This window comes from Rhipicephalus microplus, chromosome 10 (genome assembly GCF_043290135.1).
Source record: "Rhipicephalus microplus isolate Deutch F79 chromosome 10, USDA_Rmic, whole genome shotgun sequence".
Lineage (NCBI taxonomy): Eukaryota > Metazoa > Arthropoda > Arachnida > Ixodida > Ixodidae > Rhipicephalus > Rhipicephalus microplus.
The window spans coordinates 15,216,196-15,280,719 of NC_134709.1; the positions used below are offsets into that span (position 1 = coordinate 15,216,196).

The 64,524-nt window shown below is 47.7% G+C and overlaps 1 protein-coding gene across 3 annotated transcripts; it reads left to right on the forward strand.

The window, feature by feature from the left end:
* The first annotated feature begins 9,093 nt into the window (after window positions 1-9,093).
* On the forward strand, window positions 9,094-59,767 carry LOC119180793 (uncharacterized). 3 transcript variants are annotated; one of them, XM_037431929.2, is made up of 5 exons: window positions 9,097-9,379; window positions 21,905-21,994; window positions 35,945-36,063; window positions 43,920-44,000; window positions 57,159-59,767. In XM_037431929.2, exons 1-5 carry the CDS (start codon window positions 9,212-9,214, stop codon window positions 57,514-57,516), a joined length of 816 nt encoding a protein of 271 aa, XP_037287826.2. In that variant the 5' UTR covers window positions 9,097-9,211; the 3' UTR covers window positions 57,517-59,767. The 3 variants fall into 3 exon arrangements, with proteins under 3 accessions (XP_075731199.1, XP_075731200.1, XP_037287826.2); XM_075875084.1 differs by lacking the exon at window positions 43,920-44,000 and having other exon boundaries at window positions 9,094-9,379; XM_075875085.1 differs by lacking the exons at window positions 35,945-36,063; window positions 43,920-44,000 and having other exon boundaries at window positions 9,096-9,379.
* The last annotated feature ends 4,757 nt before the right edge of the window (window positions 59,768-64,524 follow it).

Below are 64,524 nucleotides of genomic sequence, written 5' to 3' on the forward strand. Positions count from 1 at the left end.
CGACAGCTTGGCACCCTGACGTTCTGCACACCTAAAATTTCTCTCTATGCAGGGTGGCAGGCGATAGAGGTGGGGGGTGGAATTAAAACGACATAATATTGGATCATGCACGCGCCTACACTTAGTGCTTCTACCTATCGTCGTTTTGTCGAATCAAACGAGCGGTATCTAACTTACGTCTCCCTAGATGTCGCTAAACGCGCGCCAAATAGGAGAGCTCCGGAATGACAGCTACAGATAAGTGTTTTTGCATGTTTCCAGCTTGCCTCTGTATGTAGCGTTATGAGAACGTAAGGCGCTAGCGTAAAGCTTGATTAGGTCTAGTACGGTGTACGTTTTTTTTTTTTTTTAGTATTCTGTACTGTGTCTTTTTTTTTCTCCAGCCACCACGTGGCTGAGGCCTGCGCGTAGACCGACCACGTGCATGCGCAGGTGCTGTGAAGTGTAGCGTATTTATTTATTATTGTGGTTCTTTTTGGCTTAGACCAGTGTATTTTAGTACAGTTTTCTAACACGTGGGCATCGGTAAACTGAGCTAGCCATGGTCAAAAAGACCGTAAAGTGTTCAGAGTGCGGGATAGGGAGGAAGGTGGAAATTAGTGCGGAAGAGAAAGCAGAAGATGACGCCAAGTGTAGACAGTGCGAGTTCGAGGAGAAAATGAAAAATATGATGGCGGTCCAGAGTGGGCTCATGGAGAAAATCGCAGAGCTGGAGAATGCATTGGCGAAGGAGCGAGAGAAAACGTCAGCCATGGACGAAAGGCTCCGGGCAGCCGAGAAAGGCCTATCGAAGGTCGTGAAGGGGAACGAAGACGCAGGTGACGGCGGAAGCATTATGGCGACGACCCCCCGTGCGGGAGAGGTGAGGGAAACAGGCATGACAAAGGCAGATACATTGGCCACAGGGCCCAGCTACCGGGAAGTAGTTTTGAGGGAGGGAGGGAGCAAACCAGCAGCCGTGACTCACGCTAGTCACCTAGTCGGCAGCCAGGTGCAGGTTTCAGAAGGAATGTCTGAACAGGTCATCATCGCCGGTGACTCAAATTTAGTCCGATGCGCAGCGGCAATCAAAGAAAGGGTGAAAGGCGACAAGAGAGTTGCGATAGGGACGTTCCCAGGACAAACGCTGGGGACAGTAATGAATCAAGCGGGTGAACAACTCGCAGCTAAAGTTAACAATCGTAACCTCGTTGTAATTGCGGGAGGGTTAAATGACGTCCTGAAAAAAGAATCGTCAGGACTAGCGACGACCTTGGCGAAAGGGGTGGATGACATGCGCACCGTGTCCCCCCAGGTGCAAATTGTAGTATGCACAGTACCGGAAGTACCAGTACGCAACATCAACCTGCAAAGAGCGGTAGTCGACGCAAACAAAGAGATATGGCGAATTAGTCGAGAGAAGGGTTTCGAGGTAGTGGATTTAAACAGGGAAGTGCACAGGTGGGGTGGATTCCAAAGAGACAAGATTCATTTCGATAAGAGGCTTGGACACGAGGTGGGCTGGCGACTGGCAGGACGCGCAGTAGCTTTTTTGGGGGGCTCACGGGCCCTTCGGAGTCCGGGGTAGCTCGTAACAGGGAAAACAACCAGGAGGACGCTTTGACAGGTAGAATTGCGAAAAACCAGAAAAAAGGTAAAAGAAAAAGGAAAAAGGCGCGTGTTGCAATTAGTTACATAAACATGCAGGGTGGCAGAAAGAAGGCAAAATGGTTAGAGATTGAGGAGCAGTTAAACAAAGAACAGATAGGCGTGTATGCGGTTACAGAAACACACCTTAGAGACTTGGAAGAGCCACCACATATTAAAAATTATGTTTGGGAAGGGTGTAACAGGACCATATCGGAAAGGAAAGGTGGGGGTGTAGGAATGCTAATTCACCGCGGAGCCAAATGGGTTAGAGTGAAACAGACGTGTTCAGAGCACCTCTGGGTTCTGGGCACAGTAGGTGGAAAGGAAACGTGGCTAGGGGTAGCCTACTTGTGGACGGGGAATAACTGCAGAGAAAAGAATCAGGAGATAGTGGATTGCATGAGTGCGGATATTAAGGAATTTGGTAATGGGGCCGAAATCATCCTTCTAGGGGACATGAATGCCCACATACATGACCTTGACGGATATTCAGACACCAATGGGAAGTTATTACTAGATCTTTGCGAGCAACATAGTCTGGAGATAGTTAACACGGGGCCTAAATGTGACGGCCAGATCACATGGGAAGTCGGAAACAAGCAATCAAGTATTGATTATTGTCTCATGACTGAAGGAATTTACCACAAACTGACAGAAATGAGGATAGACGAGGAAGGCATTAACAGCTTGGGTAGTGATCATAAACGAATAACATTACAAATGGGATACGAAACTAAAAATATGAGCATGGAATCAAAGTCTGGCAGCTCGTATTTAAATGACAAACAAATAATAAATATAGCCGCAAGAGTCGAGGAAGAAGTAGGCGAAATACCAGGCAAGGACTGGGAGTATAGGGAGCTGTTACATCTAATGACGAAGGAGATAGGGAAAGAGAAGAAAACCGTTTGCTGGAAAGGAAAAAGGAAGCCAAAAAGTTGGTGGAACAAGGAAATCCGGGAGGCGATCGAGAAGCGACGCGAAGCATCACGGGAGCATAGAAAGGCAAAAAAGGAGAAGCGGCCGCAGGACGAAGTCAAAAAAATATGGGAAATCTATTTGGAGAAAAAATCCCTTGTACAGAAATTGGTAGAGGCAAAAATTAAAGGTGAAAGTGAACGCTGGATGACAGAGATACACGAAAAAAAGGAGGCCGCGCCTAGGATTTTTTGGAGCCACATAAAGGCGCTAGGTAGGAAGTCTGTCACAACGCAACAACATATTCTAGATGAAGGAGGAAATCAATTGGAAGGGTACGAAGCGCTAGGTTACATCCAAAAGGTAACAGCCGATTCGTTTCAAAAGAGCGTCCAGGGGATCTCCCCGGTGAGTAAAAGTGTGGCGGAGAAAGCAACAGAGGAAGAGCTAGTACTAGATAACTTCAACTGGAAAAAGGCCGAAGGAAAAATTCCAAAGCGCACTGCCGCGGGTTTAGATGGGATTCCCGTTAGCCTCATTAACGAACTAGGACATAACACTAAAGAAGCATTGTTAAAAGCAGTAGAAAAAAGCTTAAAGGACGGACAAATACCGGACAGTTGGCGACAAAGTAGAATGAACTTAATCTATAAAGGCAAGGGAGAAAAGGACAAGATTCGCTCGTATAGACCACTAACCATTACATCGGTACTATACAGGTTGGCGATGCAAGCAGTAAAAATGAAAATAGAAACATGGGCCGAACATAACGATATTTTGGGAGAACTTCAGAACGGATTTCGAGTCGACAGGCGGTTAGACGATAACCTGTTTGTTCTCACTCAGTGTATAGAAATATCTAAAATAGAGAATAGGCCCTTGTACGTGGCTTTTCTAGACATCACTGGGGCATACGACAACGTTAATCAGGAAATTTTGTGGGATATATTGAAAGGAATGGGCATGGGCGACGACTGTATACAGCTTTTGAGGGAGATATACCGAGAAAATACAGTTTGCATAGAGTGGGAAGGAATGCGTAGCAAAGAGAACGTTGAGGTTAGCAGGGGTCTGAGACAGGGATGTCCTTTGTCCCCACTGTTATTCATGCTGTACATGGTGAGTATGGAAAAAGCGCTAGAAGGTAGCAACATTGGTTTTAATCTGTCACACAAACAAGGCGGCATGATGATTGAGCAGAAGCTTCCAGGTTTATTTTATGCGGACGATATCGTCTTATTTGCGGACAGTCGAGATGATATACAGAAGCTGGCGAATATATGCGGAAGGGAAGGTGAAGCTCTTGGACTAGGATTCAGTGTAACGAAGTGTGGTTTGATGGTATTCAATGATCCCTGGGATCAGACGGTGTCCATACAAGGCCAAGAAATACCGAGGGTAAGTGAATACAAGTACCTTGGAGTATGGGTAAATGAGAGTGATAGATACATGGAGGTACAGGAAAAAGCCTCGGCAGCAAAAGGAAAGAGGAATGCGGCAATAATGAAGCACAGAGCGTTGTGGGGATACAATAGGTATGAGGTGCTTCGAGGTCTTTGGAAGGGTGTAATGGTTCCAGGGCTTACTTTTGGGAACTCAGTGGTGTGCATGAGGGCAGAGGTGCAATCGGGAATGGATGTAAATCAAAGGACTGTGGGACGCCTCGCGTTGGGTGCTCACGGGAAGACGACAAACGAGGCTGTAAAGGGCGATATGGGGTGGGCAGGTTTTGAGGCGAGGGAAGCGCAGAGCAAAATAAGGTTCGAAGAAAGGCTAAGAAATATGAAGGAGAGTAGATGGGCAGAGAAGGTGTTCCGTTATTTGTATAGGAAGAGCGTGGACACACAGTGGAGAAAAAGAACTAGAAGACTCACTAGTAAATATACGGCTGGTATTGTGAGCCATATGTCAACAAAGAGCGTTAAGGGAAAAGTCAGGGAGGCGGAGAGGATTTACTGGATGGCAGCTATGGAGAAAAAACCGGCTTTGAGTAACTACCGAAAGGGCAAAAATGAAATAAGGAGGGAGGCATTTTACGATAATTCAAGGGGAAGCGCTTTACTGTTCGAAGCGAGATCGGGTTGCCTTAGAACGCGTAGTTATAAAGCAAGATTCAGTAAAGAAGAAGAACAATGCACATGCTGCGGGAAAGATAAGGAAACGGCGGAGCATGTTCTGATTGAATGTGGAGATATCCACCCAGGTGTACGTTTGGGCACGAGCCTACAGGAAGCCTTGGGTTTTAGGGACAACAATGGAAAGCTGAACACACCCGCGATTGAAATAAGTAAGAGACGGTTAGAGTATTGGTGGCAGAAAATTAGAGAGAAAGGACAAAAATAAATATTGGAAAAATAAAATATGGACAGTGTGCCGTAAATGGCAGAGAACTTAAGCTGAAAATTTACCTTTTTTCCATTAAGATAGAATTTATCGAAGTAGAGGCATTAGGCCAACATAAAAAAAAAGGAAAAAAGATTTTTTTTTTTTCGTCGAGCCTGGTGGCATACTTGTCACCACCCCGTTATAAAGGGGACGCTCATAGCATCCATCCATCCATAGGAAAGCGCGTATGTGTAGTTACCGTAGTTTCCGGGTCATACGACACGGCGGTGAGCGGTGGCTGAGAAAGACGCGAAAACTAGCCCGAGAGCAGAAGCTGGTAAACACAACGTCATCCTTTCTCCAACGTTCTGCAACGAAGTCACAAATACCGTACTGAAGTGCGTACTGCCAGCACAAGATTGCTCCATAAGACCTCCTCCTTGTACTATGCACAGAAGAACAAAGTGCGATGTTGCTCGGTGTAACCGTTGTTTTAGAACGACATTGTCTGAATTAAATGCCGATCTCTCTCTTTTTGTCTCGTGCGCGCGCGCGTGTGTTTAGGAAACCAAGCGCAGAAGTGAACACACTGAACGTTGAAACGGAAATGTAGCTCTCGCATGTCAATACGGCATAGTCACATGCACCCATCACGAGCAATAATTGCCTAAGCACGAAGTTCGCGTTTCTTTTCATGTTGCTCACAACCACACTCGTGCAAAGTGATCTGTCCGAATTTTTGTAGCCTTATCCACCACCGTTGCGTAGCGGTGCACATGCGCGATGTCCAATTTTTTTTACTGACGTGAGACAACAAATTCAGAAGTGAAACACGCATTACATGAAAAACGAGACCAAAACAAAGCATAATAAAAGCGAGAAGGGGGGAGGGAATAAACTTGGTTGAGAACGAGAAATTTTAGCAACCACGTCAATATAGCAGAGGCATGAGTCAGGGAGGCGGGGTGGGGGGGGGGGGGGGACGCCATAACCAGCCCCTGCCACGCGTTTCACGGGAAGTTCTTGATAAACGTTGCTCGTATGAGTCGGGTATTCCATAAAACATGCCATTACTGCATTAAAACCACTAATAACTCGCATTTGAAGACACAATATTAAATTAAAAGGCACACAGAGCACTGATTCTGATATATTTGCATTAGGGAGCATTGACACCGTGAGCGATGAAGGTTTTTGCTAACGAACTCGTGAGTCGACTCACTCATGCTCACTCATAGTGAGGTCAAGCCGCGAGTCCGAGTGCGTCCGACAGAGGAGTCTGTTGTGCGAGTTGGAGTACGATTCAGTGCGGTTGAGAAAACCTTTTCGCGAGTCTAAGGCACCTATTCAGAAACGCTCCTCGACTCGACTTTCACCCTTCACTTGACAGAGATGAGCACTGCGCCGCTGCTCGGCTGAAAATGATGCTGCGCTACTCAAGAATCGCAGCAGATTATCACTGATATGCAGTGACTTGCCATGCCTAGAGACAGCGCTGCCATCGGCGTTCTCAAGTGAAGGTGAAGCGTTGAGTGAAGGGACGTTCTAGAATACGGGGGTAAGGCCCGTATCCACAAACCAACCTCGGCCTTACCTCACGTTTTCCTCAACTTCCTGTACACTCTACATGCGTTATAAAGGCACAAAAAAGGTAACACAGCGAAAAATAAGGACAAGGCTGGTTTATGAATACTGGTCCAATTTGTTTATCATGCGCAATAAAAGTTTAAAACCGATAAGGAAAATTCCAGGAAAGGTTGAGGTTGGTTTGTGAATACGGGCCTCAGTCTCAGCGAGTCCAGTTGAGGAAAATATTTGCGAGTCTGAGTCCCAGACTCCGGTGAGTCATCTGAGCAAAATATTTCTCGGGCGAGTCTCAGCGACCCCCAATTTTTTGCCGACCAATGTACGCAACGCTGTGTAGACTTCTTGTCGTAGATGCGTTCGCGCCCAGAAACAAGAAAACTTCGATGGAGGTGAAAATGTTTGAGGCCCCTGTACTTAATTTAGGTGCACGTTAAAGAACCCCAGGTGGTTGAAATTTCCGGATCCCTCCACTACGGCGTCTCCCATGACCATATCGTGGTTCTGGGACGTTAAACCCCAGCTATTATTATTACTAAAAATAATTCAATTATTTTGCACCTGTAACGTGATATCGTCTGGTTTTTAGGCTGCCCCATAAATGATGTGTTTTGTGCATTAGAAGTGGAGTGAGTGACAATGTATTAGAAGGCAGAGAGGTCAGCCTGAGCTAGTTCGCTAATCAACAAAACATGTCAACGTGTTAAATGCGTCGTTCGAGTGGCTTATCGATCATCCTCTTGTTCACCTATTGTCCGTAGCGGATACCCACACTATGGGAGATTGACAAAGAATTGAGTGGTTTTATAAAATGTTTTGCAATTTCAGAGTTATGGACATTATATACTAGAAAGATTACCGATGACCCAAGAAATTGTGGGGCTTGATCTAATGCATAAAATTATCTAAAGAATGAAAAGAATTTACTCTTAAATTAGAGCAATGCTCTGATTTTTACACGTATACAATGTTCTAGACACGCTGGGATAATAATAAAGATTAATTAGTCAACCTATTAATTTCATTAATATAATCTTTGACGGCCCCGCATACTGTCGCACCGGAGAACCCAGGAATGGAAGCTTTCAAAGACAAAATCACTGGCACAGATAAACCCATACGAATACCAAGTAGAGGTATTTCTAAAACGTATTTTCGTATTGTGTCAAACCGCCTGCAGGTCAAAAAGAAATGATCTATTGTTTCCAGTCAGCTCACCACAGAACGAGCACAGTGGCAAAGGTGCCTGAGCAGACCTGTGTTTGTAGAAATTTAGATTTGGTGCCCGGCAACGCAGCCTTGTGATAGCTACTTCTTGTTTAGGAGTTTGGCAAAAGGTTATTCGCCAGGGATATAATAAATGGCGATATTCGATAGAGTTTGTCAGTGCTGTAATTATTCCTTTCTTTACGTTTCTTTTCCTGTTTTTTTTTTTCATTTCTGTGCAAGTCGCACGGACTGGCACATTTTGCTGACCGAACTTCTTGCATCGCCTCTACAGTATTACGCCTGGTGTGTGAAACAGAGCAGCATAAGCATCGTCGTGTGCTTAGAAGAGATGATGAAGGAGTGTGCAATGCTAGAACTCTACTATGGGAGATCCCTTTAGGCCGCTGCTCCTGAGCTAGTCTCGTGTCGCTGTGCTGTTTTGTTGCGACACCAGACTTCCTGCAAAACAAAGCGGGAGTGTCAGACGCACCAATTAAATGTTTGCTGGAGGGAAACCAGAAATTAGAGTTTTCATAGTAGCATTCAAAATGTAATCACCGTTATCTAGTGTCGTTAATTTCACCAACATGAACAGACGTTAAAATTAATGTAAAAGGCCACAATCGTAAATTTTCCGCGGACATCGCCATAGTGACGTCACGAATTTCGAAGAGGGATTTTCGTATTTTGGCCGCATTGCGTCAACGAAATACCCCGCGACTTAGAATATTAAGCCTCTGGCTAACACTTAAGGCAATGTACTTCATCTTTACCGATTGGGAACTACGTACAGAGCCCGATAGAGGCCGTCTAAACCAATGACGTCACGGCAACTGGTGCGGGAACCTCAATGTGGCGGCGCCACTGGCATTCTCCTTCTGCGCGTTTTCTCGCTGCAAGCGTTGCATTTTCGGTACCGTGGAAGAGTAATTTACTAATGCGAGAAAAGCGCTTTTCTCTACACAGCGTCCCCTTGAATTACCCCGAAATAATTAGTCGATTGCAGTATTGCGGCATTTGTTTCCGGATGAAACGGAAAAACAGACGAACAGGAAAAAATCAAGAACGTACGATAATATATGGGACGACGGCGGAAATACAGCAACTGGAAATGTGATTATCACCGGGTCACTGCCTCGAAAACACATTCACGATGCAATGTCCTCTCTTTTGCATATATATATAGGAATCAGCCTTTTTTTTTTTTTGTCGGACGACACACACAGACAAAATAAGACATCGAGAAAGAAGTCCCGAGAAACGAAACACAAGATACAAACAGAGGTAAGAGCGCGATCGAGGGAAACAAATAAATGGAAGAGGAGGACAGAACAGCTGCGAGCATCTGCTTGAAACGCAGTCGCAACGCGCTTTTTGAAAAAAAAAAGAAGCAGTAGAGGAAAAAAAACACGCCACGTGACTCAGCGCGACATATGTATTGTTAACCGCAAGCGGCGTACCAGTGGCTTTGCAGCTGATTTGGACGACAGACAAAACGTCTTAACGTCTCGGTACGTTAGCGAGACTAACAGTTCGGGAAATCGGTATGATGCCCTATCTTCGAGGCGGAGTCGCGACGCTCATGCGACGAACTTCTCTTCGAGACGACGTCAAGGCAGACGGCGACGATCCGGCGACCGAGGAGCCCTGGGATCCAGGTACAGGCGTATTAGCGCCGCCACCGACGACGACGACGACGCCTGGCGACGACGCGGTGAGTGATTGTGCGGAAGGCCGCCTTTACCGCGTTTGCTCGCGTATTCGCCGCAGCTGCGGCCGTGTGGTCTATCACTCTCGGTCAAATACTGGCCGGAATACGCGCCAGCAGACAGCAATCCAAATTACGGTCGAAGCCGGTTTTTTTGTTACACGGCTCCGTAGGCTTTATCACTCATAGTCTTTTCCCAGCTCGTGCAAAGGGGCTTAGTCAAAGCGGACGAGCGGACTTTAGGGTACTCCAGTATGTCCTGCAATTATCACACTTCGATCCGAACACGGATGAGTGGTGCCCACACCGTGGGGAGACCTATACATGCGGCATCTTCCACATGGTGTGTATGCATGTGCTAAAAACACCACTTGCCTCCTTTTCCCTTTTCTCTATATACGTGGGAGACTTACCTCCTTAACTGCTCGTCGTCTGTCCTGCAATTATCAAACACTTCGATCCGAACACGGATGAGTGGTGCCCACACCGTGGGGAGGCCTACACATGTGACATCTTCCACATGGTGTGTATACACGTGCTGAAAACCCCACTTGACTCCTTCTTCCCTCTTCCCTATATGCATGGGAGACTCACCTCCCTAACTGCTCCTCGCTGGAGTCTCAACGGACTCTGGTGAGACGGGCGCGAGTTGGGGCCTCGTCATGCGGTGTCCCGAACTATAGGGACGCCGAACATGTAGCGTGGTCATGATTCGGCACCCAAACTCTCTTTTTTTTATTCTACATTAAATGTTTCTCTCTCTATCTCTCTTAAAGTGAGTGGCTTTATTTTTATTGGCCTTCAGAATAGCCTTGAGAATACTTAGCCGCGATTCAAGGTCAAATTTTTCCGGGCTAGATAAGGCATTGGATTACGCTTGATGTCCTGTCTGTAGGCGACTGAAGCGGTTATGAAATAAAAAAATAAATTTTTGAAACTGTAATAGTGTTTCACATCAAGTTTCCCTCACTAATCATCACCACTGAGCGTTAATTAGAAGATGAACATTTTGAGCTAAACGAGCACATTGAGCTAAATAAATGTCAGCTATCGGTGCCATATAAAAAAAAAATATCTCATATGGGTCGGTCTTGAAGCAATTCAGCATCAGGTTTCGTAAACGTATTGTTACAAGCCTACATCAGGCTGACGAAGCAAGACAGGCAGCGAGAAAGACAACGTAATTCTGGGATGTGGGGAGCGCTCTCGCCTGTCATCTCGGCTTAGGCTTGGCGTCGAGCAAATATGTCTCAACTGTCACCTTGTTTCTCTGTGTGCCCTGCCGTAACATTTTGGTGGAGGTTCTGGGTACCTGCTGCCACCGGGTACCCACCGGTTGTGCAAAACGGGCCCAAGCGGCGCTCCCTCGACCTGGGACTCTGGCTTTCCAGGGGTGACGTCACTTGGGAAAGGAGCCTGCGCCTTGAAAGCTCGTCGAAAACTCGCGATCACAAAATCGTGTGACCCACTCGAGGGCGGGATCGAGTGGCTCTGTGTCGGTCTGGCTGTGTTCGGGGGCCATGACGACGACGACGAAGCTGTGTCGTCGCGGTAGACGACTAACGTGTGGGCGTAGCTCCCAAGCAGAACGTGGTAGACGACGTGTTCTGTGCTGTTGTGCCTCGCCCAAGTTCCACGTGGTCTTCGCGGCCTGCTGGCACCTGGCAGCTGTTGATGAGTCAACCCTGCACCGGGACGGCGACGGACGCGGACAATCGGGAAAAACCACGTCGCCGGCTCCTCTTGACACAAAAGTCGTTGGCCAAGCTTTTGTCAGCCGCCGAGAGCAACACTCCGAAGCAGCGTCGACCCAGCAGCTGTACGGGGTATTCTGCCTTGCTTGAGTCAACCTGGCTGCATCAGGGAGCGACTTTGCGCATGGGATTCCACGTCATCTCACTGTGGTGCCACGCTGGCGCGTGGGGTCTCCCTCACCAAACAGCGAACTGGGCATGCCTTGCCCCCTTTCCTAGGTTCAGAGGGAGGCGGTGTTTGGCTTTCCCTCTTCGGGGACGGAGAGGAAGACGACGATCTCATTGGAGTATCCTGCGCATAAATTTTCTTTGCAAGGGATCTTGGGAAGGCGGACGATGTATAAAAACGCTAGCGCAGAGGCGCTCGTGGGTGATTCTCTTTTCATGTTGTACCACGCTACCATGTAAATACTGTATATAAACATTTTTTTCTCCTTCTCCGGCTTCTCTACTCGTCCTCTCCGGGGACTCGGATGGCCCGAGTCCGCACCACGCTACCCAAAGGCGCAACAGTGCGTATACTTCGCCGAGTGCGCGCCCCGCATCCCAGAATCACGTCGTCTTTCTCGCCGTCTGTCTCGCTTGTCCAGCGTGATGTAGTCTTGTGACAATATCGATGTTTATTTGCGAAGTTTCAGAAACTAGGACGTCTATATTTCTGGAAAACAAAAAACAAAAAAGCAGAAAGTATACTGTGAAGTAACTTGAAACATAACCGTATAAGGTTCTGTTTAAACGCACGGTGATTACTGGAATTGAATGCCTCATCAGAAATGAGGCAACCACGTCTCCGTAGCTTATGAACATACTTATTGAAAAGCTTTTAATTAACGGGACGAGGACAGCCATGTGCGAGCGGGGTCGAAAGCGACGGTTCCTCGGGCCGCGTGTTCTGAGACTCCTGATTTGCTCCGCCCCTTCCAACGCAGAAGGCACTGGGTTCGGTTCCCAGTGCCGTTAAGCGTGAACTGCCGTTTTGGTACCGGGAAAACAGGTGTTCCCTGACCTGGAGCGTTTGGTGTGTTAATAGATTACAACGGTCGTCGTTTGCTGTCGGAGAAAGCACGCTTGCGATTATGAGAGACACCGTATAGTGAAGGCGTCTTTAGATTTCGACCGACAGGTGTCCTAGAACGTGCACCTAAATTGTAGGACACGGGCCAATATAGCATTTTTCCTTCATCGAATTGCAACCGCCGCGGCGGGGATTCGATCGCGCGACCTTCGGGTTGGCACTCAAGCACCGTAACAAATATACAGACTCCGCCAAGGGTGCGGTTGGTGTCGTGTTCTCTCTTCAGGCCACACTGATGGGTCGCCATGTTTTCCTATGCATGGGCTACAGAAGTAGGCGTCTTTCCTTCAAACGACGACTGCTATACTACTGATTGAAATTCTACGCCATAGTTAGCGGGACAAAAGAGGTTGACACAAAAGAGGACTGACCCAAAAGATGATAAAATTGCACCTGTCGTGTATACTTTGTAACGTGTGTCCTCCCTAGCCTGTTTTGTCCGAGTAACTGCAGCGCCTAGTGACTGCATCGCCGTATTTTAATCGTGCAAGACCGACTAGTTCAATGGCTCACTTTGCTGACTATACTCCTCATATTTGAATAGCAGGACTGTGCTCGCTGGTACGTATTTATTCTATAAAAACGAGGCGTGCAAACACACAAGAAGGAAGTCATGACATCACCCAGTCCCCCCACCCCTACGAAATTTTTGCGCCATGGCGTAGAGAGCAAAAAATGACCACATCAAGGGGATGCCCGTCCTGAAATTAAAAAGTTGCCCCCCCCCCCAAAAAAAAAATTGCGTTAATGCGCCTACCACTCCTCTTATTCAACTTGCATAGGTTTGCACAGTTTACCCGTTAGGGGTGGCGGTAGGGGAAGGAGCTATTATTCTATTGCCGCCCCCCCCCCTCATGTTGGTCTAGCTTGATTTCCAAAGAACACATGTTTCACGGTGGATGAAAGAAAGAAAATGAAACCATGACGTGTTCCTCCTGACAGTGACGAGCCCTTGGTCTCTATAACTTACCTGAAGTCAAGATCTTCGCACGCCTCATCAGTGGTCTTCTTCCGCCACTATTGTCAGAAAAAACTTAGTGATCATAAATGAGTAAACTTTGCCCCACTCCCCGTGTGAACACTGAATAGACTCCCCCTCCCCCACGCATTTGTACCCACATGTTAACCTGAATTTTTAACGTACTTATGGCACGTGTAAAGCGCGTAGCTAGGGAAGGACGTTCCGGTGTCAGAACACTCCCCATGTTTGCATTCTATTTCCATAAATTCATATATAAAAATTTTTTATTCTTTTTTTTTCCTTGTCGCCAGCTTCTTCATTTCGCAAATTTATTCCTTCGGAAGTACTGTTTATTGGTCTACTCCGAATGGCATCTTGTATGTTTGCACATGCTTCAAGTGAGGAGCACAAAAAAACGACAAACGGAAGTGTGTACCTCACCGTGTCTCTGTTTTACCTAGTGCGTTCAAAAATAGCCTTGTTCCTTCATTCATTGTTTTTTTCTTCCCCATACACTTTATTTCTCGCCTCACTCCTTCTCGTCGATGCTTCCTTCGTTGCTTCCTTGTACGCTCATTATTTCCTCATTCTCCACCTTTACATGGCTGTCTTTCTTTTTTATTCATTGTTTTTCACCAATTTTGTTTCGTGCTTCTCGCTCCGTTCTTTTACTTCCTTACTCCGTTCGTTCTTCACAATAGTTTTATTCCATAATTCTCTCTCTGTCTGTCTCTCTCTCTCTCTCTCTCTCTCTCTCTCTCTCTCTCTCTCTCTCTCTCTCTCTCTCTCTCTCTCTCTCTCTCTCTCTCTCTCTGGGCATTTTCTTAGCTCGAACGGGCGCGAAGGTGCCGGTTATGATCGAAGAAAAGCGGTACTTTCGAGGCGACGACGTCTCCAAGGTCACGCCGTTGATGCCCCCCCGCACAGCGGTTGCCGCCCGCATGGTGCGCACTGAACCGAGGTACAGAATTTCGCGGGCGCGTCTCACGCTTGGCGAAGGCAAAAGCGGGCCTATAACGCGCGACAGGGTTCGATGCGGACGGAGCGATATCAAGGACGCGAGATGAGTGTCAAAAGGCGCGCTCCCACTGGCAGGCCCCCCACCTCTGTTTTCGTTTCAACGGTGCATGCATACGCGCAAGGTGGTGACAACACGAAAAAAATTGAAAATTTCGGTAAGCGTTGGGGTTAAACACCCTCCCCCCACCCCTTCTTGACTACGCCAGCGCTGCGTATGCAAGCATCTTACCGGTGCTGACATGCCGGCAAGTACCCCTACTTGCACCGAATGTGTGTCAGTATGTCTGTTAAAAAAATTGACTTTGAACATCAAAATAAAATATCTTCAAATATTTCCAGAAATCCACACTTGCTCAGAATCGTCTCTGTAAACAGGTGTTCTGTGCGACAGTGGGGCACCGTCCTCGGGCTCCTGCGACCGTGTCCGTCTTTCCTGTCTTCTCCTTAATTCCGTATGTGGGTCTCTCTGTCCCAGCCCCTCTCTTTATTTCTGTACCTTTCAATCCTCCCTATCCTTTTAATCCCTCCTTACCCCCAATTCCTCGTGAGCCACTCATTGATTGATATGTGGGGTTTAACGTCCCAAAACCACCATATGATTATGAGAGACGCCCGTAGTGGAGGGCTCCGGAAGTTTCGATCACCTGGGGTTCTTTGACGTGCACCCAAATCTGAGCACACGGGCCTACAACATTTCCGCCTCCATCGGAAATGCAGCCGCCGCAGCCGGGATACGAACCCGCGACGTGCGGGTCAGCAGCCGAGTACCTTAGCCACTAGACCACCGCGGCGGGGCTCCTCGTGAGCCACTGTTGAGGTGTCGCACTTTGATGCAGACAGTTAAAGGGCTCACTTTTTCTTTCTTCTTTTCTCTCTTTTAAGAATTGCTCCGCACCCCCTCCTTCTATTATTAATGTCTCTAGCCCTTTAAGGGACAAAAAGAGAGCAGAGTGGATGAGGAAGAAGTCGCTGTTGAGGACATCTTATTGGCAATCAAGAAGAATAAATGGGCATGAGCATGAAGTGTATCGGCAAGGTCACCACTGGCCCTGCACCAGATTAGATTTTAAGAGAAACCAGGTGCTCGAGGTGAAGGCAGCAAGTTACACGGGCTAGACGATATTAAGTAGTTCGAATAGATAACGTGGAACAGTAGGCACAAGACCAGGTTTCATGACGAAACATGGAAGAGGCCTTTGCCCTGCTGCGGTCATAGCCAGGGTGATGACAGAGACGTTTGCACAGCCTTCGCAACAGTAACAACATCGAAATGCGCGCCACGAAATTAAACGCCGTTGTGCACGTCTTCCTAACGAACCGTCAGATTATGAAGCAGTATCAGCCACAACTCGTAACACAACAGATATACGACATTAACCCACACCTTTGTCATGTTTGTCCATACAGCTGCGAATTCCGTACAGCTGCTGTTTCGGAAACAACAGTGGATGCTTCCTTTTATGAGAATGTGTGGCACACACTGCAAACGGAATGAGAATACTCCAACGGGAATTTTCTCGCTCGCGGGAAGACAGACAGACAGACAGACAGACAGACAGACAGACAGACAGACAGACAGACAGACAGACAGACAGACAGATAGACAGATAGATAGATAGATAGATAGATAGATAGATAGATAGATAGATAGATAGATAGATAGATAGATAGATAGATAGATAGATAGATAGATAGATAGATAGATAGATAGATAGATAGATAGATAGATAGATAGATAGATAGATAGATAGATAGATAGATAGATAGATAGATAGATAGATAGATAGATAGATAGATAGATAGATAGATAGATAGATAGATAGATAGATAGATAGATAGATAGATTTTGCGACTCGCTTATTTACCACTAACTTCAGCGTCTCAACATCCGCCTCGAACGAAGTTACGCGTACACATTTCTCACGTCATTTTTCCATCAGAACAAGAATTTTGCAGAGCAGCGAATTCTTGCTTTTGTGAACAGAATTATTTCTTCTCACTGAAAAGCTGGCACTGGCGTTTCATTCGTATGTTATATATATATATATATATATATATATATATATATATATATATATATATATATATATATATATATATATATATATATATATATATATATATATATATATATATATATATATTAGGAATGAAGATCGATGGTCCGGTGTAATAGATGATTGAAGAGAAGGACGCACGTACGAAATGTGGATTTATTAACGTTTCGGCTGGTGGACCAGCCTTCGTCCAGCTGGTCCACCAGCCGAAAGCTGGTGGACCAGCTTTCGGCTGGTGGACCAGCCTTCGGACGAAGGCTGGTCCACCAGCCGAAACGTTAATAAATCCACATTTCGTACGTGCGTCCTTCTCTTCAATCATATATATATATATATATATATATATATATATATATATATATATATATATATATATATATATATATATATATATATATATAACGGATCCTGCCCACGGCAAGTTATCTTTTCACCCACTTTTCTTTCTGCTCATTTACATTACAATTGGCCTAATAACTTCCCTTATACCTTCCTTGGTATTATTGTCTGTTAGATCTCAATAATATTGTGCAAAACGCGAAAAACGAGCCCTTAATATACACTTGTTTCCCTTATATATATATATATATATATATATATATATATATATATATATATATATATATATATATATATATATATATATATATATATATATATATATATATATATATATATATATATATATATATATATATATATATATATATATATATATATATATATATATATATGTATATATATATAATCTTGCCGTAAAGTTATAAAATAATCGGCAAGGTTACCAGACATTCAGGCGGGGTCTGCGCAGGGCAGGTGCTACATCTGTAACGGGCCGGTTAAATGAAAAAACGGAAAAAAAGGCGTGTGCGGCACTGTTTCACTGAACTATAAATATAAAGCCCGTGGCTCCATATTTATTTTCGAATAAGTACGCACGATGACTCAGTAAAGGCTTCTGAAACTCGACGTAGTTTCTGACAGGGTGCTCCGTTTTAATGATAATAGAAGAAGATACATGTGCGCAGGTAATGAAAGGAACAACGTAAAAGCGAAAGGTCACAGGGAACAAATTGAGCGACGACTCGGCTCGGAAGGAACCGAACGTTCTGCAGCGCAATTGCGCGGCATGGCTGCGTCAGCGTAGGCGGCGTTGAGTCATGCCCTAATAGACAATAGTCAATTGTGCTGTAGTCTGAAAAGCACGTGCACTCCATGGCCCTGCATCGACTGCTCTATGAAAAAAATCGCGTTGTTGATATAGCTCGAGTGCGAAATGCATCGGCGGTTACGCGGGTTCTTTGTAAAACCTGTTTGGCGAAAACGCGCCGCTGAATACAGAAGTAATTTTTTTTTCTTTCTTTCTTTATGAGATTGATTGATATGTGGGGTTTAACGTCCCAAAACCACTATATGATTATGAGAGACGCCGTAGGGGAGGGCTCCGGAAATTTAGACCACCTGGGGTTCTTTAACGTGCACCCAAATCTGAGCACACGGGCCTACAACATTTCCGCCTCCATCGAAAATGCAGCCGCCGCTGCCGGGACTCGAACCCGCGCCCTGCGGGTCAGCAGCCGAGTACCTTAGCCACTAGACCACCGCGGCGGGGCTTCTTTCTTTATGAGACGTCAAAATGAACCAGCGAATAGCCTCACATTGATAAACTATCCTCCGAGTACTGTAATGCCGATAATTTCAATATCATAATCAATTGAAGTCAAATGTGCAAATCATCATATTCAAATGTTCAATTATATATATATATATTCAATTATTATTTCTTTCGAAGCGAGCTCGAGCTGGCACACACTGATGATGATATCTACGGATGAGTAAATTATACAAATGATAATGACACGTCCAACCGATAAGGAAGAGTCGGTGACTACGCTCACAATGTTAATTGCTTCACTAAATGCGGTAAAATTTCCCTAGTTTATTTGTCAAATAATACATAAGGATTAACTTACATAACACAGACTATTACCTAAAATTGCTTCAACCACACCAAGGTGCAGCCTACTCTCGTTCGTTAGTTCAATGGACCTAATTTCTAGTGAGCCGCGGCTACGGCCCCCGGCCAGCGCTCCACGCTCACCCAGCATCAAACGCGCCTATACGGCCCTTCACACCTCTCCCAACTCGGCGGATCTTCTCCCGGTCTTCTCGGCTGCCTTGCTGAATGGTTGTGTGTTCCGATTCCTCGGGGTTGCGCTGGTGAGGCGGATCGAATGCGACCTTTTTATTTTTCTCTTCTCTTCCTTTCTTTTTTTTTTTTTTGCTTTTTCCCGACCTATCCACTTTTACTCCCACTGCCCTATCCCTTGTGCCGACCTGTTGAGGTGTCATCCAAGTGATAGGCAACTACGGGCGGCACTTTTCTTTTCCTTACCATAATCACTTGGAGAGTGCCATGGTCCCCTTAAGTCTATGGCGCTCACAGAGGACAATGTACTGCCTTTTTACACAATATGAATTCCGTAAGGCGCCATCGAAATTCATGACGACACGGTGTGTGGTGCGAGAATTTGAAGGTGACGTCTCCCCCCCCCCCCCCCCCCGCATTTTGTGTGTGTGTGCTTTGTTTTCTACCAAGCGTCTTCTCGGTGTAAGAGTGGCGTTTTATCAATATTGCGAAATTAGAACTTGCTCGCACGCGAAAAATCATTTTTCTCCATACAAAATATTGAAGCCAAAGATACTGTGCGATTTGTGTCGTTACACACACTTTGTCTATACAAAATATCAAAGGTTAATATGACCTATAACATGCGAGCAATTTTAAATATGTCACTAAGCTAGAGTATCATTGATCTCCACGCTGCCAGGTGGCGCTACCAATTCAACCAATCACGTTTGCTGTTCCTGCGACTACGAAATCCACAAATGTCCAGAAATGAATCTATTTAATCTACACGGATCCTTATGGGAATAATGCATGGGATACAGCACACGCAGAAAGAGAAGTAGACGTCTTACGCTTAAAGCAAAAATTACAGAATAAGCGGGGTCGTCTCTCACGAACAATACTAGCGCAATGATTTTCAGTGGGCACAAAAGTCTTTTACTACGCTTGGAAAAAATGTTTAAAGAGGCTTCTTTGAAAGCACACGACTTGCACTAACCGACCCCATGCAAGTAGCCACTTCTGTTACTATGCGCAGCTGGCCTAGTTACACACCGTTGGCTAACATTCCGATGCGTTACTCTCATTTCACTTGTTATGCTGACTACATAAGATTTGTCGTTTGGATGCAGTTGCCCGTCCTTTGACGGCAACGTATCCAGACACGCCCCTTCTTTGACCTTGCTCGGCTAGACATCTCTCCTAAAAAGGGCACGCCGAGTCTTTAAAAAAAAATGTAGAAGGAACAAGAAACGTTGCGAACGTGCGTCAAAACACACCGACGTCAAGGTCTATAGAAGAGCGCGAGCAAACGCAACCGCGTAACTTTTTCTGTCTCTTTTTTTCCTTTTTTTTTCGTTTTTCTCTCCGCCTAGCGAAGTTGGTCGTTCCGTCTCTGTTTGCTCGTTTCTCGGGCGAGAAAATATGTTCCGAGGAAAAAACCGTGCGTTTGTGTAAGGACTGTGTTTGGGGCTTCGTGGACCCCGTTTACTGGCTGTTGCTGTCGACGGTTCGGCAAAAGCACCGCCCCCCCTCGGCGCCACTTCTAGGGATGTTCGGGAAATCATTGTATACCAGAACGGAGGTCTTTCGTGTCGTTTAGATGCGCTACAACGGTGCTCTAAATGACTGCACATGTACTCCGAAAAAACAAGATAGAATACACGCCAATGTATTTTGTACGATCGTGAGAGAAAAAAAGAAAAACAATGGCCGCGTATTTGCGTGCTTCACTGCAAATGTCGTCGAAAGTCGATATTCTTCTGTCGGCTTTTTGTTTTTCTGAGGGGTAATTCTAGACGCCTAAAGCACCACAGGAAGAAATAATCACAGAGAAAGAGCTTCAACTAGCAACTGATTTATTTGCAGGAGAAACGCAGGAAATATATAGCCGCACACGCATGTGCAGAGCACACTGCTTCATCTAGTCGCATGACCACAGACATAAACTGAGGACGTTCAACCGGCATATCTAATCAAGCAACGAAGCGCAAAAATCAAACTCAGACTTTTGCAAGACGACTGACGTGTCACTTATACACAAGTCACTTTTTTTTTCTTTATCCAGAACGCTTCCATTATTTCACGGGCCAGAGCATCTGGGCTTTTGGCGAGGACAGAAACGCTTGAAAACCTCGCCTCACAAGAACAGGAACGGCAATACTTCGTTGCTTTGTTTTTCTTTTCTACATAGGCAGAAGAAAAAAAAATCAGCTTACGCCCCCGACAGGGACCTAAACTGCAGCCTACGGATTACGCGCTCGATGCTCTCACCAATTGATTGATATGATTGATATGTGGGGTTTAACGTCCCAAAACCACTTCATGATTATGAGAGACGCCGTAGTGGAGGGCTCCGGAAATTTTGACCACCTGGGGTTCTTTAACGTGCACCCAAATCTGAGCACACGGGCCTACAACATTTCCGCCTCCATCGGAAATGCAGCCGCCGCAGCCGGGATTCGAACCCGCGCCATGCGGGTCAGCATGCTCTCACCAATTGAGCTAAGGCGGTGGTCATCCCCGGCTCGTCTACTTTACGGGGTATACATGTACACGCAAACCAGGAAACCTCGCCGCCGCAGCTCAAGCATGGGGCGCCTAATCCGAAGGTTGCAGGTTCGCTCCCCGCCGCCGGCAAGTTGTCTTTTCGTCCACTTCACTTTCTTCGCATCTATATGAATATGACCACAATACATTAACGCTCCTATAGCTTCTTTGGCCTTATCACCTGTTGATTTTCATTAAGGTTGTTTTATTAAGAAACCGTTGTTGTAACTTTGTTGTAAGTCAGCGCTGTTGTTTTTTTTTTCCTTTTCTAGTGCTCCGTTTTGGCACTGTTTCAATTTGAGAGACAAATTCGGCCATACAATTAATGTTAAGCCATGTAAGAGTATTACAAATGCAAATAGAAAAAAAGCACACTCCTCTCTCTTAACACCAAAAACGCTGCCGTTTCTAACAGTTTTAAAACTCTTCGATCGTGCCTGTACAGGAAAGTGTGCGCACTGTGAAGAGACGTCTTCGTACATTTTCCGCATGGTGCGAGCATACCAATCAACCCCGAACCTCGCTTCGAAACCAAACGCCACCCGAGAGCCCTGCCTCCAGAGTCCTCCCGATCGGCTGTTCCAACCTGACGAGCCTCCCTGGTCGACAGAGCGGGGTGGTCGCCAATGGGCTCACGCAATCAGGAGCCTACTTAGTGATCGCGAGGGGCGGCCACCTCCGGTCCACATCAATCTGCCTCCCAATTACGCATAAAATAAAGTTTAGTTTTTCAAGCAGGCAAGCAAGGAGCTTATTCAACCCGCCCCTCGACCTCGCTTTCCACGGAAATGCCGCTCTGCTGGAGCACGGCAAATGTAACAGCGTCACAGGAATTTGCATGCACTCGTGGTGTTTACCTCGCTGAAAACGGAAACAAACCAAGGAAGTCCGGGCCGGAAGTAGCCGTCGTTTCCGTCTCGCTCGTTCAACTGAAACGCGGAAGTGCTCTTTGGTGTGTTTTTTTTTTTTTTTTTTTTTCTACGCAGGCTGACGACTGCAGCGTGGATGGCGAGGTAACCGACAGTGTCTCGGTGACCAGCGAAACGGTCGAGACGGAGGCCCGCCCACCGAAAACGGTGAGTGGCACGCACTTCTTTCTAACCTCGCTAGTTGTAATTTAGTTGGCTAATTATAATCCTTATTTCATTACACGCATGCAGTACATTATTTCGTTTGACATGTGAAGGACTCTGGTTTGACTAACACATTACTCGGCCTACTATTTCAACCGCTTAGCTGCTGAAGTGTTGGAGCTAGAGAGAGAGAAGGAACATAAATGTCAGGGAGGTTAACCAGACTACGTCCAATGGAGAGAGGGGGATAAGGGAGTGACAGAAAAAAGATAAGGAAATGCACACTGCACACCACACACATGCGGCAGGGTTTCACAGGCGGCCGCTCAGTGGTGTTGCCTTCGAGAGTTGTATAAGGGCTCCCGTGGCTTCCTGGTTTGAAGTACTGTCAGACCACGCACCCAACATCTTTTCCAAAGGAAAGGGACGACCATTCAGTCTCCTCAAGGCGCACTGGAGAGTCCGGCGATCTTGTTCAAAGTCGGGACAGTGGCATGGAACGCAGTCAAGAGTTTCTACTCAGTTGCGGTAATGACAGTTAGGTGAGTCACCCATACCAATGCACTAACTGAATGAGTTCTCAAAGGCCACACCAACCCGCAACCGAAACAGTATTGTAGCGTTGCGTCTCGAAGTCTTTGATGACAGGTGTAGTTGGAATGCATGATATGCTATAGAGGGCATCGTTTCAATTGCCGTTAGCGGCGGCTGCATTTTCCCGGCGGCGAAATGGAGGGACAGCCGCGCACTTGGATAACGGTGTCGGGAAGAAAGAGGTGAAATGAAGACAGTCGAAAAAGGGAGGCACCATCTCTTGGCCCCTTGTTGAGCATCGCTCCCGCTAGGCTTACGAAAAGTAGCGCCATTTTTCTCTTCTTCACGCGAACCACGTATCGCCGACTCGTGAAGCAGACGCTATTCCGATAAGTATAACTTCAGAACCGCGTGTAATCACGCAAATTATAAACCGAAAACCATTTCTGTACACAGCGCTTCCTCGTTGTTGTCTTGTGTGTGTGTGTTTTTTTTTGTACCTTAAGCGCTGTGTATAAAATGGATCTATACCAGCGAGCTCTCTTCAACAGTCCCTTGAGTCACAGTCAAAGTTGAGTTCTGCACGTGAACTTGAGTACACGAGACTATCGTTCTGCCTCCACCGAAATGTGGCCACCACGGGCCGGGATTCGATCCCGCGACCTGCGCCGCGGTCAGCAGACGAGCTCCTAGACCAAGGTATCTTTTCTTCTGAATACATAGCTTGATTTGGTTGTCAATGCCCTTTCTGTACACCTTTGATATGCATCAATTGGGTCGGTTTTTTTTTTTTAGAATGCAGCGCGCACATTTGCAACGGTGAAGAGCACAGAATAAACACACGCGGCATTCTATAAGTCTTTGTTGTTAGAGCTCTTATGTCGTACCGTTTCTTCTTTTGTATGCGTTGTCCTTGCGGTACAGATTATTTCTCACGTACAACCAACGCAACGGAACCACCTCAGCTCCCAACAAGAGTCGCACAAATAGCGGACAGCAGAAATAGCGCATTTTTCCCACCCTAAACGTCCCCCCTCTCTCCTCCCCTCGCATCCAACCCCTTACGCCCGAGAGCTGCAGACTGTAGCCCCACTCTCCTCAGCACGCAGTCATTAAGACTTCGGAACACCTGATTGGTCGATAAATAACATACCACTACTAACTCCCCAAAATGTCCTAAAAAAGACCAACAAGTCTGCGTGTGTCCCGTTTTTAACACACACCCCCCTTTTCCCCTCCCTCTGAGACAGCGTGGTTGAAGGCGTGCGTAGTCATGCTACCGCGAGCCCCCCAAAACAGTTCAGTAAACGTATGCCCCCTGATACACTGCCAAACTGCAAATACGCAATTTGCTGTTCATCCTACATTGACTGCCGCGCCGGTAACATTCTGCTATCGCAAGCTATAGCGGCACTCCGAACGACTTTTTTGACTCCGACAGATCCCAGGCTCCCGAACCCCTTCTATGGGACGTCCCGTCTGCGATGAATTTCGAAATAAATTTTTAAAACAGTACTAATCGTATCAGTCCACTATAAAAAGTAGATTTTTGCAATAATAATGCACGACACTAATCTGCATTGAACAGACTTTTCAATGAGAGTTGAAAAGGACCTAAAGAAATAGCACCGCATCTATAATTCTGGCACGTGCGTGCAATTTAACCAGAGTGATTATGCATTCGTTTTGACTTAGTATATAGCTACCAATAATTTGTGATTTGCGTGCACATATAGCGCAGTGTAATTTGTGCTGAACCACCTGCACGCTTCTACACATGTGTTTCTCCTACAAGTCGCACTCACTAATTGGGTTTACAATATGGCTTGTGCCTTACGGAGTACATGTCCCAGCAAGCGCATATCATCCCACCTTTAGCCTGTCATCGACATGTCTAACTAGATGAATTTCACTCAAGCTTTTGTTGAAGCGAGCCTGTTAAATATACATACACGCAAATTTTGTTACGGATAATTTGTGGTTTTACAAAGAACACAGACAAACGAAAAAAAAAGAGAAAAAGAAGACTGACACACCACCTGGCGTTTTTGATGAGCACTGAGATCGTACAGCTACACAGGCCTTTTATAGCGTTTCACCTCCATCAAAACGCGACGGCCGCAGTCGAATCCGCGTCTTTCATGTCGTCATACCAATGGGACGACGCGAAAATTTAGAACGTAGAGAACACTTCCTGTAAGAACCTTCCTAGAGGAGCGTGGGTTTTATATGCCTTGAGAATCTCAGTTTAATCTGTAAAAAAAAAACAAAAAAAACGGAAACTATTGACCATGTTTTCCTGCACTGCTGGGAAGGAGTTTACTTTTGGGACGTATTACAAAGGACAATTCAAAAAGAGTTCCCGTTAGACCCTCATGGGATCAGGTATTCGGCAATAGAGAATGAGGATGGATTACCTTTCAATTTTATCATGATGACTGCCTTGCACAGTATATGGCGCTCTAGAATGGCTGGATTTCACTGTGACCCATGACAGGAGACCAGCAAGAGAGTATTTTAAAGAAAGTATCTCAAGATTTCTCGAGGTAGTCAGAACAGACGATTGTGCACCTTAATGGGTAGAAAGAGTAGAAGCCCTACTGACCATGAAGGAATTCTAGTACGTGATGCGTTATAGTAATGCTTGACGGCCTTAGTTACTTTAAAATTTTTCGTATCGGTCGTTGTGTATTGTAATATATTTATCTTAGCAACCCGTTTTTAAAGTTTAACCAGAAATAAAAAAAGGAGACCTCCAATCACGGAGTACATTTCTCAGGGACAAACCTCAGAGACCGACTACGGAACACATTTCGCGAACAAAGTTTCGTTTTCGTGGGGAAACCCGCGTATAGAACGATTCCGAATTATCTGCGCATTCGGGGAAGCCAACAAATACGCGCAGAACCACTGCGACTCAACATGTGAATGAACGACTGACACGGTGCTCTACTTTCGTTTTTTCAGCATCGATTGTTCGACTGGGTCACGCATGATAAGACCAATCTACAACACAAAGTTGGAGCGTGATGCGAAGATACGGCTCAATGCATTTCCTTGCGTCGTTAGTCGTTTAGCTTCTGTATACTCGAGGGCTGGCGCGCAGCCCAAGTTGAGCCTAATGGCGTCCGTGTGTGTATATTTAAACGTGACTCAGAGGCGAGCCATGTCATTGATCACTTACAATGTTGCTGTACCTCCAGCTGCTCCCTGCTGTGCGTCGAGATCTGACGCGTATAAAGCCTTATTTTAATAGCGCGAACCATACGCGACATCAATTTGCGCTATCATTTTTATAACTGTACCTTTTTTTTCTGCCGATTTTTCGTTTAAGGGCTCCTAAACCGTTCCGAATTCAAGGACAATAGTCCGCCTCGACTGAACAGTGGGTATACGGTGCTCGACTGGTGACAAGAAGGTCGCGGGTTCGATTTCTGTCATAGCGGTCGCATTTCGGTGGAAGCGAAATGATAGAAAATCGTTTACTGTGTCAGTACACGTTAAAGAACACCAAATAATCAAAATTTCCGGAGCCCTCCACTACGGCGTGTCTCGTAGTCATATCACGGTTTTGGGACGCAAAATCCCAGGTATTATCGTTATTACTATTGTCAGTTCAAAGACAACACAGCGCGTCCTTTCTCGCCGTCAATGCCGTTCGTTGTCTGTACTTGTCGGTGGGCTATAGTTGGCTTGGAAGCATTGTAACGGAAGAACAGCGAGGGGACAGGAACGGGATATGCACACACACGAGCGATGACTCAGCCGATATTTGTCACGCCGCAGAGCATCATTACAAATATCCCACTCACGAAAATGAAAGGCTGTTCGATTTTCGCTTCACAAAAAAAAGCTCGGACGCCAGACGAAGCACACCAGACGTTATGTGAGATGCGCCACGAGTGGTGTTGTACACGAAATATCACTGTCTTGTGGGAGTACGTTCGTGGGCCGCACCGGCCGTTGTCTCAACGACCTAGCTCAGGAGCATACACGAGTTATCTTTAAACAGTAAAGGAAATGTGCACATACCTGCACATTGTCTAGCCTGCAGGTGTGAGCCTCAGCTTTGTGAGATTATAGATAATAGGCACGAGCAACTACACATCAACGCGAGAGTTATCGGAGGCGTTTCACATTAAAAAAATCACAGCATATCCACAGAGTGAATGATGATGAATGGGCGAAGCTCCGGAGGGATTCATCGGTAAACTGTGAATCTTCCGTGTAATTCGCCCAGTCGATCATCATGTAAAGACGTGAGAAACGCTGTGTGTGTATATACACAAATCAACTTTTATTTGTTCTTAGACGATGGATGGCTTGCGATGTCCCTTGCCTCGCGCGCTCGCACATCGGGATTCTGTCTGCGAGCGCGCGCTGCTGCCGCCTTGCGCTCTCTCCGCTGTGCAGCCTTATCCATCCGGCGACTCCGAGCGCGCGCCAACAGCGAACGGATTTTATTACAACGCTCCCCCTAGCGTACGTCGCCGCACTAAATCGAACGATTGCCTTCAACCAATGACACGCGACATATGTGACATCATTCCTATTTTATAAGATCTCGTGTCTTTCATCAACTACAAGTACCGCTTTCTAGTTTATAACATCTTGCATCTTTTCATCATCAGCTACAAGTACCACCATCTAGTAAACACTACAAGAACTAAACGAGAGGTGGCTACATACAGGAGACGGTACCGCCATCTAGTGAACACTGCAAGAACTAAACTAGAGGTGGCTACATACAGGGTGGTGGTGGTGGTGAAAAACATTTATTTACAAAAGAGAGGTGTAGGACCTCTGTAGAGGCCCCTACAGACTAGGTGGAGTCTCTATTCCGGGACCCCATTGGTTAAAGCCGCCGTCTTGGCTCTCTGGACCAAGGCCTGCTGGGCCTGAAGGTCTGAGCAGCCGAGCAGGGCCGCCTCCCAGTCCTCTCGCCTAGGGTTTGGGTTAGGAGTAATGGCTGCGTTAGCTTGGCAGGCCCACACCATGTGGTAGGTGTCTGCCACCTCCCCACAGTGCTGGCACTGTCCTGTGACCGTAGGGTCGAAATGTTTGACTATGGCAGGACATAGCAATGTATTCGTCTGGAGGCGAAGCAAAATGCGCTCCTCTGCTTTCTTCAACCCCCGTGCGGGGGGAGGGTAGCGGCGATGACTTTCCCGATAATAATAAAGAATTTCCTTATATCGGAGGAGAGGGTAACCCTCCTCATCGGTCTCCATCGGCATTGACGAAGGTAGCCCGGAAATGAGCGCTCGGGCAGCCGCATCTGCAGCCTCATTTCCCCGCAATCCCTGATGGCCCGGTGTCCATATAATGCGTTTCGGATGAGGGTCCGTGTCTCTTATGCAGTTGCGCAGTATTGTCTCGGCTAACGGTGATATGTACCCGGCTGTATAATTACGACACGCTCGGCGCGAATCCGTGATAATATACCGGGAATTACTGTGAGAGGCCGCAAGGGCAATGGCGACCTCCTCAGCCTGTGTTACAGAATACGCCCTAAAGGTTAGCCCATCCACCTGTGTGCCCTCGTGAATAGCAGCCGCCGTGTACCACCCCTTGGAGGTGGGGCCAGCAACGTCCACGTAGTACACACCTGGCTTCTGTCCAAATTGTCGTTCCAGCGCCCGAGCGCGTGCGTCACGTCGCGCTGTGTGTTCATCTCTGTCCATTTTAGTGGGTAGAGGTCGGACCAGAAGGGCTGTGCGCCACAGTTCTGGCACTTTGACCCGTTCCTGTTGTTCGAAATCATGTCTTATGTGCAGACGTGCAAGCAGGCGTTGGCCAGAGTTGGTTTGGGCTAGCCGTGTGTACTGGTTTAAAAGATGGGCTTCCTTCAGCTCTTGGTATGAATTAATCACACCCAATGCCTTGAGACGGCTGTTGGATGTAGAGATCGGAAGATCAAGAGCCCGCTTTATTGTCTTTTTAATGATTGCCTCGATTCGTTCTTCCTCATGTTTGCGGAGGGAGAGGTAAGGGACGGAGTACATGACCCTGCTGGTGACAAAAGCGTGCGCTAGCCGCAACGCATCTGTGCACCGAAGTCCCCCCCTCTTGTTGGAGACCCTGCGGATCATGCGACCCACCTGGTCTCCTATCTTCCTTAATTTCGTCAATGTTGTGTCAATCCGGAGCTGCTGGTGAATGTATAGGCCCAGGACCCTGATCTCCTCCGCTCGTCTGATTGGGCCCGCAGGAAGAGTGATGGAGATATCTGTGTTGTCTTTAGGCATGCCTCTAATGTGAAGGAATTCGGATTTGTTGGGTGCGCATTCGAGTCCGCAACGCGCCGCGTAGGTGTGTACAATTTCGGCAGCCTGTTGCAGACTGGTCTCAATGGCACCTAAGTTCCCTTGAGTTGCCCATACCGTAATGTCATCGGCATAGAGGGCATGATGAATGCCCTCTATGGCCGCCAGCTGACGTGGCAGGTGCATCATTGCGACGTTAAATAGAATGGGGGAGAGAACAGCCCCTTGCGGTGTCCCTCTGGTACCCATTTGATACGGCCCGAATTCGGAGTCTTCAATGCGGAGCAGGGCGGCTCTGTCCGATAAAAAGTCCTTGACGTAATTAAATGTGTTCTGACCACAGTTAGTGAGGCTTAGGTGTTCGAGTATGACGCTGTGTTTAACATTGTCAAAGGCCCCCTTCAGATCTAAGGCGAGGATGACCCTGTCGTTATGTTTCATCGCCACCGGTTGGATGACCTCTCGGTGTAGTTGCAGGAGTACATCCTGTGCCGATTTGTGAGGACGGAATCCGAACATGGTAGGGGCGAAAGCCCCTTTCTGTTCAAGATATTCCGAAAGTCTGTCCCGCACCATCGTCTCCATCAACTTGCCAACGCAAGACGTTAGAGAGATGGGGCGAAGGTTGTCTATGTTTACTGGCTTCCCCGGTTTGGGAATGAATGTGACCAGTGATGTCTTCCACTCTGAAGGGACCGATATCCGACCACTCCAGATGGCGTTGATGTATTCCAAGAGGTGTGCCAGCGCAGGATCGGCCAAATTTGCCAGCGTCTTGACCGTGATTTTATCCTTACCAGGGGCTGTTCCTCTACGCATTTTAGCCATTGCCGCCTTCATATCATGTAGAAGAAAAGGGGCATCTAGGGTCTCGTTTTCTTTTCCCGAATATATATACTCCGAACCTCTCGGATCGTGCACCTGGCAGAGATACCTGTCGCGAAGAGTTTCCGCGAGTTGCGTTGAAGTACCCTGAAATCCGTGAAGGGCTCTTCGCAGGTGTCGTTGTGTTTCTCCTCGCGTTTGCGTGGGGTCAATGAGGCTGCGAAACAGCCCCCATGTGCTTTTGCTTGACATCTGATGAGCGATATCATTACATTTGTCTGTCCAGTTTGCATCTGCTAAGTGCGTAGCGTATTCAGCTGCCTGTGTAGTTAGCTCCTGAATACGTTTTCGAAGGGGTCTATTATGCTTCTGACGTTTCCAGCGTCGCGTGAGGCTCCGACGGGCCTCCCACAAATGCAGAAGGTGGTTGTCAACGGCTGGGTGTTCATCCGATGTTCGCACTACGGTTTCGTATTTCTTCTGAGTAAGCATGATGTGTGCAGCCCAGTCTGCGTAATTGCCGGAACGGAGGATAGGCGGTATAGTTTCCGTGCGCATTTTGTCCCAGTTAACTAGTCGCGCTTGTGTGTCCTTCCGTTTGAAAGGATGTGTGGAGAGTGTGACGTTTAGGAGGCAGTGGTCACTGCCCAGGGTCTCCTCTAGGTTAGTCCATGTAACGTGTCGTGTGTTCTTAACCAAAGTGAGGTCAGGACAGGTGTCCCTGGTCACCGAGTTGCCAAGGCGCGTGGGGGTGGCCGGGTCGGTGAGAAGGGTGAGGCTTAAGGTGGAGATAAGCTCCGCAAGCCGCCTTCCCCTGGCCTCCTCGCGTGTGTACCCCCAGAGTCGGCAAGGGGCATTGAAGTCCCCAAGAATTATCAGAGGTGCTCTGTCGGCACATTTCAGTGCACGGCAGAAGATCTCTGCATAGGTGACGTGGAGTGTTTTAGGCGGAGTGTAAATGTTCAGTATATAAACCGCGTGATTTATCCTACGGAGAGGCAGTATCTGCACCATTGTGTAGGAATGCTCCGATTTAAGTTCGAGATCAATCTCCTGCGCAGTGTAAGATTTATGCACCAGAACACAGGTGGATGGGTCCCTTTGAAACGTGTTATAGCCTGAAAGTTTAGCCTGCAAACCTGGCTCTTGAAGGGCCAGCACTGCGGGCATCACGTCCAAATTTTGAATATAGAGGTGTAAATGAGACCTTTTGCGCCGGTCTCGGAAACCTCTGCAATTCCACTGTATTATCGAGAGCGATTCTCCTTTTATCCGTGCTCTGGAAGGAGTACCTGCCATATTTATTGTATTTGTTGAGGTGGGCTAGTGAGCGGTTCAGCGACGAGAGCTGCACCGCCACTTTGCGCATTCTCTATGGAGTCGGTAGATTCCTGCTGTTTTTCGCCCTCCGCTGCACGGAGGATTTTACTGGGGCGCCCTACCTCACGGATAGGCCCTGCACGCCGTGCAGATCTCGGGTTACTGCTGAGCCATGTCTGAATGGATTGCGTTACTTGCTGCGTTACGGTGGCTATAATGAGCTGCGTCTGCATCTGGATAGCCGTCTGCACAGCTTGACTAATCATATTCGGGAGCTGGGCCATCTGTTCAGGGAAATGTACTAGCTGTTCTTCGATATTAGAGACCCGGGACTCCAGATTTTCAATCAAGGCCGAGTGAGACGTTACTGTATTGCCCGAGCACACAGAGGCCGAGTCACACTCGTCATCCATGTGCGGTAGAGGTTTCTCCGCCCTAGCTTTTTCAAGTGCCTGAATTTTGGATGCAAGCTGCGCATTTTGCTTCTTTAAGGACTCCAACTGATTACTCATCTCGAGCGTGAGAGGGTTTGAGGAAGGAGATGACTGTGAGGCGGCCACTGCCCAGCCACTCACCTGTTGGTTTGGAGCACTGCTGAGTGGAGGGAAAACCCCGGCCGGGAGTGTCGGGGCCTGTTTCCCTATTCCTGGCTTGACTTCTTGAGACACGTGCTTGTTTCCGGCTTTCTGTTGCGGTGGTTGCCGCTGTTGCTGGCCTTGCTTCCCCTTCTTCGAAGGTCGGGGCGACCGCTTGTGCCGTGTTGTGGCGGGTCCTGCCTTGTTCGTTGCCTCCGGACGTTGCAGCTTACGGAACTTTCCAGTGCAGTCCGCGGACCCTGTGAGGTGGGCCCCATCGCAGATTATGCAGGAAGGCTGACACTCGTGTTCTCTTAGGCCGTCTGTAGTGGCCCCAACTTGTTTGCCGCAGTATCCGCAGCGCCCGTCTTCGGGGTGAGGGCAGTTGTCCACCCGGTGGCCAACCGTACCACATCTGTAGCACGCCGGGATTGTTTTCTTATAGGTGTGTACTGGGACACATTCATAGTTGTACTGAATGTAACGGGGAAGTCTTCGGCCCACGAAAGTCACCACCGCTATATTTGAGGAGCCAAGTTTTCGGATGAAAGCGATGTCGCCCTCCCTCCAGCGAAGTTTCGGCTTGAGTGAAGCAGAGGTTTCGTCCTCGCGGACACGGATGACCCCTTTGCAACAGTCGCCATTGAGTTTGAGATGGCCACGGAAGGGATATGTCTGTTCCCCAACCTTGAGGTCGAATTCCTTGATAAGCTTGTCCACCACGGATGGGGTCTGAGTGCCACAGACAATGACGTTCTGTTCCCAGACGGGCCAGACGCTGAGGTCGTCGGCTGCCAGGTCACCAACGTAGCGAGCTACTGCAGAACCCACTTCTCCGTGCTTGAAAACCATCTTCAAATCGAGGGTTCCTCGAGGTTTCAGGACCACGATGAGGTCTTCCGAGCGTAAGCGTGGCGTCTGTTTCGGGCGCCACTGCTGTGCTGTCTTCTTACTTCCTTTTGGCGAAGCAGCGCGAGCACCGCCGGGAGTCACTGAGCGGGGAATCCCCGCCTGGGTCAGCGACGCTGTGCTGGCGTCTCCCTTGGTTGTCGGATTTGCCTGTGTCCTGCGTTGCCGTAGACGCATCAGGGCTTGCAAACACTCATCTTCGGTGGGTGGAACATCTTCATCTTCATCTCGTTTTGTGGCGTCGATTTCAGTCCATTGCATGGTTACCGGGTCATACCCGGTGATCTTAGTTGCCGCCATACCCGGGAATCCGAGACGCCAGCTGCGTCGAGCCTAGCCCTTGAAAGGGCCAGCTCAACCGCGGCGTTGCAGGACGCGGTCGGCGTGAAAGTCTCGAAAATTGGCCCACCTGTGGAGAATCGGTGTCCACAGACTCCTTGTGGTGTTAGGCGTCCAATGGCATCAGTTTCGTTGAGGTTCAGCTTAGAAACCGACGGTTCCAGCCGAAAAACGACGGAGCCGATGCGCTGCACGTCCGATCACTTCGCGCGCTTGCAGCGCCCCCCTACATACAGGGGACGGTACCGCCATCTAGTGAACACTGCAAGAACTAAACTAGAGGTGGCTACATACAGGCTACAGGGGACGCACAGCCCACACCCTAAGGAGCTTCGCCCCTAAAAATTACACCATATCCACGGAGTGAATGATGATGAGTGATGCGAAGTGTCCGTCAGCCCGTCCGCGCTTCCGTCCGTCCGTGAGTACGCGTCCATCCACCTGTCTGTTCGTGCGTCCATCCGTCCGTGCATCTATTCATTCGTTCATCCGTCTGCTATAGTCTGTCTGACCGTCCGTCCGTGCGTCCATCTAGTGAACACTCCAAGTACCGCCATCTCCCATCTCGCATCCCCTGTGGCACATATCCGCAGCGGGTATGTGCCACCGGTGGCTACGTACTATTACATACATACACACAAGGATGGACAGACCCACGCCTTAAGGAGCTTCGCTCCTAAAAAGAGAGGCACGTGTTGCACGTCTGTTTCACTTTTTCCAAAATTACATGCAGCTCTTTGATATGCGAGCGTGACCATGCACTGTTTGCCGATACTGATGCACGAATGCGCAGATGGGTACAATCTGGTGGCTTGTCCTTCACAATAAACAGTTAAAGTTTAGCCAACGCCTCCATTATTTCTTTCAACGTCAGTGCAAACAAACGCTTCTCAAGAGGAGCCGTCGGTTTGCCTTATAGTTCAGGGAGTGGCCGTGATGCGACGCTACAAGATGGGCAGCACAAACGTAACTGTATATGGTGTACCTAAAGGTAACAGTATACAGTTACTCTAGGCAGCGCTGCTTGCGTCACACGTGCGTCCGAAATATTTCCCTCGGAGATGCGATAGACGTGTTTGCTAATATCATACGTCCGTCAGCTTTGTTACTTCATGCTCTACTTTGATGACTCGAACCGATGCTGCCGCATTTTTTTTTGCTTTCTTTCTAGTTGTTCTTCACAATGTTAGTAAAAGTTAATTACTCGCTTCATATTCACGTGCCTTGATTTTACGCTGATGCTCCTAAAATGTAGTTATTCCATCACATAACACGTGTATCAAGTGGCGTTATATAAATCTTACAGTATATTTCTGATATTCGCACGTCTACTTACGATCGAACCTATAATCAACATGGCATCTCGCGTTCGAGTTTGCGCTAACTGTGCACAAAAAAAATGATCGTCAAGAATCATCAACGGAATCGAACTCGACCGAAAGTGGCCCTGCGACATCATATAGCAACACCTCTTTGTCCAATGGAAACAGCTGCTGCAAAAGACGCGATTGCCAAGTAATCACACAGACACATAGTACATCTGCTGCTTTACGACTGATTCACAGTATTTATAGCATTCCCTAGTATTTCAGCATACGCGAATTCCGCCGCGCGCTCGCATGGTTCGTAATATTCTGCGGACAACTGCAAGTGTCCCGCGTTGTGGTGTTTCAATCTGTAAACTCGAATAAGACCACTAGAAGGCCCGAAAAAAAAATTTCTGGCTACGCGCCTAGTTGAGGGCGACAGTATACTTTCGATTGTACTATCAAATATACAGATAGTACAGTTCATCAAATATGATAGTGCAGTTGAAACGAATCCGTGAGCTAGCTTTCTACTGACTCACCTTGGTTTCAAGACATTTCTAAATGGGGCTACGATCTTTCCTTCATTATCTAGCGTGCACTGAACTAGATACTACAGACGCGCTTTTTGTGGGATCCACATGCCCCAAAACAACAAGAGGTCGCCTACCTCCAACAACAACAACAAGGCCCCTTACCTCCCCACCTGTTCCAGTTTCCCCTATACTCTTCACTCGTGGCCACCAGGTCCTCGCCCGCGACCCCCATCCCATATCCTCTTCGTTTTTAATGTTGTTTTTCTGTTTCGAACACCGAAATGAACAAAAGAAGAACCAAGAATTCGCGCGCATTTGCACCGCGACCGCGCTGCTGAGCGAGAAAAAAAAAGATAAGAACCGAAGTATGGAAAAAACAAAGCGAAATCGAGGCCAGCCGAGTCTCACACGAATACTTCGAACGGGGCCGCAGCTACGCCATAGCTCGGCACGACAACGTCCGGCCGGCAGCAGCGACTAAGAAACCACCCCTGCGAGGCAAAGCCGGCGTCGGCCCGTTCCGAACGGAAGCAGGACGCATCCCGTCCACGTCTCGGCGGCTCCCCCGCTAGAACGCGAGGCGGCAAATCGCGCCACGAGCCGGCGGAGAGCGACCTCAACGCTCGAATGAACGGCCGCGACCGCGGAGAGGAGGCGCAAACAAAAGCGTCACGTCTTCCCCCCTCTCTCTCATCCTTCTCGTATTGCACGCGCCGCAGCGTCCGTAACAATCAGATTCCGATAAACTGTTGTTTGTACCCCCCCCCCCCCCCCCCCGACGAGTGCCTATGCAACAGCCCAACGATGCGCGCCCACGTCAGTCGTCATTCGCGCGCGTTTCGTTACAGCGCCGTCGCCGCCCGTAGCTCCAAGTGCGAGCTTGTCCGCTGGCCACCGTGGTTAAAGTCGCTAGCTCCTAATCTGCAAGCAGGTCGTGACAGTAGGTGTCGGAAGTTCACCGGATGTCGCGAACCACGAGACGTCAACGCTGCCCCGTCTCCGGCAGGTTGCGGCCAGAGAAGCTAGCACGCGAGTTGAAAGTGTCGTTCGACCACGTGAAATGAGCGAATATGTGCGTCACCGACCGAGAAGTGTGTGCGGCACGCCTAACGTTTTCCAACGCATTTGAAGTGGCGCGACTTGTCATCGTCAAACCTCCGCGGCTATAGTCTAGAGAGGTGGTCGCGGCCGAGAAATGTTTAGCTGTTGGAAGCGCGCTGTGCTATATAGTTGCGACTGATGTGTCTTCTGCTCCCGTCGTCGTCCTGGTGGTGTACGACGCGACGTTAATCACCCAAACAAAATGTCTCGGCGTACGCGCGCTGCGTCAACGCCGCTGCAGGTTACCAGCGCGTCATGGGCCGCGAAGCGCGTCAGGCGACTCCTGGCGGTGCAGAGCGCCTTCGGAGCACGCTTCGGAGCGACCAGGACGCCCTCTGCACCAACCTTCTCGGACGCACAGTGAGTACTCGAAGTATCTTCACTTGACGACGCAAATTTTTTTCAGGCCTGTACGTAGACTGTTTTGCGGATGGGTTTCTGTGCCGCCATAACGGGCTGGTAATCTTGGCATCCTTAACAATTAACTAGACGAACAGTTGGATTGGTGCGAACCATCTTTCATGGCCTTATTATATTAATTCACGTTGCCATATACCAAAACAATAAAACATATACTTAACAGCCCAGGATGAAAGCGCCCATATGTCTTGGCTAAAATAGTCTATACGAAATGCAGGCCATAACTGCGTATAATGAGCCATAAGACCATCACCAGCGATTTGTAATTTTCAGCTAAATGTACAACTACAAGGTCTATTATGTCTATACAGTACACAAAAGGCTGTGTGGTCAAAAATAATTATAAATGAATAAATGTGAAAAAATATATACCCTACCTGCTGTTCCAGAGTATTGCATGGCTACCAAATCAGATAAGCAAAATGAATAGGATAATCGTGAAATGAAAACTAATAAAAATAAAATGAAATAAAATGGAAAGGGGGGGGGGATACTGCGAAACTTTTGCCAGAGTTCACTGGCGCACCTCGTATATCGCGAGAATAAAACATGTCGGGACCAGGACGAAACAGCTAGGTCAGGGCTATTTCTTTTGCCTGCTCAGTGATCGCTCGCCATCAGTCAAACATGATTTCAACGAAATCTGTTCGTTAAAGCGTCCTGGCCCTCTTTCTATCAATGGACTAACCACTCTCACTAAATGATTTGCTTGGTAAAAAAAATATATGCTTTTGTCACCACACCTAGTAGCCTTGTGCCACCCCCCCCCCTTTTTTTTTTGTGATTACGTTTTCAATCCTAGCAAAGGAAAGCTTCCGCTGGTTGGCTGTTTACAATTAAACTGCAAACTAGCACAATATGCAAGCGCGCAGAAACACGGGCGTATTTTTGTGCCTCTTTTTTTCTGTCCTTGTACTCGGCGCTGCAGTTTTACCCTTGTACCGAAGCAAGGTCTTTTCCGAAGGCCTTCAAACACTCAAATGTGATGTAAGCGATTCGTACGAATTTAACCGCCGAACAGTCGCAATCTTTTTAAGTCAACACAGGGGTGCGTGGCTTGCGGTACTACTGGCGCCGTTAGGTGACACGTCACATATATCTGCGCGCATGCGTGAGGAGGGTAGCTTTCCCTTCGCGCGCATCACGTCACCGCTTAGCTCGTGTGTCGTCTGCTAACTGATTTTGGGCATCTTTGGTGACCGTATTATTATGATTGATTGATTGATTGATATCTGGGGTTTAGCATCCCAAAACCACCACATGATTATGAGAGACAACGTAGTGGAGGGCTCCGGAAATTTCCACCACCTGGGGTTCTTTAACGTTCACCCAAATCTAAACACACGGGCCTACAACATTTCCGCCTCCATCGGAAATGCAGCTGCCGCAGCCGGGATTGGATCCCGCGGGTCAGCAGCCGAGTACCTTAGCCACTAGACCACCGCGTCGGGGCACCGTATTATTATGGCAACTAAAGATTAGAAGCTTTCATTTCAATTGGCCGCGTCACTTGGTTTTCGTCTTTTTTTCTGCGTTCTTGTCGCCGCACAGCGAACAGACAAAAAAAACCCAAACAGCCGAACTGTTATTTGGTATACGTTCCACGAAAGATGAACTTGGTTAATCAAGTTCCGTGAGTAATCTGGAATAGCTTACCTCGGTGTCACATTAGTATGTTGTCATGTTCCCCTTTGCAAAATAAGAGCACTGCTGCCATTCTGGAAGCTTGTGAGGGGTACAGCGCTGAGCACAAAGTAACGATTTTGCCACTCTTGCCGTACCTTTAGTTTTTCCGCAGTCGCCGCGTAAACAGAGTGCCGCACCGTAGCCTATTTCATGTGTATAGCCATACATTTCCACAAATGCTCAATCTTGCCAGAAGAGCACCGCGATCCGGAGATTTTCTGTGTGCTGGTTCAATAACTACTGCAGTGTGCTCCGGTGACAGGTCATGCTAGAACACAGAATACACGTCGGGGAAAGAGCCCAGCGACAAATCAACGATGATCTTGGAAAAATAAGTTCATTTTGGAGTCAGGTGGAGCATAGTTGGACGTTCAACAGTCTTGCCACGTTGAAGCACCCGGCTTTCTTACTGTCGTGCCAGTGCAGCAGACGACAAGCGCTAGCTCGGCTGACGCAATGTGTGCGACGGTATATCATCTTCGCAACCCGGCCGGACTGCGCATGGGCGATGCTTCTGGGTGCCGCCGCTTGACGGCGCTCGGAGCTCCGAAAGCCACGCGTTCCCGTGTTCACTCTCAAGAAGATTGCGACTAGAAAAATGGCAGCATATCCACGGAGTTAATGATGGATATTGGGGCGAAGCATCCGTCCGTCCATTCGTTCTTGCTTCCGCCCGTCCGTCTGTGTGACCGTCCGTGCGTCCATTCACCCGTCCGTGCGTGCGTCTGTTCGTGCGTCCGTTCCTGCGTTTGTCCATGCATCCGCCCCTGCGTCCGTTCATGCGTCAATCCATGCATCTGTCTGTGTGTCCGTTCGTTCACCTATTCAACACTCCCGAGTACCACCATCTCGCATCTTTTCATCATATATTCCGCATATAGAAGCACCGCTATCCAGCGGACATTCCAAGGACTAAACGAGAGGTGGCACACGCACACTTTCTTACGGCTTGCGCTTCGTGTCTACTTCACACCTTTAACCACCTCGAGTTAATGGTATATACTAGTTCACTGTATTCATGGCACTGCGGCCCAACGCTCGCTAAACCTTTCTAAAACCAAGGAGGTTACGCCCGGCGAGTATAATGTAGCAACCCCTTCTTGCCAGATAGTGCTTAATGTACATGCCAATGGCTGCTAAGGGGGAATGAGAGACAGGAGAATTCGGCTTTTAGCTAACGCGCACGCTGCGAAATTTTTATTATTCAACAACGCACAGAAGAAATCTCTCACCGACACCACCTTGGAAGTCAAAATGTAAGACTGGTTACAGACTACGGCTACTGCTATGTCTACGAGGGACGAACGGGTGCCGCTATAAGGAGTTTCGCCCCTAATAGAATGCACGGCGAGTCTACTTGCACCCCCCCCCCCCCCATGTCGAGTGACCGCGGCAGGAACGTCCAGTGTGACGTGACTAACATCACACCACCACGGTGCAGCAACTTGAAGTTGAATCCCTGCAAAAACGAAGTACGAACTGGCTAACGAACCGGCGAGACCAATTAGGATAATTAACGACTAAAGTCTAAGTGGATTTGGCATGCAAGCTAATAGAGGCTAAGTCTCGAATCTGCATATTATACCAATTAAGGCAATTAGTCTAATAAATATATGATTGTACCTAAGTTAATTTGAGATGGAAATGCGACCAAGCCTAGAATTTACAGATTAGGCCGATTACACTAACTGCCCTAGTTGAGCTACTTGGTGCTGCCCCACTGCGGTGGTCTAGTGGCTATATGGTACTCGGCTGCTAACCCGCAGGTCGCGGGATCGAATCAGGCTGCGGCTGCTGCATTTCCGATGGAGGCGGAAATGTTGTAGGCCCGTGTGCTCAGATTTGGGTGCACTTAAAGAACCCCAGGTGGTCGAAATTTCCAGAGCCCTCCTCCACTACGGCGGCTCTCATAATCATATGGTGGTTTTGGGACGTTAAACCACACATATCAATCAATCACTCAATCATCGTGTATGTCATTATCTGCGGGCTTTGTACGAGCTCCGCTAATTCATGCTGTAATTAGGACCTAGATTCCATACATAAATATGTAGTGCCCCCCTCCCCATTCCATGAAGCGATTCCGACAGTACGACGGCTTTTCAGGAATTTCTCCGAAAATTACTCATCCTGCATGGTTCGCTAACCAAACACTTCAACGTATACAGGTCGAATACCTGGCTCGAGTTGGCAGCGCAGATTATTTTGTTTTCCTCGTGAGTTCAATGACCTGAACGCGGAGAACGCGGAGTGAACTGACGGCACCGAGAGTGGTCGCATAGTTGTGCATGCAACATCCTCGCCACCGAGCTGTCAATCACGCATCGTGCCTTTTGCGTCATATGGGAGCAACAGAGTCACGTGCCGCGGAGAAGCACAACTGCGAAAAAATAAATAAAATAAAAAATGCGTGTGTGTGATTTCCGATTCTGTGAATGAACTGAGAGGAACTCCAGTGTCCGTATACAGGAAATCCCGACATTTCGGGAAGGGCCGTGTAGCTTCACAATACACAGCAACTCACGCGAGACAGCGCCTGCGCGCCGAAAGAGATCAGAACTATTTAACGTGGGTTCCCGTGTATCCTGTGATTCCTGTTCTACAGCTATACGTGGCCCGAATCGAAATCATTCGTTCAAGTTCACATTTTACAGAGGCCAGGAACGTAAACATTTCAAATTTTTACTCCATGCTTATAACTCCATGAATATATTATACTATTATATATATATATATATATATATATATATATATATATATATATATATATATATATATATATATATATATATATATATTTACTCCATGAATATATTATAACGGGCCTTTGAAAGGTCCGCTAGAATATATTCGACAGTACGTGATCTGTGCAGATGAACAAAAATTCATACGAATAAAATAAGCTACATCAGACCTACACAGGAACTACATTTACGCTACATTAGGCACTTTATTTATTTATTTATTTATTTATTTATTTATTTATTTATTTATTTATTTATCTGAATGCGAAAGCCTCAGATGCATCTTAGAACGCGCAAGCTGACCTTTGGCGTTGTCGTCCCGAGTAATGCAAAAAAATCCTCCTAACGTGGTGACGTCATCACAACGTCACAGAGTGCGCGAATTCGTGAATTCGTCATGACGTCACAAAGCGCGAGACTCCTTGATATTTTCCGTGATTACGTCATTATCGCGAATGAAAATTAGAAGATGTCGGAATTAAAGTATGCCAACTTTTCCCAGTTTACGTTAAATCAACCAGTCTCTTCTCACGTGCGTTTGCATGTGTGCCGGAACAGGCGAAATAGAAACGTTTCGTGTGAGAGGGTATTAAAGAACCTCCCAATAGGCACCCGGAAATGCAGTTTACGAGATCTGATGGTAGCGCCAGAACACACAGCCTAGCGATTAGGCTCAGCAAAACCGGACTTGCACGTGCATATCATTTTCTCTTTTAGTTGTGAGCGGGGGGGGGGGGGGGGGGGTCACGGCTGATTATGTAAGCGCCCAGGAAGGGCACTGACACTTCAGCGTGTCACTGCGTGCAGCGAGCGTTTCATTTTCTTACCCCCGTATTCACAAACGCCCCTCGACTCGACTTTCACCCTTCACTTGAAAGAGCTGCGCACTGCGCCGCTGCTCAGACAAAAATGACGCTGCGCTACTCAAGAAGCAAATTATACTGGTATGCAGTGACTTTTTTCGCCTAGAGATGGCGCTTTCATCGGCTTTCTCAAGTGTAGATGGAGCGTCAAGTGAAGGGACGTTCTAGAATACGGGCCTTAGTATCCCTGGCGGTCGGCACCAACAATGCTGGGGCGGCCCAAGAAAGCTTCGTGGCGCCCTCTGGTCCACTGTCGGGTGCCTATATAAAAAAAAGTTCGGAGGAAATGAACCCTCCTCCCCCCTCCCTCCTGGCTACACCAGCGTGGACACATGGCGTTGTGCAAGCACGTCCCCGCCAGCGCACACCGATAAAAAGAGAGCACGGCGAGGCGGTGACCTGTGAACCGCCAAGAACGGGGTCAACGAGACACGCCCAGGCTTGCGCGATGACAGACACTCGGCAGGTATGAAACCGTCGCCCCTCACAAGATGGCCGCGCCCACCGCCAAAACGAGATCAACGATGCACCTGCACGCTTGGCACTTGTTTACGTTGGAAAACTCAGACTCCCATTCCCTATTCACCTGTTACGGCTCGACGGCGAAAGCTATTTTCTTTTTCTTGTACGACACGCTTTGGAGGTGCTCCACTTCACAGGGAGAGCAACTTGAAGGTGACTTTCATTCCATCTCATGCCCGATCTCCTATCTATCTATCTATCTATCTATCTATCTATCTATCTATCTATCTATCTATCTATCTATCTATCTATCTATCTATCTATCTATCTATCTATCTATCTATCTATCTGTCTGTCTGTCTGTCTGTCTGTCTGTCTGTCTGTCTGTCTGTCTGTCTGTCTGTCTGTCTATTTATCTATTTATCTATCTATCTATCTATCTATCTATCTATCTATCTATCTATCTATCTATTTATCTATCTATCTATCTATCTATCTATCTATCTATCTATCTATCTATCTATCTATCTATCTATCTATCTATCTATCTATCTATCTATCTAATCTCTGTGGCTGTCTGTCTCTGTGGCCGTCTGTCTCTGTGGCTGTCTGTCTCTTAATAGGTGTACAAATAATCCCATCTGAAAGGCTTTCTCACCTTGCACGGTTTGATACTGCCTCTGCGATTGGCGAGCCTTTGACCAAGAGACGGATGTCATGCGACGCTGTACTGACGTAATGACGAGGTCGCCAAAGTTGGAGAACTGTGATTTCCCGATGACGTCGCATAGCGTCGCCACCAGTCCATGATTCGCTACGTCACTCACAGTGTTGGTGCCGACGGTCAATTTTCGCCTTTCGTGAGGCATCTATAGGCTTTCGTCATAATAAACTTACCATTCAAGCGACTAACACGTTCAGATACGTTTATAAATTGCGTAGAACACGTAGACCGCAAGCTGCAGTACTCATTGCATGTAACTGGCAAGAGAATAAATTTGTTTTTTGAAATAAGCACTTCTTACACAGCGGAGCTGCATTGTGACCAGGGTTTCGTCTATTTTAACAGGGACGCTATTCGGCAAATATTCCCTTGTCCGGCGAACAAAAGAAGTCATTATCGTAAAGGGTATGTGACACGGACGTCGCGTGAATTACACCACTGTTACACAAAAACGAAGGCAACGGTTGGTACGAAAAATTGGCTGCGAAGCGGCGGCGGTGAGCCGAAGTCCTCGCGAGTACGCAACGGCTGCTGCGAGAAGACGCCGAAGCGATGGATGGTCGTAGTGATGCAGAACTATCGGCAAATGGACTATCTGTAGCATCGATAGTTTAAAAAAGAGCTATCGATAATATCGAAAGCCCATTTGCCCTTAGTTCTGAGAACAGTCACAACAAGCTACCGTTCGCAGACTCGGGTCTTTTCATCCATGAGCATTTTTCTAGTGTATAAAATTACCTTAGTGAAAATGCCGGAACATCTCAACTAAGAATTAATTCTCAAAATCAAGCAGTCAAACCTTACACACAAAAGTACGTTTGTGATTTTTTTTTATATTAAACAACGACTGCAACAGACTTCGGCGGCAATGTGTAACACATCGAATTCGGAGAAATGTCACGCACAGCTTGTTTCTTGAAATGACTTCAAACTCGGTGTGCACATTCATTAGGGCTTCCTGAGTGGACTAACAGCAGTCACTTAACTTCATAGCACCGTGTATCGCTGCAGATTATCACTTCGATGGACACGCTACACTAGGCACAGTTAGAGTTAGTTAGTTAGTTAGTTAGTTAGTTAGTTAATTAGTTAGTTAGTTAATTAGTTAGTTAGTTAGTTAGTTAGTTAGTTAGTTAGTTAGTTAGTTAGTTAGTTAGTTAGTTAGTTAGTTAGTTAGTTAGTTAGTTAGTTAGTTAGTTAGTTAGTTAGTTAGTTAGTTAGTTAGTTAGTTAGTTAGTTAGTTAGTTAGTTAGTTAGTTAGTTAGTCGTATGAACCACTGAAGCCTGCAGTTGCCACTCTTGGGTTCTCATTTGCAGGACGCAGACGCTGCCCGACGCCAGCACTGAGGAGGTGCACTGCCGCCGCTGTCGAGGAGTCTACAGGCGTCAGAGGGCGCGGTAAGCAGCTTGCACGTATCACACAGACACTCCGCGGAACACCAAACCGCGGAACACCAAACCCTGATCGAACTCGAACTCCATGCACATGTCCCAGAGCCGATGCCGACCGACGCAAACGTATTCATTTCTTTTTTCACGCCTTTCAAAATGGTTGCTGCTAATGCGCAATCAAGTTTATCGTTCCACAAGACCAGTCTGGACCACAGGCTAGCAGGCAAACGATTCTTTTGGGATTGGAGCTGTTTAAGAACGCGAACGAAAAACCCCGCGACGCGATAACGTCGACGTGCGTTGCCTAGCAACCGGTGGCACAGTTGTGCGCCTGCTTCGCTAGCCCATAACACTATTCTGCGACCGGGGTAGCTGTTGTGGCGGCGTCGCATTTGTGGACATGCCCAATTCGGTGGAACGCGTTCAGCAACGCAAAAAAAAAAACGGTGAGTCGTGACGTCATGACGCTCTTGACCACGTCGGCACACCGAACCCACCAGCACAGTTCCAGCTTAAAAAGAAACTAAGCGGACTAGATGCACACTGCAAACACTCCTAAACAAACTTGGCACGTCTGAACGTGCGTATGAACGTGTTTATATGTGTGAACAGCGATGCAGGGAACGCGTACCAATCGTCCAAATGCGACAGGCGGGCGGCCACGTTAAAACTATTTACAGTGTCTTCTAGTACACTCTAACCTAGTTCAAGGGCTAACGTGATTACAAGAACGTGAAAATACGGTTTGAAACCCGTGACACCTTGCGCGAAGAATTCGACGCGAAGTTTAAAGGTGAAGCTTTGGCTTTGATTTTATCCTCTGTTAAAAACCATATGATGGGGTAGCTATGCCATCTTTGACTGGTCATTTCGGAGCGCTAGAGCGCTCTCATGAGAGAAAGGTTGTTTCGTTTTCCTCTCGGCCTCCCTCCTCCTCTCTCTCTCTCAGGAGAGCGCTCCAAGTGCTCCGAAACGACTAGTCGAAGATGACATTATGGTCGTTAGAGCTTTCAGATTACCATTTATCAATATAAACCGATATTGGCTTAGAGGACATACCGTGGCGCCACCTACGTGATGACGTCACTCATAGGATGCCGGGCAGACTTTGTCTGCTAGAACACCGCATTTCCTGCGCTTTTGCTGTGGACACCTTGCGTGTTTCCCTTTGTTTTGAAGCTCAGTGCTTAAAGAAGCGGCAAGACCTGATAATACGGTCAAGCAAACTACGAATCGGTGCCCCCGGTGGCACTCTCGTGTCTAATTTGCACCGTGAAATCGCGACTAAGAACCGGTGCAGCCACGGGGGACGATGCAAGTGGTGTCGCGAAAGCAAAGCTGCCGTATTCCACAACTACGCATCCCGTCTGTGACGTCAAAACGATCGCAGCGCTGGCCTCTCAAGTGGAGCTCCTCGCAGCCAATAGCATTTCACTTATGCGTCCCATTAAAACCCGACTGGAACTCGCAAAGCCGCTGCAGTGCGTGTTTCGCCCGAGCGCGATCCAACAATGCTTAGAATCAACGCCGACTAAATTTCAAGGCCGAAAGGCTGCCGCAGTGACGTCAGAGGGTGGGGGCCCAGTTACGCCGCGAACGCGGCAGAAAGCCTGCGTTTCGTTCACGTTTTAGGAGAACCAACGCTCCCGCTCTCGCAGCTGCTGGGGCTTGATTGGGCCGAATAAAAGATGTGGAAAAAGAAGTCTTACTGAGCATGCTCAGTTGGGCAACTGGGCCCCCAACCTCTGACGTCACTGCGGCAGCCTTTCGGCCTTGAAATTTTGTCGGCGTTGTTAGAATACGCGAGGCGTCGCTCCTTCCGCCTTTCGCCATCCTGTCGGAACGCTTCCTGCGACGACGGCATCGCGTTCTGTGTGACGCAGCCGCGTAGAGTGCACTGAACTGGGCGAGCCAGCCCCAACGAGTGCACGCACTTTTCCGTTGAAACCCTTTAGAACAACAACAACAAAAAAAAAAAACGACGTCGCCCGTCTAGCAAGAAACATTGTCGTCGTTCAGACTTCCGGCCGTGAGACCTTTTGCGCCACCGAGAGCGAAAGTAGGTGGAGTCGGCAAACGTGCGTCTACACAGGCGTTTTAAAGGCGTTACTTCCCGGTTACGCTCCACCCACTTTCAATGACGGCCGCATGCTGACGTCGCGTGACGACAGTTAATGGATGAATGCAATCATTCGCGTTTGGTTATGTACACTGTTATGGCATACACGTTGCCTTAGTCTCTTAGGAAAGACCTAAATTAAGCGGAGCTCATCACAAACCGACATGTACCGCACATAACTATATTTTTTTTTACTGGGAGCATTAGTTCAGGATTATGCATGCACGTTACAGAGCGCAAAATGGTAGGATTACGATAAAGATCGGTATAGACCATATACAATGGGCAAGACAACAGATGCGGTGGACATATAAATAACTGGACCTGGGCCGGCCACGGTAATGCGGAGAATATGTGGTACAGCGCGAGCAAGAAGACAGAAACGAACTACAATATATCACTTAGTCCTTCTTGGTCCTGGCATGTTGTTCGCGCTATATCCAGTTTTCTAGCCATGAACCAACCAGTCTCGTCATTTATATGGTTATAAAAGGGAAAAGAAAAGTGAGCCCCGTAGATGTCTGCATCTGGTGCGACACCTCAACAGTAGCTCACAAGGAATGGTGGTAAGGAGTGATTAAAAAAATAAGATTAAAATGTATATATATATATATATATATGACATCTAACAGACAGTAATGCCAAGGAATGTACAGGGGAAGTTATTAGAACCAATGGAATGTAAAATAAGAAAGAAAAGTGGATGAAAAAATAACCAGCCGTAAGCAGGACTACTCACGGCTGGTTATATATATATATATATATATATATATATATATATATATATATATATATATATATATATATATATATATATATATATATATATATATATATACAGGGAGCGAAGGAAGTAAAGAGAAGAGAGAAGATAGGAAACATGAACACGGTCGCAGGAGTCCGAGGACGGAACACCACTGGCGAGCAACAGGAGATGGCCTGGGGCTAATCCAGTCGGCCAGAGCTACGCTATGGTAGCTACGCTGTCGTCGTCGTCGGGAACCGGCGGCAGGAGGTGGCGTATAGGACCAATCCAGTCGGCCAGAGCTGCGCTGTCGTTCGGAGATCGCGAGGGCACAACCGGTCGGCACGGAATCCAGCGAGTCCTCCGGTCTCATCAAAACGCACTGTATAGTCAGGAAGTTCGCAGGGATTCAACCAAATCTGCTCAGCGCGAGAAAGGGTCAATTGAATGTCACTGGAGCCTCTGTCGTGCAGCGTACAGAAATGCGTAACTATACATCCACGTTCAAGGTCATATATAAGTGAACACCCCCCCCCCCCCCCCAGCCCCGCCGCGGTGGTCTAGTGGCTAAGGTACTCGGCTGCTGACCCGCAGGGCGCGGGTTCGAATCCCGGCTGCGGCGGCTGCATTTCCGATGGAGGCGGAAAGGTTGTAGGCCCGTGTGCTCAGATTTGGGTGCACGTTAAAGAACGCCAGGTGGTCTAAATTTCCGGAGCCCTCCACTACGGCGTCTCTCATAATCATATAGTAGTTTTGGGACGTTAAACCCCACATATCGATCGATCGACCCCCCACCCCCCCTTTTTTTTTTGTCCCGCTTCCACAATTTGAAAGGCGCCCGAGAACGGTGACGAGCGCCTACCGCATCCGCTCGAATACAGCTGGCAAACCAGTCTTACGAGCTGTGCACGCAGCGGTTGGCGCCAGTTTAACAGTGACATCCTATAATCTTTGCTAAATGAGTGCCAACGCCTGCTAGTCTGAATAACGGTTAATGTCGACATATGATGTAAATTTGTACAGCGCGTAACCCGGCAAACGCACGAAAGAGGAAGAAAAAGCCGACAAGTGTCCTGGGACAAGCTTGATCACTGAAGCACGATATGTCTAGAAAGAACATGATGATCTAACGTTGATGATGACTGCATTAGCCATCTATCGATGGAAATAAAGAAATACAAATATCCATAAAATCGAGTGAGAATGAGAAGACGATGGCTTTAGGCTTCGTGTCATGTTAGGCAAATACATTATGGGCATTTTACATATAGATGGCTTGCAGTGACGTCACTCAAACAGTTTCTTAGAAGCTCCAACATGGTGGCATATGTGAACTTCGCGGTGTCACGCTGTGGTGTCATCGGTATACATCGCCTGCCCCCTCCGTTATTCGTGCACAGATGTCCCAATAACGTTCTAGCGACGTCGTTATCACACTGCAACAGGTTAATCGCCGTATGATTGCACAGCCTTAACGTCATCTAAGCCACCATGTTGGAGCCACATTGTTCATCCGTGACGTCACGTGCAAGCTATCGATGACGTCAACGCGCCTTTCTCACTGTGCCGCGGCTCACGCGCCCTTCCCAAAGCGGAATGATGGCGAAACACCCTTCGATCTCAGATCATTTCGTCCTGGCGATGCCGCTTGTCCCAGATATCGAAAACATACGAAAAAGCAACGGCATACTACAGGTAAATAAATGGAAAAGAAAAAGGTGAGCTGCGGCGAACACGAAATCTCGTCGGCAGCGCCCACATATTCGCATCGCGCACGCTGGCAGTCGGGGGTCGCCTATATAACTATTGTCTCGACGAAGCACGCGACCGGTAGCGGGGAGGCAATTGTTCTTTCGTAATCACAAGACTTCTTTTGTTGCCACTCCCCGGCCGCTTCATACTGCGGTCACACGTCACTTTTGCGCCGGTTTCTGTAGCCTAGCTCCCTGGCATGGGACTGCAGGTGGCGTTGCGCTATTCCATTGTGAGTGCGAATTATTACAAAAACGCCACAGTTTCCCGCTGTCTCGACTCGTGAATGAGCTCTTCTTGTTGTTCTCGCACCCACCATTGTCTCTATACGACACAGGTCTGCAGGCGTTGCTGCAACCGGAGGACATGCGTTCTGTGCTCGACGTGACTCTTGAAGCGGTGTGCGTCCGGCCTTATCACAAGCATGGCCGACAAAAACGCCCGGAACGAACGAAGGCGCGGCAGCGTGCCACGCGGGCATAGGTCGGCACTTTGAATGACTACGCACTCATACTCACTCGCGTTCATACTCACACTCATGGGCACTCACTCACGTTACGGCTAGTCACACTCATAGGCCCTCACTCACGTTCATACTAACGATCACACTAATGAGTACTCACTTTCATAATCACGCCTACTCAAACTTATAGGTCCTCACTCACGTTCGTACTAACATTTATGGGCACTCACTAACGATCACACTCACGCCTATACTCCCACACATAAGCACCGATTCGCGTTGATACTCACGTGTACTCACACTCATGGGCACTCACTTTCATACTCTTATCTACTCATACTCATGGTTAGATGTGAGTATGACGTACATACAAATATATCGTTCATACTCACGCTTATTTTATACCTAATGAGAGTTCACTCATGTTCACACTCGCGAGCACTGAAACTGATCACAACCGCTCACTAACGTTCATGCTCCCGCCTACTTACACTCAGACACTCACGATCGTACTCACGTATACTCACACTCGTAGGCACGCACTCATTTTATGCTCACGCCTACTCACACTCATAGCCACTCACTCTCATACTCACACCTCACGCCCATTTCAACTCGCCTGCACACTCGTGCCCACTGACGCTCATAAATACTCAGGTTTACCGTCGCCTACTCGTGCCCGTGGGTACTCGTTCCAGTTCACACTCGCAGCCAATCACACTCATACACACTATTACACACTCTTAAGTTTTCTCTCACGTTTCGTCACACCTGCTCGCATCATCCGATAGTCACTCATATCACGTGCACTCGCTTACCTACCAGCTCAAGCATGCCATTCACACCTCCACACAATCGCAACACTTACAATACACTCTCACTCATCTATTGAAACTCATACTTACTCTATCACGTTGGCACTCGCGCAATTTCACACTCTTAGTCACTCATTCACGTTCATAGTCACACCTGCTCACGCCAATGGGCAGGCACTCACTCACGTTCATAATCATACGTGCTTGGTGAGTTCATTTGGTAAGTTCAAATGGTGAGGTAGAGAAATTTCGCCCCTTGAATTTCAAAAAAGAAGTATGATCCACCGAAATTAGCGAAATAGTGTGAACGGGATAGCAATGCACGTCGTAATTCTACACGAAGTAAGGCTACCAGCTAACTCGCTTTGATCCGATCTCGAGCAACAAATGCCGGTGTATCGAAATACGATCACTCCCGAGAGAGGTAGCTTTCTTGCCGTTTCTCGCATCAGTGCGCTGATAGAGCACGAAGCAAAGATCGCAACGCGCAGAATGGTATACGAGCTGTTCGCTGATGTATGCCGAGATAGCGTTCATGCCCATGTCAGTGATGTTCCGTTCTACACGCCGAATAATTCCCGTGCAGAGACATGAAAATTCTCTATTTCGCGGATATTTTTCCCTGCAAACGTTGACGAAATTCCCAGCAGGATTCCCTGCCCAACAGTACTAATTTCCGCCCCCATCCTCGCACACACTTACTATATTTACGCGGGTCTCGCGTACTGGCGACTTTTGAAGTCATTAGTGGCCCCTCCACTGCCGCACAACAAAAGCATGACTTTATTATTTAGTATACTGTTAGTACGCTGCTCATTGTGGGCTTCAAGTTTAACACCACTAGTGAACTACAAATCGCTCCGCCTAAATATCAGCACCATGATTGATTGATTGATTTGTGGGGTTTAACATCCCAAAACCACCATATGATTATGAGAGACGCCGTAGTGGAGGGCTCCGGAAATTTCGACCACCTGGGGTTCTTTAACGTGCACCCAAATCTGAGCACACGGGCCTACAACATTTCCGCCTCCATCGGAAATGCAGCCGCCGCAGCCGGGAATCGAACCCGCGACCTGCGGGTCAGCAGCCGAGTACCTTAGCCACTAGACCACCGCGGCAGGGCTAAATATCAGCACCAATTTCAAGGGTTATGCTTGCGTGGCATACATGCGTCAGAACCGATTACAGCAGATGAAGACGCACTGTGACCGCTAATTATCGGTCGCCATACGAGAATTTAACCATTTCTGAAATTCGCTGCAATATCACGAAGATTCCCTTTTCCCCTTTGGCTCAAAGTTACAGGCGAAAATTCCCCGAAAAAGGGAAAATTCTCCGCACGGAACATCACTGACCCATATGCATGCGCGGGGTGGGGGTTTTCCACGACCCGTTCGCCTATTATGAGTATGGGGGGAGGGAGCTCCCAGTCTGACCCTTACATTGACCTCATAAGAAGGAGGCACTGCAATAAATCTTCCCCTCCCCCCCCCCCCTACCCCTGAAGAGATTCCTGCGCCCGCTTATGCTCACGGACGCCAACGCTCGCCATCGTGCCTAAATGTTCATAGTTACTGCGCTAGCCACACCGCTAACCACTCCTCTGTATCAATCTTACTCCTGGTGTTTCTTCACAAATACTCCGAATGTCTCTTGCTAATATCAAGCGCTCGCAGTTAATAAAACTTCCATCCCTTCTAAAATCCGAGGTCTTCGAGATATGGCTAATCTCACACAGATATCGTTCACATACAACGATATCGCACAAAATGGCATAAACCCAAACAAGCTCCTTCTTTCAATGTAACTTGCCCGCTACATTGAAGGAGGGAACATATTTCAAAGTAATATATATCAAATGAGTATACGCCCCCAAAACAAGTAGCAGTAACAGCACCATATGCAGGCTTCCATTGCCACCGCTGCGCAAAGGAACAGTACAGTAAATACAGGAGGATATAGAGAGAGATTGCGAGAGCAGAGATAAAGCGGGGAGGGTTTGTATCAGAACGCCAACTGCTGTCCGTTCCCCAAATTCAAACCATCCGTTAGCAGCGGAACACAACATGGCGCACTCGTAACCTCCCTGCCCGGGAAGCCAGCGAAAATGGCGGCGAGACAGACGACGCCGCCGGGTGTCTTTCCCGTTTCACGCTCAAACACGGGCACGCCATGGGTCACGCGACCTGCCCGAATTCGTCTAACGAACGAATCTCCATCCAAGCGCCGATGTTCCTCAACATCATGCCACAGTCGCTAAAAGCACTACGAAACCCAGTTCGAGCGTATACAAAGGAAAAATAAACTTGTCGCGAGTCGGCATTGACGATGAACAGCGAATATCTCATTTTTAAACTATTTACGCGCTTGTACGTGCATTCTTAAGGTTTGTATAGGCAGCACCTGAGCAATGTACGCATTATTTTCATACGTACTCACGCTTAGAAGCCCTCCGATGCGCCGTTCCGACCTGACGAAATGGAGGTCGACCCTTCGTTCAGCGTAGTACCGAGCCGTCTGCAACGTCCGCAAGACACAGCCCCAGCTGAAGTTTCGGAGGGTACAGTTCTGCTGCCCGGCAGGCTGTCAAACCCCTTCGAGCAACGACGCAGTTTCAGTCTTCGATAGGCCCATCCGTAACATGACCACAGAAGGCCTAAGAGCCGTTACGTCTGCCGCCTTTTAAATATCACGGTTACTCGGAAGAATCGCCAACAACTCCCCCGTCGCCACCACTCCGAGCGCTCAGTGTGCGTGCGTCCAATAAACCGCGGCATGTATTTTCAGTGCCGAATGCAAACGCTGTTGTTATTGGTTGATTTGAATTTGTTGAATCCGCCGTTTCCCTAGATGAGGATAAACAGGAGGAACGAAAGAAGGGAAGATGGACGAAAGCAGAGCGGAGGCGCTGGCTCGAACGCGTTGGCTTCCACCGCGCTACGCGTGTCCTTGATCTTGTTGACTGCGTGGTCGTTGCCCTCGCCTGGCTGTGAGGGTTTGGGCGCGAAAAAGACGACTCGTCTGTGCGTGCGTGGGGGGGGGGGGGGGGAGAGTTGATGCGAGACTCTTGATGGAGGCAGACGGCGCCGTTTGATCGGTGAATGTTTGCTCCATGCTGGCGTTCCTGCTGCCGAAATAATTTGTATACCTTGCGTTATCACAAATGTTCAGGAAGCTATGTTTGGCTTGGCTTTGGCGAACGGTAGATCGCGCTGGCTCCTAAGAAAAGGTATTACTACGTTGTGTCTTACTGGTGAAACGCGATGTCAAAGTGGTATGCGGAACCGTTTTACGCTTGTAACTGCGAAACTGTTTAGCAAATCGCTCGTTCACCTCGTATCATGAAACTGTCATCAGCGTAAACAAGTGTGTGCACATCAGAGATTGAATATATATCCCAATACTCACTATTGGCCCAATTGAATTAGGATATAGTTACACCCCCCTCCCGACCCCCCCCCCCCAAAAAAAACAGGTGTGGTGTGTATGAAAAAGTATAGGTCCGTCGGGGCGTGAACTAGCACATAACGGGCCGCTCCCACGTCGGGACAGGTAGGCCTAGCCTCTCCGCCGTATCGTGGGTACCTTTAACTGCCCATGGTCGCGTCCCTAAATCCGGACATCGTAGCGCAGCATCCCACTAGGACGATGTAACGTCCTCAACCCGTAACGCAGGGCACCGCCAGAGCATGTGATCTAAGCTGTCTCCGCAAAACGCGCACGTGTTTGACGTATATGAATCTTTGGATACATTCTGCGCAAGAGTGCGGGATTCGGATATGCCCCGACCTGCAAGAGTCCGAGCGTCGATGCATGCGGCCTGTTCAGTTTACTAAGCGGTGGCGGATACTTTGTCCTTCTAAGATAAAAGTACATACTTCGTAAGTTCTTTGTGGGTCGTTGGGGAGACCTCTGTTGTCCAGAACCTCATCGCCACGCCGTTCAGTAGGTCATAGAGTTTCACACAATACTTACTAGAGGGAACTCTGACGCTAGTGTCTATGGGAGCTGCAACACACGGCGCTTCAGCGAGCATGGGAATGATGGGTAGTACACACATTTGTCTAATTTTCGTACTTCTGGCCTGCTTTTGGCTCCGTGTGTGTTCGTGTGGCTTGAAGCTTTTTTTCTCATGAAACAACAATCGGCAAATGTTCAGGGATTGCGCTTCATCACCTTATTTTTTTAGACTTACCTTTCCAAATCGAGTCACGAAGTTTAAAAGGGTTGAATCTTTCTTTCAAAACAAAATCGAAACACAGCAATAAACGAAGCCGCAAGTACGATTCACCGCTCGCAAGTACGAAGACTATAGACAAATGTGTATGCTACCCATCATTGCCATGGTCGCTGAACGATCGCAGCGCCAGAGTGCCCTCTAGTTAATTTTGAGAAACTCTATGCAGTAGGTGTACGCGGTCGACGACTCCTCGCTGGGCCGACTAATTAAGGTTGGACTGAGCGCCCTCCATCTGTAGCGGGGAACCGCCACAGAAATTTGCGCGGCCTTTTCGAAAAAAAAAACTATCACCCTCATAAACGGTTATGTTCCACAGAAACTGGGGTGAATCGCATCGCGTACAACTTCCACTAAAAAAAAAAAAATGAAGGCGACACTTCTCGTAACAATTAAATGGCTGCGAAACAATGGGTCCACGCTATACGTATACAACGACAGAATAGATGTGGCGTAATTGCGGCTGCAGATGTCGCTCGTGCTGTTCAGTGCGCGACACTCCATCGTTCCAGACAGTGAGAGTTGACCACTGTACAATATACTGCGCATTATTCACGTGGGGCGAACCTATCTTCGTGCTCGGTAGTGTACAGTTTTCGTGGTCTTGCGTCAGAATTAACCCGACGGTATATTTTCGAAAGCTTTTAAGGGGCTGAAAACAAAAAAAAAACGTTTATATCGGCTCGCTTGCCAATGCACCTCATATTGTGGCTAATTCAATGCAAGTAAGGGATTACTGCGACTTTCTGCTTCTCTCACACTTGTGTTGTCTCACAGGGAGTTGTAGCACGACTAACATCCTTGATAGATTTGAGCGTTGTTTCCGCCACGGACCTCAAAACATCGTGAGAGTATACAGCCTGCACATTTTAAGTGCTCCACTTGTTTGGTGGAACTGGACGAAATAGTGTGGGCACAGCGTGGGCCCCAGCCTTGAGTGAACTGAATCGAAGACAAGTATGGCCTTGTTGCCTCGCGGAGCACAGGTCCAACAAACATGAGACGGCATGAAATGCAATCAAAGCGTATACGAATTTGAGCCGGTTATCTTCACGGGCTTTTTGTGGTAATACCAAGATGGTGGAGGCATTCGTTAAACAAAACCACAGCGTTGGTTGAAAACCCCCGTTCCAACTAAGCCAGTGTAAAGCCAAATTTAGCGCCTCCCCCCCTTTCTGCCCTTCGCACGCCTATGGTTGACTATTAAAGTCAAACAAACGTTTGGGGAATTAAAAAGTGACGTTAATGGTGCACTGACAAACATATCTTAAACTGAATGAAGACAATGTTAAAAGTTATCTATGTGCTTTCGTTCATAGTTGCGCATGTTTTCATTGTACTAAAATATCTGCTGGCTGTTTGGGCTCTCTTTCGTAATAAATGGGCGGTGCCAGTACTACATGTGGTGAAGGGACCAACACTTGCCATATGTTCTGGGCCTGCCAAATGAACCCAAAATTAACCCCCATCCCCAACCTCACCAAACATTGCTGGGAGACGACCCTGCTCGATAGCTCCGAATTCGACTAATCTGGCATCGCCAGCTTAAATGAAGGTTTTTCCTCCTTCTCGTAATTGAGAGATTTTTTAATCAAAATTTAAAAATAGTTTCAAGGATAGGAAAATTTGTCATGTTCCCGCTTCTTTCGGGCTTCTTTAGCGATGAGTATTCGCTCGTTTGCTCGGCAGTGTTTGGCAACACGGCTGTAGCGGCGCAGATAGTCTCCCGTGTCAAACAAGGCAACACCGTAATTCATATGTGAAACGCATTGAACTTGTATTCACATACATCGGGCCCCGCCGCGGTGGTATAGTGGCTAAGGTACTCGGCTGCTGACCCTCAGGTGGCGTTATCAAGTCCCGCCTGCGGCGGCTACATTTCTGATGGAGGCGAAAGTGCTGTAGGCCCGTGTGCTCAGATTTGGGTGAACGTTAAAAAAACCTTAGGTGGTCTAAGTTTTCGGAGCCCTCCACTACGGCGTTTCCCAGAATCATATGGTGGTTTTGGTACGTTAAACTCCACATATCAATCAATCAATCACATAGATCGGATCTATTCGTCTTCCGAGCGAAGTTTGACATTTCAGACAAAAAAAAGTGTGTGTTGTGTCCGTGAGTGTTCTTTTATGTTTTTTTTCATATATTTCTTACGCAAACTGCCAAAACTGTAAATTCATCCCTTAAGCCTGCTATTCCAACACCTATACATCTTATTCTTATTCTTAACATGTCTTCCTGCTCACACTCTTCTATTGCCCCTTTCCCCCTTCTTCCTCCCTCCCTGCAGAAAAGAAAGTTAGCGACTATACGCGAGCTCATCATTCTGCTCTTTCAACAAGCGCTCTATCTCTTTCTCAACGGTGTCAACGGCAATCTATGGAGTCCGCTGAGGCGCTGGACTGCCGACCCGAAGGTCGCGGGTTCGATCCCAGTACAGGCGGTCGCATTTTAATGGAGGCGAAATGGTAGAGGCCTTTGTACTGCGCCACTGCGTAGGAACAAGTCTACAGGTAACTCCTGCAGAGGAAGATAATCAAACCAGAGGAAAGCCCCTGGTCCAGGTTAGGAAAACGGCATCTGTCTGGCGTTACTATCCGGGAAAAAAAAACGCTCACTAATCAAACATGACACTAGCGAAACATCTATCAATCACGGAGAAAAATCAATCGCAACTACTCAATCCTTGGCCAAAACCCTCAGAGAAGGCAAGTGCCAGGACACCCCGGTAGCACATGCTTATAACTGTATCGTCATCTTTTTTTTTTTTGCTTTCGTGCCGCAAGCACGTGACAATATAAACACTCATAATAGAGACGTCCCAGCACGTTCAACTAGGACCGCGCGTCTTCCATTGAAGCACGACAGGTGCCGCCATTACTTGTTCAAGCATGCAGTGCAGGGAACCACACTGGCCGAATATGAAAAGGGTTCATGGCAGTTAAAAAAAAATCCATTCAGTGCCCTTTCCGCTCGGTATCAGAGAGCGCACGCTTGCTCGTTATTTTCACGCCCGTCTCTTGCTTCACGCAGGGACGACGACCTCTCACAGCCGGACCCGAATCCCCGTCCCAGCGTCTCCGCGGCGGCGACCCACAAGACCGACGGTACCACTGCGGGCGCCTACCCCGAGAAGCCCGTCTCCTGGACCAGCCGCGCTCTCGAATCGGTGTTGGTCGTGGCCTCCGAGATTCTCCAGTACCCGTGGGGCGCCGACGCGCTCATCCTGGTCGGCATCGTCCTGCTGGCCTCGTTCCTGGTCGTCCTGTACTACGCGGTCGCCGTCGTGCTACCCATCATGGTCCTGGCCGTCATCTTGGCCATGATCAACTCGGCGCTCTTCGAGAACAGCCGCTTCCTACACGTCCTGCGGAGACTGGGGCTCACGTGACGACCTGTCGTGACGTCATGAGGCCACGCCTTCTTCTTGTTTGTGGAACTGCCTTCGTACTTATTACTGACGAACTTTAAATACGACCCTATAGTCGGGCGAAAGGGTCCCCGTGATCGGTGGTAATGGTGCAATGGTTTAGCTCCGTCGTTTGGATGTCACAGGTACTCCAGGTCAGCATCGTTAGCGTGCGTGCGATAGAGTTGTGCGTCATCGACGGTGCTTTTGCTATAGCGATAATCAACACGCGACTGGCGCTGTCTTCTGTTGATTTCAATTGAGACTACGAGCATCCTAACGCGTCGTTTTGGTCCGGAAGCTTAAACGTGGCGTTCCGCGTAATTCAGCGTCCTTGAATGAGGTTTATTGGCTCATGCTGCCGTTTGTACGACCGTTGCCTCCGTACGCTGTACTGTAGGCGCACTGTCGGAGCTCACTGTGGAGGCAACAGTACAATAGACTTAGATGCATTGTGGAGAGTGCCCGATATATTCTGAAGGTCAGAAAATACACGTGATCGATCTTTGCGGCGCTTTCTAAGAAGATTATAAGAAGCCAGCCAACAAATAAAGAAGAGACTAACAATGTTTCGAACCACTGAGCATGGCGGCAAGCACGCAGTTTCATGACTTAAAATGGCGTCACAACGTCAGGGATCGCTGCGCAACAACTACGCAACAAGCTGCCCGAGGTCTTTCCACTTAGGTGCCGAGAGTGGCGTCGTCCCAGGCTCCGTTGTCTTTCAGTACACAATTTTGATACACACCCTCACAGATACGTGGGGTTGCGCTGCCGCAGATTACGGCACGCTGCATATGTTCTTTGCACGTTCCTTAGCTTTGTTACTGCGATATACGTTATCGAAACAATGTTCTGTGATCACTTTGCCACTTCTCAGAGAATCTCCAAGTCTTTTTGTCTCGGATCTCCCACCAAATGACTTGCTTTCCCTGTGTACCGTAACCTGCAGGTGATAAACTTTCCGCGCGCGTTTGTATTCTGTGTCATTTTGACCCCGCAGAGTTCCACACTGATTCAATAGAGGAAAATCTGGCGCTATAGTGTATACGTGGGAGTTGCAGCGCATGGCGTTTCACTCGGCATGGGAACGATGCGTAGTGCATACATTTCCCTAAGCTTCCCTCTTTTGGCTCAGTGTGAACCGTTTTGTCGCAATACAAATATCACCGAAATTATAGTGTGCTATATATGTTGTACTATACCAAAACTTATGCACTCCTACTTCTCCACCTTGAGACTGGCCAATTCGAAACAGTTGACGAAGTTCACAACGAGCTGTCATTCTTTCCGAAACAAAAGCCGAAGCACAGGAATATACCAAGCAACGCTTCCTATAAAAAGTACGTTATAGAACGTCGCTCTCTTTTCGATTGGGAGCCTTCTTCCAGCGCGCAATCTCGGAGGCCATGCCTCCTGCCTAGTGTTGCGACCGGCCGCCGCATGAGACCGCTCGCCTCCGGACCGTTCAGTCACGTGACGTAACCGTACCGCTCTGTCACGTGACATCACGGTTGCTCGGAGGCAACTGTGAGAGCATTGCTGTGTTCGCAGGGGGCGGCCGTCGGAGACGCTCGCCGTCGTACCGATGGAGGAGGGTAAAATCAGAGGGTAGGGCAGCACGTTCGCGACTTACGTTCCAGGCATAATTTTTTAGGAGGCGTTGATACCAAGCCACAAGAACGTTCGAAGCCGCGAGCAGTAAGACTATACGTATACATCTATGTACTACACAGCACATCCTTCACATGATAGCTGAACAATCGCTGCGCCACATTTCTCTCTAGTAAACATTATAGAAAACTCAATCATTTTCCTTTTATTGTTAACTAGGTCTAAACGCATTGTTTTTTTTTTTTTTGCATATCAACCAAGGTTGTCATAAATCATGTTGCCACTTCGGTAATATTCCTACCAGGTTTCCACTGTCCGCTGGCTCGTGTAAAAATATGTGCCTGGACGACAGTCGGCTGAGGTTTTTTGTGTGTACATATAAAGAAACCAGAAGTCGTCTACCTAAAATTATTTGTCATGAAACGTTTACAATTTGTATTATCTTGCCATGTGTGTTCGACCATGGTTGTCATATCTATTTTTACGCACTGTGTTCGCAAGAAAATAATAAAGCGATATGCAACCCTGAAGTGCATTCTGCCCTGTAGAGACTTTGCGGCAGTGTCATTTCACACACACACAAAAAAAAATAGGTTGACAAATAAACTTTATTTTTCGATTTGTCTCGCTTCATTACTGCAAGAATCTTCCGCGGGCAACAGTAGGACGAGCAGCGTCAACTCGAAGGCCTGTGTGAACGCTTCAGTTAGCGTCTGCCAAGAAGCCACCTTCGCGATAAATGTTCAAGTTTAATTCGAAGCTTCGTCCAACAAACCTGCAGAAAACATGTCCCATTTGCAGTTTCCTGCGCCAAATGCGTGAGTGGGCTCACTCGGAACTGGGTAGACGAAACAAATTCAAACAAACCCATAAATTTATATAAACGTATACGAATGATATAAAGCATCGCCTTTTCGAAATGCGCAGGCGAAAGTAAAGGCACAAGTTTCTATAAGGTGTATACACAGGAGTCTGAAACCGTGGTCACGCGACCACACGCAGATTACTTTGTTCAGTATAGCTTGAGTGACACATCCGTACACGAATGCCTGCAACGAAAAAAAAAAAAACGGGGGTGAGGTGTGCAGGGCACCTCCCCACCCCCTGTTTACGACTGTGCACAGTTCCCCATTCCTTGCTTTTAACTTCTTCACCCTCTCTGTCTTTAACGACCAAGTTTCCTCACTGCGGCCCACTATAGCTGAGGTTGAGTTAGAGACCGCGGTGGATAAGTCACAAAAACAGGAGTATTTGACAGAGCAATCGCTCCTACAATGGTATCGCGGGGTTTTGCTTTCAGCAATAACGTCGTTTAACAACGTGGTCCACGTGTCCCCGATGGACGTTGACCGTCCTCCTCCTCCATCTTGAGATTTATGCAAGCGACCACCCGCAGCAACAACCACACGGATCGAACAATCGAAACGCCATTATTAGACGCGACTGACCATGTCTCACTCTGCGACCATACACATGGGCATATTGCAGCGTTCTGCCTGTTTTACTAATGCTTTCTTGTTCTCGCTTTTTTTGTGTGTCCGATAGAGATCTCAAAACAACTGCTATCGACATTGCTAGCGCGTGTAAGGGTTTTCTTGACAAGCTTCCCGTGAGGAGCATAGGCAAGTGCCGTTTTTTGGACACAATGTACAGTCCCTGCAGTTGATAGAAAGCCCTGGTGTAGTTCCCTCTCCGTGTCCATGTGTCAGCGTGCGCTAAAAATAAGTTACGGTGCACTCAAACCAACTAGCTCGTCTTGCAATATTGCTCCAGGTCATTTCTAGTATACGAGCTCTTTTTCTGTGTTACTTCACCTATAGACGTGTTACCTCCCCCACAACCTTGGCCCCTGTCATAGCCCTATGTGAATAGTCCTGTAACAGCCGGGGTGGTTATTTTTGCTGAAAGACACGTAAACCTTTTTAAATAAGCAAAAAAAAACATTCAGTCAAAACCAAAACCGAAACAGACAGCTGCCCCGGTCTGGTATAGACGATGACGTCGCAACAAACTACCGCGGCTGGCCAGAGCGTAAACAAACCACGCGAGGTCCTTCTATCGCGCGATGAACACGTTGGCGTTGTCATCCAACGCAGAATCAAACTGTGCCGGCACGTCTGAACTTACCAGTGACAAGTTCAGCGATCATTGCAGCTATACTATCTGAGCGCGAAAGCATCGCCTTTCCATTTCGACTCACCAGAGCGTAAAGTATCTGACATGACCCGAATAGATCTCCTTTTTGCTCAACATTGTACATGCTTAGCGTAAGACCCGATGTCAACGACGATTAACACGATATGCTGCTGAAAAAAAAAAAAACTATTGTCGCAGGTTGTCGGCACCTCGTCTAAGAAAGCGCACGCTGCATCCGTCTGTTGTGTGAGGCAAGGTTTTGAAGAAGAGTATAGGCACTTACATCACACACACAGTGTGGCCCGGGTTTATAGGTGTGATTCCAGAATTGGTTACTAATTTTTCGAATTCATTTTATAAAAAAAAATAATCACTTACGGCGGTATATTTTGGTACATATCCCCACGGTACCGACGAGAAGATATGTTCGAAGTTTTATCGAAATCAGTGAATATCGAAAAATCACCGGAGTTTCCCTTTAAGCGATGCGGCTGCCCTGTCAAGATTGATGTTATATAAAACAACACAGAACGATCAGAAGAAATAAATGGAGTCAAGCTGTGGAAAGGCAAAAAAAAAAAAAACTGGTTTTCACTGAACGTTGGCATCAACTTCCACCAGCCTTTGTTTCCAGAGTGCGTTATTTGCACCACGAAATCCCGTAATCTGTAGGAAACGACAGATTTTGTCGCACTTAAAACAAATTATTGTCAAGAGATTTACGTGGTCTCGTATGAAGAAAGACGTAAGCCAGTAGGTTCGTTCTTGCCATGTGTGCCAAGTGCGCCACGTTATTCAAACATAAACAGCCTTACGGACGCCGTGATACTGCCTTGCCACTCAAACGTGCTTTTTGCAGTTGTACACCTGGATTTGGCGGAGCTAAGTAAGAAATGGGAAGGAGTCAGAAAAACGTAAGCTTTTCTCAGATGTATGCACCATAGATGAATGCACCAGGATAGTCGCGCCACGAGCAGAAAAAAGAAGTTACGAATTAGCTACACAACCCTCCTCGAAAGGTGCGATTAAGCGACATAACCCTCCTCGAAAGAGACATTAGGACTACGTAGACAATTGTATATGACTACGGCCCCGCGTTCAAGAATGGAAAACTACCACGATGGGCTCGAGGCGGCAATATATCGATCAAGTTCTGTGCACCATACTATCTCGCCGCGGATAGGCTTGTACAACGTACCATTCGAGATGTGAAACAGTACATCGAGGTGTACAGTAGCTTTCCTGATTGATAGAAATGCTCTATAGAAGCAGCCGTAAAACATCTTTATTGATCCTATACAAGTGGCTTGGGGTGCAGTCCGCAGTATACGTTTCTTCAGGAGAGACCCCCCCATTCTGCAAGCAGACCATGAGTTGGGGCACTATATAGGGAAATATGAAGATAGTTGAGGAGAGGCAACAAAAGCACAGGTGGAAAGGCACAGTAAATGAATGAAAAAGAAAATAAGGTTTACAAAAGGCATCAGTCAGACATGCCAGACGTTCAAGTCACCGATCTCGTACTAGTGATGAAAGGAATAAGAGATTCAGTGCCAAATTTCATGGCACTTCTGTGACAAAGACAGTCACTCTGAACGGAATAATGAAGATTGTCTGGTACATCGGTTACCTTGAATAGTTGAGTATGCTTCAATTCTACCGAAGACCATAGATAAGTGGCTGGCGTACTCCTTCCCAGACATCACGAAGTCGCTTTTTGGACATTTGAAACTTGTAGGCATTTAGGATGACTATAGGCGGCGCTTTTTTTTAGGTGGACAAGACAGGGGTCCGTTTACTTTCAATGAAGTTGTTTTTATCTCTCTCTCTCTCTTTGCTCAATTTTAGATGTCTTAAGTATTACCCTGGATGTGTAATTAAAGGTAACCGGGAAGGGTGAAGCCGCATGAGCCTTTGGACTTTGCACGTTAAAAAACGCCAGGTGGCCGAAATTTTCGGAGCCCTCCACAACGGCGTCTTTCATAATCATACAGTGGTTTTGGGACGTTAAACCCCACTATCAATCAAGGCATTTGGACAGAAGATGAAGAAGCGCGAGAGCCGGGGAGAAAAGAAAAGGATACTGAAGTTGGAAATAAAGCAGAATAAAATGGAGAGGTCCCTCAGGAGCTCACTTCTCGCCGACCAGCAATGGGCCGTCCAGCAGGCCCACGAAGCGGCCGCCAGGTACTCCCTGTCGGTCCCTACGTGGGAGACGCCCGCTACGCGCTAAGCGTGTCCTGCAGGACTGAAATAAAGTTTTTTCATTCCATTCATGGATTAGGCCACTCAATTCTTGGCCAATCCACCAAAGTGCGAATGAGCCACAAAAACGTGACCAAAAAAACAAGGAAGCCAGCTCCATAGCAAGGCTTTAATGGCGCTCCGCTCTTTTAATTAGGAACACTAATCTATACGTAACTGACTTGTTTTAAAGATTTTGCGATAGCCTCCGTTTCCTTGTAAAAAAAAAAACGCGGACACGCGTTCCATTATTCAAGTTCATTTTCTACATATAGCACCCATCCTGAACTCATTATAAGGCAATTTGTATTTGGGTTAACATTCTTCTAATTCCTTACTTGTCTGTACAAAACGCGGGCGTCTCCAAAGAGTCTTAGCCAAGGTGGCCCCAATACAGAGCTCTGTGCGACTTCTAGTGTCACATTATTGCACGCGATGCTTTTTTTGCATGTGCGGCTGATCCTACATATCAGCATTACAGAAGTGATTATAAAAGGGAAATGAAGATAAAAGTGAGCCCCGTAACTGTCTGCATCAGGGTGCGACACCTCATCAGTAGCTCACAAGGGATGGGGGTGAGGAGGGATTGAAAGGATAGGGTTAAAGGTAAAGAGAGAGAAAGAGATGCGCTAGGACGGTGAGCGAGGACATATGAGGGATAGGAGAGATAGGAAAGTTGGAAACACGGTCACATGAATCCGAGAACGAGGCACCACTTGCGAGAGCTCTTATCGGCGTCAAGAGATGGCGTAGGGCAAGTCCAGTAGGTCAGAGCTACGCTGTCGTCGGAAATCGGCGTCAGGAGATGGCGTAGGGCAAGTCCAGTAGGTCAGAGCTACGCTGTCGTCGGAAATCGGCGTCAGGAGATGGCGTAGGGCAAGTCCAGTAGGTCAGAGCTACGCTGTCGTCGGAAATCGGCGTCAGGAGATGGCGTAGGGCAAGTCCAGTAGGTCGCAGCTACATTAGAAAGCCTGTACGTTATATTTATGTGGAGTA

What these genes read in the sequence shown, in the direction of transcription:
- LOC119180793 (XM_037431929.2), top strand. Translation starts at nt 9,212, where the DNA reads ATGATGCCCTATCTTCGAGGCGGAGTCGCGACGCTCATGCGACGAACT. An exon ending in AGGCCCGCCCACCGAAAACG is followed by an intron (nt 21,995 to 35,944) that starts GTGAGTGGCACG and finishes ACGCCGCTGCAG; the next exon opens with GTTACCAGCGCGTCATGGGC. An exon ending in CCAACCTTCTCGGACGCACA is followed by an intron (nt 36,064 to 43,919) that starts GTGAGTACTCGA and finishes TCTCATTTGCAG; the next exon opens with GACGCAGACGCTGCCCGACG.